This window comes from Lagopus leucura, unplaced genomic scaffold, assembly GCF_019238085.1.
Source record: "Lagopus leucura isolate 7727_CA_CO unplaced genomic scaffold, USGS_WTPT01 Super-Scaffold_73, whole genome shotgun sequence".
In the NCBI taxonomy this organism is placed as follows: domain Eukaryota; kingdom Metazoa; phylum Chordata; class Aves; order Galliformes; family Phasianidae; genus Lagopus; species Lagopus leucura.
Genome location: NW_024962252.1, coordinates 28,434,989 through 28,506,796, shown reverse-complemented (window position 1 = coordinate 28,506,796; position 71,808 = coordinate 28,434,989). Strand labels below are relative to the sequence as shown.

General features: G+C 42.0%; 2 protein-coding genes across 5 annotated transcripts; one reads left to right on the top strand and one right to left on the bottom strand.

The window, feature by feature from the left end:
* The first annotated feature begins 15,401 nt into the window (after positions 1 to 15,401).
* Positions 15,402 to 48,484, top strand: GABRR1 (gamma-aminobutyric acid type A receptor subunit rho1). Of its 4 annotated transcripts, XM_042886691.1 has the most exons (11): positions 15,402 to 15,523; positions 24,048 to 24,054; positions 28,875 to 28,918; positions 32,936 to 33,042; positions 34,359 to 34,426; positions 36,891 to 37,114; positions 39,456 to 39,538; positions 40,716 to 40,856; positions 41,235 to 41,387; positions 47,303 to 47,499; positions 48,197 to 48,484. In XM_042886691.1, the coding sequence occupies exons 1-11, from the start codon at positions 15,402 to 15,404 to the stop codon at positions 48,482 to 48,484; spliced, it is 1,434 nt and encodes a 477-aa protein (XP_042742625.1). The 4 variants fall into 4 exon arrangements, with proteins under 4 accessions (XP_042742625.1, XP_042742617.1, XP_042742607.1 ...); XM_042886683.1 differs by lacking the exon at positions 24,048 to 24,054 and having other exon boundaries at positions 28,865 to 28,918; XM_042886673.1 differs by lacking the exon at positions 24,048 to 24,054 and having other exon boundaries at positions 28,865 to 28,918; positions 32,933 to 33,042.
* Positions 48,485 to 52,916: 4,432 nt separating this feature from the next.
* Positions 52,917 to 67,718, bottom strand: PM20D2 (peptidase M20 domain containing 2). Its single transcript, XM_042885563.1, has 7 exons — positions 67,219 to 67,718; positions 66,996 to 67,144; positions 63,258 to 63,400; positions 60,257 to 60,411; positions 58,541 to 58,676; positions 55,587 to 55,694; positions 52,917 to 54,757 (listed from the first exon to the last, which is right to left on the bottom strand). The coding sequence occupies exons 1-7, from the start codon at positions 67,642 to 67,644 to the stop codon at positions 54,555 to 54,557; spliced, it is 1,320 nt and encodes a 439-aa protein (XP_042741497.1). The 5' UTR covers positions 67,645 to 67,718; the 3' UTR covers positions 52,917 to 54,554.
* Positions 67,719 to 71,808: the final 4,090 nt, after the last annotated feature.

The following is a 71,808-nucleotide window of genomic DNA, read 5'->3' as shown; positions in this document are numbered from 1 at the left end:
CCTTCTGGTCACTCAGATGCGTGGCCCTGCCTTCCCACCAGGTGCTCAATCACTGGTTCAGGCTATAACTTAGCATTTGTGCTCCAAGCTGGCAGCCCCACAGCCCAGCTCTGAAGAGATGGGATTCCCCCAAGCCTTGAGGCAGTGGTACAGAGTGGTGGTACACAGTGATGTTGATGTTTTGACAGAAGGCTTGGGTTACAGTTCTGGCTGCGTGTTGTTACCTGATCCTTAGCCAGCTGTTCATGGGGCAGCCACATAATATTGGGGTGTCTTGAAGGGCATCCCCCATCCCTGCTTTCATTAGAGACTTCCAAACCAGGACAACCTTGTGTTGTCTGCTCCCCAGAGCAAATAGAAAGTCTTTAGAAAATGATAAAAAGGCTGATTCATGCCTCTGAGAAAACACATAAGGCTCATTTTGGCTAGTTGATCAAACGGAGTTTCTCCCACAAGTCTTTTAGGGTGCTGTGAGTGTTGATATGTGCCTTCACAAACTTAGAAATCAGCTTAGGAAACATGCCTGGGAACCCAACCCGTGGAAAATGCATATAAATGATGAAGGGAGAAGAATAATCTTCTCTACTTGTCACACAGATTTATAGACAAAAATTGTGTGTTTAGCTTAGAGGGAATTCAGAAAAGAAAATGAAAGGAGAAGTTAATGGTAATGACAGTTTGAATTGCTTGAATGAATATATTTTGGGAAAAGCAACAGAATGCTGGGGTTGTGAAAGTATCTAGCCTCCTGGATCTTTCCATTTTACTTGGATTTTTGCTATGATATAAATTCATTTCAATCATAAAATTTTAAATCTTTACTATTAAGGTGCGTAATGACCACATTTTGTAGGTAAAGTTGTGAGGAGATCTTTAGTGCCTCACGCTGACTGTAAAAGCAATGGCTTCCAAGTAGAAGTACCTCTATTTTGCCAGCTACTGTTTCAGGACAGAAAATGGGAAACGTGGAACTATTCAACAACTAGGTGGGGAGACACAACACTCTTCAAAGAGCCAGACAAGTGAAAGGCCATGTAATTGCAGGAGGCAGCGGGGCCTTCGCTAACACACCTTGCTGGGTTGCTAGATGCTCGGTGCAGTGCTCAAGCAGACTTTGTGAGACTGCATGAGAAGGTCTGATTGGGTCAGATCTGGAGACCATAACCAGCTTGGAGAGTCCCCCCAGTTGTGACCATGATATGGATGCAAACCACTACCTCGGAGAAGGTAGATAACAAGGACATTTCCTCAACTCGTGGTCCCACACACTGTGCCCCTGTGGGCACCCTTTCTTTGTGGGGTCAGTGCTGCCAAGTGGCTGTGCTCTGCCCCAAAGTCGGTGTGTGGAAAGAAAGGCTTCTTTTTCCCAGGGGGCAGGGATTGTCCTTTCCATTCTGTCCACGGAGGAGCTCAGTGCCTCGGTGTGATGGCTGTTTGCAGGACTTTGCTGCCAGATCCCTGTCATATCAGACCTGCCATACCTACCTGTGAAAGCTCAGGCTTCATAGGATTGGCCAATTTGAAGAGCAGCTGCTATACAGCACAGAAAGCAAGAACAGGATTGAAATGGGAGGACTTGCTGATGAGATGCGGCCAACTGGCCTGCCTCAGGCTCTCAGGCACTCTGTGCCCTACATGATCAAAGAAGTGAAAACCGTGTAACTCAATTTTGAGTGGAGCTGTTAGATGGAAATTGCACTTTGGTGAGCTGCCCAGAGCCCTCTCTGGCATTTGTACAGAGCTGGGCTTGAGCATGAGCTCAGTGCATGTCATTTGTTACCTCAGCGATGCAGTAAGGCCTGGCATTGAGGCGATGTTGCCCAGGGGTAATGTTGCCCCTGGACTCTCTTCCCCAAACTCAGCCCTCCCACAGGAGGGTTCTCACCATCTGTCCTCAGCATCCTCAGACCAAGCTTAGGAGGACACAGCTTCCATAAAAAACAAAGAAAAAAGGGGAAGAGAAAGAGGCAAGACATGGAAACACCTCTCCCCCTCCCAAACGAAAGTATTCCTGTGACCATGCCAAAGGCAGGGTTTTGCCAAGCCATTAGCTGTTCCTTACTTCTCTATTTTTTCTTTAATCATGGCTGTAACATTTGTGCTTTCTCTCCCTTAGTCCTCTCAGAGCTGATGTAAAAATTGCAGCATGTCAATATTCTTCCCACGTCACAGCTGGTGACAAATGGCATGAAAATATGTGACTAATGGCTCCAGTGCTCTGCCAAAGGGAGAGATCACTAAGGCTGTTTTGCAGTGCAAACCCCATCCGCAGGGCCTTTTCTTTACCATGTCAATCCAATCAGCCAATTAATTTAACCAGGTTAATTGGCAGGAGGTGAAACAACTTGATACAAATATAAAAAACATTCTGCACAGATTTACTTGCCATCTATTGATGTTTTGGAGGACAAATTCAGGCTTGCATACACTGGTTATTCAGCACTGTAGTGGCTGAACTGCCTTTGGTGCCAGCTCCCATCTTCATCTTCAGTGTGGACATGCCTGAACACTGTGAACACTTTGCTATGTCTCAGGCATAGCAAAGCATTGCCTTGATACTCTGTTTTCATTTCATACCACAGATAGCAAACTCAGAGGGGAGAACTTCATGCTACTTGGCTGCCAACCCTCTCCAGCTATCAGCTGGTGTCTCCTGTCAGTTTCTGCCCCTTTTAAGGTGAGTAGGCACTGAACAGAGACAGGTCAGTGGCAGCCAGGTGAAGAAGGAAGGGGAAAGAGGCTGCAGGGATTTTCAAGATGTGGGAAGATGGGGCTGGGCGGTCACTGAGATCAGTCCTTGGGTGCTTCAGGAGAGCTTGGAGCCAAGAGCTGTTGGGCACCAGAGCTCTGGCACAGCACAATGAAGATTCCCCAGCTTGCATTAAGGAAATCCCAACAAAAACCTGTTGTTGCAGCCCTGCCAGCCTGCACTGTTCCCTCCTGCAGGAGCAGCAGCAGGACAGGATCTCAATGGATGGATATCCAACAGAAGACCTTTCTTAGACTGGCCTAACAAAGCTTCATAGAATCATAGAATCACCAAGGTTGGAAAAAACTTCAAAAGTCATCCAGTCCAATTGTCCATCTACCAACAGTAGTTCCCTACAAAATCACATACTTAGCACAGCATATAAATGTTTCTTAGATATGTTTCTTGCATGCCTTAGCTCCACCTGCTTTTCTGCTGAGTGATGGCCCGCCTGCATGCTCTGTGTCCAAAGCTCATGGAGTTGGCTCAGGTGTCTCTGCTGTCATGTTCCTCTCGGCCCACGGGTAGCATTTCCCAGCATAGGTAGGGACATTGCTCAGGGAACAATATGCAAAGAAAGAGGAGCTGTGCAACTTTGGCACTGGATTTCAATGCCTGCTGAGGAGGACAAGCACAGTCCCTCCCAACCAAGCAACAGCAGTCAGGTCACAGAGCCCTGCCCTCACTCCTCTGCAGTGCTGCTGGTGTAGGCAGCCCAAGAGCTGGGCTCCTGCAACTGGAATATGGATAAGTGTATTTTCATACTGCATCTAATGTCGTAAGTCAGATGAACACTCCTAGCCTGGGGCAGGCAGCATGTTAATAACCCCTCGTTACCAACAGCTGACAGTTGGTTAGCACAGATTAATCCCTAATGAAGAGAAAACCTCTTTATGTAATGTAACGCTTCTGGCTGTGGACCAGAGGTTGCAATCATCCACCCACAGCGGACCTCCAAATCCGGCTTTGTTCCACAGCAGAAAGCATAGACAAAATGTATGTATGGAGAGAGAGGTTGCAGCTCAGCCAACATCAATTAGATCCTAATTCCAGGAGAGCTGCACATGTGTCCTCAAGAGCACAGTGCTCTTCACCACAGGGTGCTGATGCTGAGTGTGGAGGAGGCATGGAGGCAGGAGGCTCCCTGGTCACAGCCCCATGTGTAGAAGAAGCATGTGGGAGCAGGAGGTGGCACCAGTGGGGCTCTGCAGCCAGGAGTGAGGAGTTGATATGTTCTTCAAAGCTGGGAGATGAAAAGCAAAATCAACATGAATGCCAGATACACTGAAACATCATTGATGTCAGTAATAAGTCTAGTCACAGAGAAACGTTGCTGTGGTTATCCTGTAACACAAGAATGCTAATGCAACAGATATGATTCACACACTGGGAAGAGAGCTATGCATATGAGTGCTGGCTTCTACTGCCATTTCATCTTACTTATCGTCAGACAGCTTCCTACTGATTTACTGATAATCTCACAGGAAATAACCAGAATTAAATTCACAACTGTAGTTAAAAGAGAGAATTGTTCCATTTTATTTCAGCATTTAGTATTTCACAGTATCTTGACATAAACAAAATAAATGTTCCTACAGTATGACCCTCCGCACCCAAGACATGCCATGTAAATAGGTGAGGACAGATGAGAGTAATCAGCAGGTGAAATGGGAAGAGACAGAAAGGGATGGGGTGTCTGAGATGTTTGAGTTTACTTTCTTCTTTTCCTTTCTCCTCACCTTCCTGCAGTGATGCCAGGGCTGCAGGGAGCAGATAAACCTGAAGGAAGCATAGAACAAAGCCAGCCCTGCACAAAGAGGGGTGTCAAGCAGCAGGAATGGCTGGCAGGGAGAAGTTTCACAGGGAGAAGTTTCCAAAGAGGTGCATCAGGTGATTAATGCTGTAACTAATTGCTGAGGCCACAGAGAAGCTGAACACTTCATTTTCCTGTTTGAGGTATTAATTTGAGTTCTTGCCATTTGTGTGAGGTACAGGAAGAGGACCTGGATGAGCAGAGAACCCAGGAGCAGCTCTGGGTTTCTCAGCACAAAGCAAAATCCACCTCCTTTCCACCCGTGTCCAAGCCTGCATGTGATGTAATGGAAATTGCATGGCATATACATAAATATCTGAATAAGTTGTGACACTAACACAAACTGAGCAACGACATGAGTAGCTTTCAGTTATTGACATCAGAGAAGAAACAGACCTACTAGGTCACCTTAACATCCCTCAAGCATGCTGAATGTCTTCTAACTCTTTGTTTGGCCCACAAAAGGAGTTGCAGTTAGAGGGCTGCCAGCCTGGAGACTGTAAGTGGCTTTTTGGATCTAGCACACTGTCCATCTTTAAGGGAGAGATGAGTTTTCTGAAAAGCTGCAAAAGCCATGTGCAAAAAGCATGCACAAATTAACCATATGTATATATATAGTTAATTCACTACATCACTAGAGAAAGACAATAGTTTGCAGGAACACTGAAGTGTTCTTGACTTCGGGGTTTTAGAAGAATCAGGTGTATAAGACCACATCCCAAGCCCTTCAGTAACACTCAGAAAGTGTCTGCTTGTAAGGAATACACAGTTCCATTTTCTACAGTGTTTCCAGGTGTATAATGCAAGGAAGACAGTAATCATGTCATATTTTCATTTTTGATCATGGGATAGCATCTTTCTCTTGTTAAAATCAAAGATGAAGCTAGAGCTTAAAATACTCTTTTGATATCACTCTTTTGATAATGATGCTTTGTTTTCCAGACGTTATTCATTATATATTCAGCACAAAACTCAGCCATCATATTCCTACATACCAAGGGCTGAACTGCCTGGAGATATTTCTGCTGCTTCTGGAGAATTTCCGGGCTCACATCGGCAGATCTCCCAGAGCGCAGTCCACATTTTGGCTCCTCACCCAGAGCATCCCAAAACAATGTCTCCCTTTCTATTAGGTCCACTCTGGGTTGCTCTCTGAAAAAAACACAACACCTTTTGCCTTTAAAGATAAAGCATTCAAATGCCATTAGTATCAAGTCTCTGATAACAAATTCCCCTCTTGACCTAAGAAATCAAGCTTGTTTTCCAGAGTCTGACGGTTCAGTGAAACTCCTGTTTGAACCAAAGCCATATGCAAGACCCCTATTGCTGAGCAGCTTTCCCTAATTGGTGTGATGCCTACAGGAGAGGGATAGAGGAAAAAGAGTTGGCACTATTTCTTTTCTTTTTGATATCTCTTCGTCAGTTTTTCTATCCCTGGAAGCTGCTTGGTTTGTTGTTTACTTCCAGATACAAACACTCATCTAGTTGCAATCTCTTTTTCATGCTGGGGTAGCTTCTCTTGATACACCCAAACATCCATCACGTCCTAGACTGGGTGTTGGGGCCTGGAGGTGCTCACCAGCTCTTTGCAAAATGGGAACAGCATTGCTGGACAGCCGGGAGAAGTGGTTGCAGAGCTGCTTGTCTCCAGCAGGTGGGAGCCTGCCTGCACTGCTGCCCACTGTCCTGCCTGCACTGCTGCCTGCTCACTCACAGACTCACCCCCAGAACTGCAGGGAGGTGGCAAAGCAAAGAAGTACCAAGGCAATGTTCCAGGTTGAAAGCACAAGAAGAAATAGAGTGAACGATCAGAGAGGATAAAGAGAGGACAAATGTAGGAAGAGTACAGATGTGTATCAAGAAGCGATGATATGAGAACACACAAACCCTGCATTGTGTTAGTGTGTTAGCTGAGGCTTTCTTCTTTTATGGGTGTACCTGTGCTCATGGGGATGCATGCATCCAGTTCATTTTGTCTGAAAACTGAGGAATGTGCGTGAGATCACCACTCTTCATCTTGTTTCCCCTCAATGGTCACTACGACCTTTCTGGCAGAATTTCTGTGCCCCAGTTCCCTGGCACTGCTCTCACACACATCAGTGACTCTTTGCAATGTCCTCAGCATGTGACCTCTGTAGTGCATGGGGGATGTGCGTGGATTCATATAACTGGCATTGACCTGGTTTGGAAGGGACAATAAGAAACGATGGTGAAACCACGTGGGTAAGTGGAAAAAAACAAAAACCAAACACTAGCTTTTCTTGTAATACAGCTCATCTACCACATTACAATCCTGACATTATAGCCCCTTCTTTTTCAACATCTGGTGCTCTATTTTTCCTGGGCAGCTTCTGCTCTTTGCAGGTCAAGTCCTTCCTGCCCTTGCCGAGCTGGCTGTCCCCTGCTGAATCACTGCTTCCTGCTCAGTGCAGGAACGTTGCTTCCCCCAGTAATGACAGCTGCAAGATACAGGTGCTCATGAAAGCTGCAGAATTGTCACTTGGAGGAATCCAAAATTCAAGTGTACAGGGACCTGAGAAACCTTGTCTGAATTGTATCTCCCAGGAGTAAAAGTAGAAAGTACCCTCAGGAATTTGTTAGTCGATCATAGAGGAAGTCAAGCCTGTTCCTTGCTGTGTACTGATTAGAGAGAAAATGCAAACATCAAAATTTTCTCTTAAGGCTCAGTTCATACTTGTATAAATACTCCGATATCTTTGCAGACCAAAGAGAGAAAGTAAAATCATGACAGGTGGTAAATATATCAACTCCAGGCTGTGGTTGTGCCCGTGAAATCTATGGCTCCCAAACTATGTCTAGGAAGGGGAAGAAACCAGATACCAGATTCCACTAATGAAAAAATGTAGATGGTGTGATTGGGTGAGAGAAAGGGCAGGTGGCCTGTTGTTTTGTCTTTGGTGCAGCAGGGATCAGCAACAGAAGGAGGCAGTGCACTGGGTGCTGATGTCTCCCATTCAGATCCTTCTGTGAAAATTTTAGGTGTCTGCTTGGCATTTTTTCTTGCATGTGCCCAGAATTAAGTTGGTCACCAGTTTTATACTTCAGAGGAAGTTTGTTTCTTGGGTCACACAGGCAAAACAACAAACTGGCTCCTCTGGGTGCCTTTTCTGTCTTTCTGCCCCGTAAGATTCTTCCAAGAGTGGTCTGTGGTTACACCTGAAGAGCCCCTGTTCCTGCAGAGGGACAAGTAGGACTCTGGCACTCAGGAAGCTCTACAGGTACATTAAACTGGCTCAGTTGCCAGTGACAGTGATTTCTGTGCTACATAATTTCTGCTGACTCTTTCACACTTGCAGTCTCTTGACACAGAACAAGACCACTTATTAACATTTTATTTCAATTAATTATTCCAAGCAGACTAATGTTTTCCTAATTACAGTCTTCTATCTTCCCATGTTATGCCATATGTTATCTGCAAAGAGCCATAGGAGCAGAGGTTAAGTTATAGCTGGCATAAAAATTTTTGACAGGAAATCAATTGGTTGTGAAAATGGTCTAAAATAAATCCAGTTTTCCTTCATAAATCTAGGGAACAAAGCAGTGGCACTGCAATGGAACTACACTTCCTGGCAATGGGCTAAAGGGAAACGGGGTGGGGAATGCCTATTGGGACATTCCTGTTTTGTTTTTCTGAAGACCAGAAGAAACTGCAAGTAGAGTGAGAGCAGGAGGCATCACCATAACCCACATCACCATAACCATCACCAGCTGTGGCAGTGAAGCTATGTCAGATGTGTCTATCTGTCTGTGCAATTTGATAGTCATCTTTTGTAACCCATCTGTCAGCTTTTAGAATGTGTCCATAGGCATCATAATGGCATATTATAGATTTGTGGTCCCAGTTTGCTGTTACCTTCCTATTTGTGCAGGGCTGGTGTGTTTCTGTGCAGTTGATGATATCAGGTTTTTTTCTGTGTACTTACGTAGTTTTGTTGCTTGGTTTGTTGGGTTTTTTTGTTTGTTTTGTTGGGGCATCAGTGTTACGGTGATGAAGATGGACTGCAGAGAAGAAGGAGCCAAGTGGTAATTTTCCAAATGATTGTATAATTCACAGAGCTTCAGTACATCTAAGCAACAGACTAATGTCATTTCAGCAGAGAAATTTAAGTAATATTACCATTAGAGCTGCCCAGATCTGGGTCGTATTCTAATGTTAGTGCAAAACCATGAAATATCTCAGAACTGGCTGGTTGATGGGTCTGTCAGATGGCCACCCATGGAAGTAATTCCAAGAAGATGGGGATCTCAAGGCAAGTCCTCTTGAGACTGAATGTTTAGACAGAAACTTCACAGTAACTGAGGAAAAGACTTGCAAAGATCTGAGGAAAAAGAAGGCGTACTGAAGTAGCCAGGAATATGAGGGACAGGGTTAGTGGACATGATGGTAATGGATTGAAGGTTTGGACTAGATGATCCTAGTGGTGTTTTCCAACCCCAGTGATTCTATAATTCTATACGGAAAGGTCGTGGCTTTGATAAAAATGGAGCTGAGAGCTGGTTTACAAAGTCAGGGTTCCTGGGCACAGGCAGAACTGAACACACTACCTCAAAATACCGAAAAGGAATTCCTCAAGGAGAAGGACTATGCAGGTAGTATGTCCTGCTGAAGCCATCTTCAGGTCAAGGAGAAGGACTGTGCAGGTAGTATGTCCTGCTGAAGCCATCTTCAGGTCATATGAGTGTATTCTTAATGGAGCATTTGCAGTGAATTTACCAAGTTATGTTCTGCATAAAACAATGGAAAAATACATTTTTGGCTTTTGGCTTAGTGTCTGTGCAGTAGGGTGTAAACAAAAGACACTGTTATTTACTGGATCTTTTCTTGTGTAATTCCGTGTGCCCCTTGTTTGTGATCTTCCAGTTTTTCTGAGCTGCTTTCTGTTACTCTAGGCTTAATCAGAAAGCAGTCTGTACTGTATTCATTGGTAAGTACAGAACAGCAGAAAGAACCAGTCTCTTTGGGCAGATACTTTCTTCTCCTGATGAAGGTTTTCCACTTGCAGCCATATTCAATACACATTTTTAATCCAGTTCTTAAATGTTTTCATTATTTTGTGAATAATGTAATATTGATACTACATTATTGTTATTCTTTAATCAAAATGCCATATGGTGCAACATCAAATGCCTTACAGAATCACATTGCATAGCTTCATTTTCCCCAGTAAACACATTTGAAATTAATTGAAAAACGGACTAGCTTGGAATGATCTATTTTCTTTTAAGCCATGCTAATTGACGTTAATTAAATTGCCCTCTAACTCTTTATTGAGTATCATATCAGCCTTTCTAGTATTTTGCCTAGGATCAGTGTCATGCTGAGGGCTGTAATTACTCTGGTTGTTCATTTAATCCCCTCTGAATATTGGCAGAACAGTTCTCCTATTAAGCATTTCTCTGGACTGCTGATGATGGTTCTGTTACTGTTATTCACTCCTCCATTAGGTTTAGCCTTGAGATGGCCCTGTGAGGGCTCCATGTACACATTATAAGGATTTCTGACTCTTCACCCTTCTTATGTCTTCCATTTTGTTTCTGTCTTTTTAAAGGCACTTCGAATTATTTCTTCAGGGGCACTGAGTTTATTACTGGTGAAAATTCTGACGGGAGTAATGCAGATGGGATTTGTAAAGAGCAGAGGAACCTGAGAAATCCTTCCTATCTATTGCAAAAGAAAAATGAATGACGTGGGCTGGATAATGAGAACTGGGGACCACAGTAGTTAGACAAAATCAATTCCTATCCAGGGGATGAGAATGTATGGGGAGTGCCAGGGGAATCCTCAACACCCACAGCATCTCTCTGCCTCCTACTAGTATATCTGCTAGCAGCAGATATTTTTCAACAGTTCGTTAAGCAACAGAACGCATATTTCAATTATTCAACTCTGCCTTTCGACTAAGGGTAAAGTACCTTTTTTAAAAAAAACATATTTTTATCTTCAGTGTATCTTTCTCTTTTTAAAGCTTCTTTCCCCAGTTCTAGCAGCAGAATCTCCATGTGAAAGCCCCGGTGCCACTGCCGAGCGCTCACAAAGCCGCTAATCCAGATAGCGCAGCTCTGGGAAATTGCAGGACTGGCTGAAACAAAAGGGCACGGCTCAGCACGCAATGCACATAATCTCTCAGACAGAGCGTAGGACCACATAAAGACGCTTGTGAACCCTCAGGGGTCTCCCTGGGCAAAGTATGGTGCCGTGCAGAGAGAAAAGAAGTGTTGGGTGGACAAAAATATCCCTGAGCAAAGAGTTCTAGTGAAAGTAGAGAGGTATGAAGGGTTGCCTCGTTGTGGTGCTGTAGCATCGTTGTTCATTCCAGTAGTGAGGGACAACAGACATTAGACTCAAAGCACTGCAATTCACTCCAGCACATTGTTTGCTGTGGCCTTTCAGGTTTCTGCCCAGTGCAAGCTTGGCCCATTTCCCTTTCTTTTTATACAGTGCACAATCCATTTAGGGATTTATAAAGGCTTAGAGGCACATGTACAGTGCCTTACCTCTATCTGATTTTCATTCTGTGATAAGAATGCTCGAGGTCATGGGTTCATTGGCACTCCTCTGCTCTCCCCCATTTGTGTTGCATTGAAATCCAATTATTCATTAATGTTTATGATTTCTCGTGGTTCATCAGCATCCTCCTCACTATCTGCAGAAATCCCAGTGTTGGCTATGAGGAATGTGTGAGCCTAGCAAAGGGTGCAAGAGGGAACAGAGGCAGGGGCATAAAGGCAAACACGATAATAAAGTGCCAAAGCTATTTATGGTGAAATGTTTGGCCTCTATCAACAGTGGCAAGATGTTCCATCATCTTGAACTCTGGGTCATTCACTGATCTTTAACAGTGAATCTTCCAGATGGTCCTGTATCTAACAAACACGAAGAATCCAGCTGACATATTTCAGTACATTTCTTCGGTAAGCAGTCTGAAGAATAGGAGTATGCTTGTTAAAGCGGGCACAAGTAATGGCTTCAAAAATGCCTCTGACTTCATAGTTAGCCTAAATTTTAGTCTCTGACAATATCCATAACTGAATCCGCTAAACATTACTCCAGCAGCGTGCCCTGGAGACACAGAGTGCCATTTCTGAAAGAACCAGAGCTGCATAGGGTAAACAACTTCTCAGAAGTCAAACAGCATCACATCAATTGTGCAGGTGTCTTTGTGCTCCTCCAGCTACTACAAACATGAATCACAGCAGAGATGCATTGACACATTCATCCATATTTGCATTAAAAACTTTTGGACGAAGGCAAGGACCCATTAGGAAGAGGTTAGAAAATGTAAATGCTATGAAGTATTTTATGTGTGGCTGTTGCAGGCTGATCCAGGGATATTTTGCACTCTGTATACTGTATATTAGTGTGCCATTTTAAGCTTTATGTAACTAACTGAAGAAGAGAAGGTCGAGTTCATGATTTGTGTAGAGTTGTCATTGTGTCAGGCACATACACTGCACTTCTGCTTTCCTGTGATGGCTGGTGGCTTGCATGGCTGCTCTTCAGAGTAGATTTCTACTCCTGGCAAGGTCAGAATCTTAGTACACACGAGTCAATGTCTTTGCTATTGTTTTGAGAATAGTTTGGTTACAAACAGAATCAAGCAAATAGTTGACTTTCCTTTGGTCAAATGGAAAAAAGTACTTTTTTTTCCCCTCAAAATGTGTTTATTTTACAAACTGTTTGACTCAAACTAGAATAATGTGGTTGGGTCAAGTAGAATGAAATATTCACTTCTTGGATGTTTCTCATCATCTCTTGTGAGTGAAAAAGACAAGAAATACAGGATTCGATTCCTAAGCAGCCCGGTAAACATGTGTAACTAAGTCAAAGTGCAAAGTCCCACTGAACTCCTCTGAGGGTCAAAGAGACAAAGCTCCTGAGCAGCAGTGCCAGCCAGATGGTATCCACCTAGCCTCCAAGCTCAGCAGGAGCTGGGGGCTGTATCCCAACTGAGGCCATGCCTCTATGCACGGGGTGGATGCACGGGCTGCCCTTCCCCTGGGCCAAGACTGGACTCACAAGGCAGTACAGGGAACTGTCCTGGAGGCAGTGAGAAGAATAGAAATGGTACATTTTCTGCTGTGTAGTCCCTCTGGCCTGGCTCCATGTTCAGACCCTTTAGCAGAAGTGTGAGTGCAGGGAAAAGGAAGCAGTGTATAGCCATATGAGCACCCATTGATGCCAGCAGACATGGAGCTGGACTTTAGGACAACCCAGGACCGTAGTGAATAAAAGTCAACACTGAGAATTCGGGTATTCATTTCTGCTTCAGCAAGTGCTCTACATTTTTTTTTACCTTCCCTGTACAGTTTCATTTCATTCAGTTGCCTGAGATTTACTTTTTTTTTCATTGTAGATTAGCATTTGCATTCAGCTCCTACTCTAACCCAGATAAATCTGGTATCCGACTTCAAGCACACAAGCATTCCAGGAAAGATGCCTTAAGCCATTAAAAGGAAATACATTATCTTTCCTATTATGAAGCTCAACATCACTCACTTGTCTTCATCTCAATAGTCCATTCTTACTTCTTCATTTGCTCATGGATGAGGCTATAGACTGAATGTCCACAAAGGACTTGGCATAAACATTTCACATTCTCCCCTGCCTGTAGAACTGGTACTGCAGTAATCAAAGGCAAAGGTATTGCAACTTTCAACTGACATTCTAAAATTTGCTTTGAGATTTTCCAGTGAATATTGTCAGATGCAGGTAAAAGGTTAGAACATATACTGTTATTTGGGAATCTAGAATGAAGGAGGTATGTTTAATTTTATATCTGTGAACAGTCACTTGATGAGTGAACCGGAATAAATGTGAGCTTATCAAACCAAGTGAAATTAAACAGTGGCTCACATTTACAACGTTTCACTTTGAATCCCTAGGAAACAATTCCCTTCCCAAACATATCAATTGGAAAACTTAAATAATAAATTCACTTGAGGAAACTGCAGTCATCTCAAAGTTAGTCTAGAAGCTGCAAAAACAGACTTATTTGCTGAAAATACTGTTCTTTGCAAACTATTCCCAGAAAGCTTTCTTGTGTATTAGAAAGGGAATAGCACTTTAATAAAATCATAGAATCAGAGAATCATAGAATGGTTAGGGTTGGAAGGGACTTTTAAGATCATGTAGTTTCAACCCCCTGCTATAAGCAGGGACACTTCCCTCTAGACCAGGTTGCTCACAGCCCCATCCAGCCTGGCCTTAAATGCCTCCAGGCTGGGGGCATCCACAACCTTGCTAGACAACCTGATCCAGTGCATTAAGAAGTTACAAAAATTTATTCCAAAGATAAGAGAAACTTTATACAGTTTATTGCAAAGACTGAGAAGTGATTTGATTAGAGCATACCTAATATCATTAGGTGAAAAGAGCAGCCATTAAGGTACCTTTTATCCCCACTGACAAGGACATATGGATCAGTGGAACTGAAAACAGATCATTTTTGAAGATAAGATGGGTACGAATTTGAACAGCACCAGCAATTAACCTTTTAAGCAAACTAATGGTGACTGATTCCTCATCTCTTGAAGCCTGGGTGACTTTGTTAGCCCAGCAAATCATTAAACTGAATCTTCGTTGATGGAATGAAATTCCAGAGGTTTTCTATGTGTTGATTCTGTGGATCCCATGCCAGTGTAAATGCTCACTCAGGATAATAAAGCTATGGCAGCTTAGACAAGGCAGAGGTCTGCTCCCAAGAGTTTTTGGAAAGGACTTCCTTGAAGAGAGATGGGTGACTTGATAAGTTGCTTTAAAATAGAAACTCATGGGTAACAGGCAGAGGAAGTGCCTTGTAAGCAAAGGGGTGGATGGGATAAGGCTGTTCTTCCTCACCATGTGGTAGGAGCAATCGCCATGAACATTCTGACAAGGTGACTGCGAAGCCTTGTGGGAAGATGCAGAGTAGAAGGACAGTAAACATGAAACTGTGGACAATACAGCAAGAGAGGGAGCTCCAAACAAGTGAGCAACGTGGCTGGCTCAACCATGTGTTTCTGCCCATGATATTTTCGGTAACGAGAAGAGGAATTCTGTTAGCCCCACGAGACCCAGCACAGCAGCCCTCTGAGCTCTTCTACGGCTCTGGCATACTGCTGCTCTTCGTTGATAGAATTCCTCCAAACAGCCCTGTGTTCACACTGTCCTTTTGTCCCACTGTCCCACTCTGTCCCCACTGGTATGCTTCCCAGATACTCTGCTCAAGCATGAGGTATGTGACCCACACCTCAACAGCACTGACCTGTGCAGTCAGACCACCATTGATTGTTAAAGTATCCAGAAAAACACAGAGGATCAAAACACTATACGGCAGATCCAAGTGGAAATGAAGACTTTTTGCTGCAAACCAATATGTTTATTAACACTTTTTAATCTATTGAAATGCCTGTAACAAATGTTACTAATACACAGGTAAGTTAGGTGATTAAAAATGACTTACAACACCTGTCTGATCAGTTGCACTACTTTGGTTAACCAGACAGAAATACACTTGTGCCATTTATGATAGATACTAACAAGGGTTCAATTTAAACCAATTAGTAAAATAGCTTGTTTGGATAAAAAATAATTGTTCTCTGAGAATACATGAACACTGCTAGAAAATCCCTGCCATCTGACGTAGAAGGATTTATAGGTTTAGTGGAAATTGCTTTCCCCACTGTCCAGATTAAATACTGCAGGATGATTTTTTGTATGAGTAAACATCCTTCCAATAACGATCAGACCGATAATGTCTTAAAAAGAGAAACAGGATCTACATTTTGGCTTTCTCCTTCTTGTATGGACTATTTCTGGACACAGAACCTTCAGGTAACATGTTGACTGTCCATAAAATGCATTTTAGCATCTTCCTGCTGTTCTGGGGATGGGTTTTATCCACTGAATGCAGAGTCCACCGACAAGGAAAAGAGATACACGAGGTATACAAAAAAGGCAGGTGAGTTTCAATTTTTTTTACATTCAAATAGCTACTGTTTGGACAAATACAATGTTAACAATCAAAATACAGTGCCTATCAATTGTTTTGAATTTGCAGATTGTGATCTATCGGTCAAAATATCCTCTTCTGCAGTTTTTGACAATCACTAAGTCCTAATGCATTTTCTATAGTGAAAATCACTGTTTCTTCCCCAAAAGTGGGGTTTTGAAATATCTCGAAGTTTGGAAAGGTGCAGAAAAGAAGCATTTGATTGTATTTATCAGGATTAAAGTGTTGTAGAGTATTTACATAATAGTGGAAAGGAAACTTCGGTGCTTGAGGATTGTTGTATTCACTGAAGATTAAATTGACTGGAGATGTGAATTGAAAAGATTCAGAATTTATTTTCTTCTTCCCATGCTGTTTGTTAATAAAGCTTTTCAGGAAAAAAAATGCAGACCTCGAGAGTATAGTCAGTTATCAAAGGAAACTGAAAGAGTGTTGAGTGAAGATACGCAAAATGAATGAAAATATTCAGTTTACTCTTCCCTCTCTCTATTTCAGAAAGGATATGCATATGATGTGTTTCTCCCACTGTCTTTTAGTCTTTTAGGAAGTTTTGAATTGAGGAAGCATTTGTTTGTTTGTTTGTTTTTCCCTGCAACTTCGTTTTTATTATTTGCATTCTGTGTGGGGAGTATTTGAAATTTTGTATGAGGATTTTCATACTCAGACACATTACAAGGTATCTCTGCAGGAAAGAAAATCTTTTTTTTTTTTTTTTTGGTAGATATAACTGACATATTTAGATCATTGTTGAAATGTTGTAAGCTTCTGCTTGTGAAAGGCTAAACCTAGGCAATCTCTGCTTTGCTCTGGTCACTGTTTCTGTTCTTTAATGACTCCAATTTGCCATCAATACTGTACGGTGCAAGGGGATAGAAATGCAAGACTACCACATTCCTGAGGAATTCAAGCCATTCCTGTTAGCTTTCAGGAAAAAAAAAAAAAATGAAAAGTGAAAGGAAGGAAAGCATAGTGCCTTTTTACTTTCCAGGGTTCCTTGCTGTCACTGCTTAGGAAAACAAGGCAGAACAACTGCAGTGTCACAGTGGTACATGAGGGTCCCTGAGCCATCTTATACACAGGAAATGGTTTAAGCACTGATGACACCTTCGTGGAGCTACAACTGGCAAAGTGGGTGCTCTGCTCATGGTCAGCCCCCAGGGATGCATTGCCAGAGTCACTGTCTGGGGGGAATCTCAAAACCTCTGTTCTCCTTGAGGGTTCATGGCAGTGACGGTGGAGGTGGTATGCTGACTGTGGCAAAAGAAAGGCATGAGAAGCAAGGTGCTTCAGTTTGAACTGAGAAGCAGTCAGCAGGGAGGAGTGTGTATATTCAGCCATGTTCTTGTCCAGCATCTTCAGCACCAGCTCCCACTGCACCAAGAACCAAGCAGCGGTGCCATTAAGTAGCAGTGTACCAAATCACAGCAGAAGCATTAAAATTGCATGAAAATGGAAAATAAATACCTATTCAGTTCACATGGGAGTAGCCCTTTTACCCACACTGGGAACACGTGGTATAATTGTGCTAGCACAAGCCTCTCAGGCTGCTCTGAGGCAGCTCCTAAGTCAGCCTCACCACCCTTGCAGCACTCCCACACTGGCCCAGGAGCCATTTCTGGCCTACTTCTGCCTGAGCAGAGCAGTGCTGTTGCTGAGGAGGGCTGGAGGGGACAGGAGAGCAGCAGTGGCTCACTGTCCATCAGCAACCCATACAGTGCTTGCCTTCCCAGTATGGGATAGGCCATGCAAGATCAATAGTCTGACAGCCTTATCATTTATAAGAACAAAAAGATGGCTCTGGCCATCCATTAGTTTTCCTTCTAACTACAAGCAATGAAGCCTTCTGCCGTACGAATTATTCTCTGTGAACTCCTAATTTCTGATAATTACCTTCAGTGCCAGATAAACAGAAAATAGTAATAATAGTATTGTAGGTATTTTTTAACCTCAGGATTCATCTGTTTTCTCCTATTCTTTGCTACCTGGTCTCTCTTCCATCCCAGCACGTGTAGGTGTATCAAACCCATTCTTCATTTCCTCTTGGATATATTCAGATCAAGCTTCTTAAATTTCTCAGCATAGGATGTTTCCCACTCCTTGGCTCTGTCCCCTCACATCTTTCCAGGGAGACAGACCCAGCAGGACTGGGTGCAGTATTTGTATGTAGATGCTGTTACTCCTGTTGACCTCCTGGCACTGTGTTCATAGTCTCAGTGGCAGTCCTGCAGTGGAGATCATGAGCACTCGACATGACTGGGCACCCAGGTGTAGCAGGACACAAGCCCTTGTCTAGAGGTACAGCCAGTCCTATTTGCTGTCACAAGCAGGATCCAATATGTTAAAATGCTGATTATATGAGACTGTTCTGAAGTAGCCATTTTTCCTTTGCATTTCAAAATAAGTGCCTTTTCCCATCACAGAAATGGAGCCTGGGAGAAAATCAGACTGCAGAAGGATTCTGTATAAGATCAGAAGAAATTTGTTATGAAGATTTCTCATGACCATTTAGATGGTTTAGGTTTGGTCAATGACTCTGCTCCCCTTTCCCTCAAGAATCAGCCCTGAAGCTCTTACAGCAATTTACTTCATTGCTTCTTTTCAAGCACTGCTATTTCTTGCTCGACAAGGCTTGAGGCACCAGGATGGAAATCCACGGAGGCTTTTTCCTTCTGAAGAGACTCATTGTAGTCTGATGGAGCAAATCAATCTGAAGTGGGAAAGGCAAGTTCCACATGGCACAAAGCACTCAGACGAGCTTAGTTTGCACCCACAGCCTTTCTAGCTTCCATAGGTCATGTAGCCTCCTACTTGCCCACCTGTCAGAGCTCAGCACTAGCCACCAGTGCTGACAGGCAGACTGGGCACCTGCTGTAGATACCTGCCTCCTTGAGTGTGGTGCCAGTTTCCTGCTGTCCTTGAGAGAATTGTCCAGCTCTACTCCTGACTCTCATGTACAGGTGATGGAGGAAATATGTACTTTTGGCTTGTCTCTTTGGATGGTGATGTTCTGCAGGTGTTAACTTCCTCCAAAGAGACTCTCTTGCTCTAAACTCTAATTTCAAATAAAACCTCACAATTTTATCAACAGTTGTTAGCCTGTCCTCTCATCTGCTCAAATCCATCTGATCCCACAGTCTTTGCTCTCCTGGTGCTCTCCTGGTGATAGGGTGAAAGGTGTGAATTTGGGCTGCAGAATCAGACACCATCTTTGTCACAATTTTTGTCACTGCGGGTACCTCAAAGCAGCCATTCTAGCATGAGGCAGGACAGGCTTGAAGTAGGATGAGCAGAGAGTCATGGTCCTTTGGGGACCAGGTTTGCAAGAGTGGAATTTTTCAGAAGGTTCCTAATAATTCCTAATAATAATAAAATTGATGATTCTTTGAGACACAAGACAAAGTATGACAATTAAGTAACAAATAAACATAGGTTGAAGTACATACATACAGTGAAAGAAGCAGTCTAGAGAGTGTTACTGTATGAGACTTTCTACAGAGGCTCTCAACATTGTAATACATAGCCAAAATATCCATATGCAAGTCAAAGACTCAACTACTGATTTCTATTTATCTCTAGGACAAATCACCTCAGAGGAATTTCTCTTTGAAGGGTAGCAAAATAAAAATAAATCATTTAACATCTTGCAGACCTGCTCACAGTTTGCAGTCAACCATGTGCAAATCCTGTAGAGTTTGCAAAGCTAAATTCATCCCTGAAACATTCACAGTGCCAAAACTCCTACAGATCCAAGCTGCAACCCTGAATGCCAGCACAGGGGCTGTTTACTGTTCCCAACTGCTCAGGCTCTTGCAGAGCCACCAGGTTGTGTGGGGTCACAACAACCAACAAAATCATTATGCCAACAAAATGGCCAAAGCCTGCATTGCTAATTAGACTTGCAGAATCTGCTAGAGAGGATGAGCAAAAGGAAAAGAACTGGCCTGGAGCTGAGCCCAGGTTGCTCTGCTAGAGCTAACTCCTGGGGGAAAAAAATCTCTTTTAACACCAAAATCTCCCTGGAAAGGATTGTAGCCACCTTTTAGACAAGAAACTCTCAGTGAAGAGATTTCACTGTACAAGATTTACGGCTTGTGTTTGTTTAATCTTAGCTGAGAGATTTGTTTCATGTTTTCAGTCTTGCCCCTGCCTTTCCTTGTCTATGTTATAATCATTCTGCCTCACTGCAGTCTCCAAATGGTAACTCTTTTTCTGCTTCTCTCAATTTTCCTGTCCATATCTGTCAGTAAAGGCTATCTTTTACAGCAGTTGGTTGATAGTCTCTACAACACGCCCTCTCAGGTTCACCCTCATGGCCCCGGATTTTTCTCTCTATGGCACTTTCAAATGTTGCTACCATTAGTGACACTCCTCTTAAGTGATGGGAGTCACTCTGCATCATTATGGCCATGGTTCCTTCCCAGTCCTTTCTGAAAGGTTCAGCATCCTTCCGAACATTTGCTAAACTACATTGCCTTTTTTTTTTTCTTTAAACAGGGCTTTTTTGTTACCAGCTCCTGCTTTCATGGCTTCCAGAGGTTTGATTTGGACTCATAAATTCATCCGTGAGCCCTAACAGAATTTCTTCCTTTACTTCCCAGCAGTTCTTAAGCTGTTCTCTTGTCCTAGAGTTTTGCTGCTGTATCTTATCCTCAGGATTGATTCTGAAAGCTTTTATTTGCAGGAACAAATCTTACTAATGCAAGCTGCCTTCAGATCGGATCTTTGGAGTACACAATAAGCCTGTGAAATGCCCATGAAAGCAATGTCTATGTGAGCACATTACCAGGAGCAATCCAGATCCAGTGGGGTGCTGAGCGCCCGCAGCTCCCAAAGCACTGTGTGTTCAGGTCAGCAGTCTGTGCTGTGCCTGGCACCAATGGCACTGCAGTGCTTTGAGAGCAGCAAGAGACCCGGAACGGGCTTCAGGCCAGTGTAATGGAAGCTTCTCCCCTGTTGGAAATCTGCCTTTCTCTTTCCTCTTTGCAGCTTCAACTCCTTAACTCTCCATGCTTGCTTCCTCCTCTTTTCCAGCTTGCTCTTTCTGGTTTTTTATCCCTGACATTTTCAGCCTCCTCTTCACCTACCTCATCTATTTACCCCAAGACATATCAATTTTCCCTGTAACACAGCTCTGCCAAGTTTTTTTCTGCATTATTTTTTCTGCATTATTTTTTTCTCCACTATTATTCTGTAATTTCCTTCTCTCTTTTGCAGCTACTGCCTGTTTTTCCTTTTCTTCCACTTGCCAGAAATCCCTTTTCTCTGTCCAACAGCACTCATTTTCTTTATTATATATTTTCTTTTTCTTCATTTCTTTCTTTGTTGTTTCTCTAATTTTCCCTTTCCATCCTTGTTGCTCTTTCAAGTAACTTCAATCCCGCAAGGCATTTTTTCTTGGAAATTTTCTCAAAACCCAGGTGAAGGAGTCCTCTCTCTTCATTGAAAATGATGCTTCTCTGAATCATAGAATCATAGAATCACAAGGTTGGAAATGACCTATAAGATCATCTAGTCCAACCATCTCCTCATCACCATTGCCACCACAAGCACTGAACCATATCACGCAGCAAATGGTATTTTCTACTCTTATGTTTATCACCCACCTCCTTTCTTCCTTTCTAAATCTTATTTTGGGTCTACACTCTACACAGCTCTCTGTCTTTTCCAGTGATTTGTGTTAGAAAATTGTCTCTACTGATATTTCTATAGCTACATTCATAGACAGGTACTGTGCCACTTTACTAAGCCACTGATGACAAAATCTCTGGTCAGTGTTACCATTACATAGTTTGCACAGGATCAGCAGCTCTGTTCTGTCCTCTAGCCCACTATTACCCCAGTGTGTTTTATAAGCTGGTGTGAGGAGACATAACAGACACTAAAAACATTTGTAGTCGAGCATAAGACAGAAGCAAATCACCAAATCAACCCAGAGATGCTGGGTAGTTTCCTCCCTCCTGACTACATATAAATTGTTCAGTTTTCTGATTCATGGGTTGGATTCACACACAGAATCACAGAATCACAGAATCACTCGGGTTGGAAGGGACCCCAAGGATCATGTAGTTCCAACCCCCCTGCCTGGCAGGGCCACCAAACATACACATTCAGATCAGGTTGCCCAGGACCCCGTCCAACCTGGCCTTAAACACGTCCAAGGACGGGGCATCCACAACCTCCCGTTGTGCAGCCCGTTCCAGGGCCTAACCACTCTCCTAGTAAAGAACTTCCCCCTAACATCCAACCTAAATCTTCCCTCCTTCAACTTAAAACCATTTCCCCTAGTCCTGCTGTTATCAGCCCTTTTGAACAGTTTACTCCCCTCCTGGGTGTAGGTTCCCTTCAGGTATTGATAGGCTGCAATGAGGTCACCCCGCAGCCTTCTCTTCTCCAGGCTGAACAAGCCCAACTCCCTCAGCCTGTCCTCATAGGGGAGGTGCTCCAGTCCCCTGATCATCTTAGTCGCACCAATTCACACCTGAAACAATCCTTCTGGTCCTTTTTCTATAAATGCTCAGCCACCTTTCAAACTCACTTGTATTTTTTGCACCTTCAGCTTTCAGTGAGAGTGAATTTCACAGTGACATGCTGTGTTTCTGCACTTCCTTTCAAATTTCCTCTTGTTATGTGTTGTGTAAAGCTTTGAGCAACAAACTCTTGTTCACCTTCACCGTGTCACCCCTGATGTTATAAAGCTTACTTGTCTGTTACATCCCCTCCCCATTTGGAGAGCCCTGCAAGGCTGCCTGGAAGCTCTCTCCACCAATTTGTTCAATTTATTGAATTTTATTCAATTTATTGAGTAACACAGATCTGACTGTAGATTCCCAGGAGACTGTAATGATCACCTTTCTTCATAGTAAAAACTCTCCATTATTCCTTTTGTTTTTTTTTTTTTTCTGTTGTAGCCATTCACATGTCATTTACATGCCAGTCTCTGGAAAAAGATCTCCAAGTGGAATCTGAGAAGTTACAGATTTCTCCACTGGAAATATCACCTACAAATATAATAAAAATCAGCAGTAATTGACAGCAGGTAAATAGCATAAATTGACAAAGAGTGAGGGACAATTTACTTTTCTTGAAGGATGCTACACTCTATAAATATATTGGAGTTCTCAAAAAGTTAATGAACTTGCAGATAAAGGTGATTGAGATGACACTGTACACCTGAGTTTCCAGAAACCCATTCACAGGTCCTTCCCAAAGACTGGTTCCACTTGGAGATCTTTTTCCAAAGAAGAATAAAGTTGTCAACTTATATCCTGTGGTATCAAGGATAATTTTAACACTGGTTCAGCATATTCTTACTTAGTTTCTTTTGGATGAGAGCCTGTAGTCTTCCTCCTGTCCTGTCCACGAGATCTGTTTCTGATTCTGTGCAAATACAAATATTTCTTAATATTAACCCAACAGTGGAATTATTAAAATCTTGTATTTTTTTGTAATGCAAACAAATCCTTTAACTATCGATGTTTTATGGACCTGTTTTATTGCCCTTCTAATTCTTGTAAATAAGGAATTAAGACAAGTGTAGTAGTGCTGATTAGTTAGTCATTCCTTGTTCTGCATTTGTACAATTGTTTTTCTGTATTTCACAGTTCTTTATATTCTCTTTTACTGACATTCATCTTAGAAATACTGGATCATACCTGCAATGTGCTGGGGCTGCTTTGAATTCTGATCCAAAATCCCAAAGTGTCTGTATTCCTTTCTATCATGCTGTCACACAGAAGATTTATAGTTCTGTCATCTGCATTATTATTGAAAATATTGACTAGTACTTCCCTGGATGAAATACATGAGATGTCATTTAAAATGCCTCTGCAGCTTGACAGCAAATTAATGACAATTGCCCTAACCATTGTCTTCCAACTATGCTCAGTCATACTTTCATCTAAACCTTATTCTCTAGTTTAGTAATGAAATTTTAAAAACCTTACTCAAATCTATGTTTCCTCTTGCTTACATTAAGGCATCCAGTTACACCATCAGAAGGACATCAGACCATTTGACATCAATTATTGTAAAGATTCACATTGAGTGATCTTTACAGTCTTGTTATCCCCAGAGCGATGTACAAACAGTTAATGAATTTGTCCCAGTTTGTTTCCAAATGTCAAAACTTCAACACCCTTATTTTCCTCCCTGCTTAAAACTGGGTTTGGTGTTTGCCTTCCCTCCTCTCTCAGAGGAAACTGTGTGGAGTCCTTGGTGGTACCTGCTAATGGCTTGGAGACTATCCTGGCTGATACTCACTGTACTTCTGAGGATGTGCCATCAGCCTCAGTTGATTTAAATACCTCTAGCTTACCTACATGTTCTTTAACATGCCATTCCATGACCTACATTGTCCTGCCAGATGCTCACAAGTCAGTGTTTCTTCAAAAACCCAACAAATGCACATGCAGTAGGTGCAGTTTTTGCCACACAAGGGAAATGTTATTTTTGCCACTTCAGGCACAGTACCGAGACCTCAGGTGACATGACATTTTTCTGAATAATCACTAAGTTTCTTTGTTATTTTTTACTTTTGCAAACATTCATGACCAGCCAAAGAAAAAAGGATGCACAGAACTTAAAGGATGCTTCTGCGTCTTCTGCCTTAGGATATTTTGAATTCTACAGTTTATCTGTATTCTAGTAATACTGGATTAAAATGTCATTCTCACTGAACTTTCTACATTATTCAAAAATAAGATGGCTTTGAATCCCACTGTTTCTCAGACTTTGTGCTGTGAATACAAAAAGCAGCTCTCCCCACTTCTTTTCAAAGACGTAGCCCCATACCATAGCAAGAAGTGATATTTCTATGACATCTTTAAACCTACTAACCAGGACACAAGAGCCAACATAATTATAAGCAAACAAGAGCTGCCACATGCCAAGATAAAATACATTCTGTGATTAACTTCCCTCAGTTTTTAGTTGCTTTTCTACGGCTCACAACTGGTCATTCTTCCAGTTTAAGCACAAATTAGTGTTTGTCCATCACATTATCCCTGGAAATTGATGTTTTATACGGTGTATCCCATCTCTTGCCACGTATGCCACTGGATTCTTATTCAGTCTATATTTCATGCAGCTATCTCCTGCTGCAAGTTTGCCTTTTCCTGCTCAAAGTTACTCATTGTTCTTTCTCCTGGTTTAGCTGCACCACTTTTCTTCCTTTCCCAGAGCACTTCTCTGGGCTCTAAACTGCCTCCCAGCCTTCCCCTAGGCCTGCTGTACCACCTGTCCACCCCAGCTCCAGCCTGCTCTAAAGGTTTGAACTCATTTTCAAGTCAAAATAGTATTACAGGAGAATTGTTCTTCCTCCTGGACAGCTTTCATTCCTTCTAGGACACCAAGGAGATTAATCAAGCCAGAGAGGACCATGCTGGGCAGTGCATCTCCAGGGCCAAGCAGCACCGCCACCCAGCACCGCTCCGTGGTGAGGGGACACCCCTACTCACTTAGGAAGGAGTAAATGCCTCAGTGATTATTCAAGGCACAAGGAGATTTGCAAGCTTTCTCTTGGTTCTGTCACAGAAGTGGAAATTGCTCCCACACCTTGGGCTAGCAGCCGAGTCACTGCAGCCTTCCTCTCTTCATCTCCATAATATATTTCAGCAATTTACCTTCACTTTTTGTTTTTTTCCTGAAGAAAAGCTGTGTTTTGATTTAATTCCTCAAGGAAGAAATACTCTCAGGTCCTAGTAAGATTATCCTAAGAGTGCAAAATTGATCACTGTCTGCTAGAGGTATATTGCCTCCTGTAGAGAAAATATAGTATCATTTAAAGATAGGAAATCTGTCCTGCATCAGTAATTACAAACCAAGATGCAAGGATATGTAATGACTTCTCTCAAATTTGTTCCCTTCAAAAGCTCCCATTTAAGTGATGAGGAATATTGATGGTAGTATATGGTACACAGTGTGAAGCTGGCACTCCTTTGGCACACATGCTTTGAAGCACGGCATTCGGAAATGCTTGCTGTGTCCATCAGCTGTTGTGTTTGGACCATCTCTTCTGAAAACAGACATGGCTATCCCTAACTCTGCAGCTCTCTTTCCTTTGTTGGAGGGAATAGAAGTGCTTTTTTTTTTTCTTTTGAGTAGTAACTTTGTTTTGCCTTGTGTATATGAAAAGATGTATAGCTCTTTTCCTGAAAGTTTTCTTCTTTAGAAGTCCAAAGGTTTACTCACCTAGTGGGGGTACCTGCTGGGAAAATAATGACTTTGGAGGGGCTGCATCATCCAGGTGCCACCAAGAGCCTGAGCTGCTCATGCAATGCAAAAAAAAAAAAAAAAAAAAAAAAAAGCAAAAACAGGGAGAACTGAATAAAACCAGCCTGATGCAGTGATGAGTATTGATTTTTCATAAAGTGTGATTTTCAAGAGAGCCATAAAATTCCTTTTGACACTATAGCTGTTAGGAGTTAAATATCAGCACTGAAATTAAAAAAAAAAAAATGGCTGTTCATTATTCTGATAGCACAAGGGGGAAGAAATTTAAACAAAAAAAAGTAGATTTAGGTTAGATGTTACGAAAAATTATTTTGCTCAGAGAGTGGTAAGGTGCTAGCACAGGCTGCCCAGAGAAGCTATGGATGCTCCATCCCTGGAGGCACCCAAGGCCAAGTTGGATGGGGTCCTCAGCAGCCTGATCCAAGGTTGGCAGCCCTGCCTATGCTAGGGGGATTGGAACTAGATGATCTTTAGCTTCTCCTCCAACCTAAGCCATTCTATGATTTTATGATTATTCAGTATATTTTACCTCTACAGCTATTGATTAGTTTTAAAGACAGCCTGTAATCCAAATGAAGGCAAGAGCATTATGGTCAATTCGTGTAGCCATATTGGCAAAGAGTTGCACCAAGTAGTCTGTATGCAATGACTGGCCCAAAACTCCCGACTGCAGTTATGTGCTGCAAAAATACAGGGACAGTGAATGCTCTGGGAAGTGCATTGCACCTTTCAACAGATTCATAGCCCAAGCAAGCAGGCTAGTTGGGTTCCATAATGTAGCTTCTGGTGATCTCTAAATCAGCAGAACATTCCCAAAAAGCAAAACAGAAATGCTATGCACTGAGAAGAAAAATATAGGGCTTCAAATCGCAGTAACTGGGGAATGGCTGGCAATAGGTACACAAGATTTTCTGCTACAGGAGGAGGTGGAAAAGTGAGACAAGCTCGTTAACCTCAGAGCTGTGACAGGGAAAATGGAATGAGGTTGGTGTTAAGAAGCTAAGGAACTGAACCAAGGCACAAATGAATACAGTCCTGCAGTGTCTGGAGCATGGTGAGGTTTTTTTGCTGGTTTGTAGTACAGAAATAAAGTTTAGTATAGGATCAGTGGAGAATCACCTTGAAAAGAAACTACATGAGTTTGCCAGAGAATAGATAGGATTTGGCCACAAATTCTTGATGGCCACTCTTTGAGGGCTCCCTCAGCAGTCAGGATAGTGTCAGAGCCAATATGAAGCCTTAGATCAACTCCACAACAAGGAATGAAGAAAAAAGAAGATGAATTACTTCATCCCTGTTTGAATATCAACATTACAGCCAACAAGCAAAGAGTTTACTAGGGCACCTTAAAGTCATGTAGGTAGGTCAGCTCTTCCTCACAATCTGCTGCCCAAAACAAGTGATATTATTTTCTTATGGCCGCCAAACAAGAAGTGCGCAGCAGTAAGACAAATCAGAAGCAGCTTAAGGGCATATCAAGAAGGTAGAAGTCTCCAAACAGTGCATTTTGCATTTTCAAGTGCATTTTGCTGCATTATGCCTGGGTCCAAGCACCAAAGAAGCTGCTACTTAAAAAAGCAATGGTGCTATATGGCTCAAAAGCTCCCCAGCAGGAGAGTCTACATGTGGATTTATTTTCATCCCTCTTCTACAAAAAACAACAGATTACATCAAGAAACCAATCTCACCTGGCAAATGCTTCATTTCAGGGTGATTCAGGGTCCTGTGCTCACCACCAGCCTGGGCAGTATGGAGATTGTCTACAACACTGTAAGAGCAGCAACATGAATTCTCCTACAACACTGTTAGCTCCAGAGAGTTTCCAGCCTAAGATTAAATCAGCCCACAAAGCCTGATGTTTGGCTTCCATTCACCCCAGGGGTGATGGCACTCTGATAGTGACAGTGATTGCAAATGAAGTTTTTCCTCTGCCAGTCTCAAGATTGGGATCTGAAATGTATGTTAATGGGCAAAAAGTCTCATTAGAAGAGTTGAGCAGAGCTAGTGTTTATTTCAGAGATAAGCTAACTTTTTTAACTTTTAATTAAAAATCAGCTGAAAGAATTAAATGTTTAAAATGCTATTTTTACTCAAACAAGCATTTATACTGCTGAAACATTATTTGCTCTAATGATAAAATAAAACATTGTCCCAACACTGGGAAGGTACAGAGACTCTCATGAGAGCCAGCTGCAAGAGAACATGAAAACAGGAACACAAAATTCTAAAATTTATTTATTTTTTTCCCCTGGAATACTTTACAGAGATTGTCTTCTCATGAAAATATTCAATTGCCTTAGTTGAATGATGCAATGCATAAAAAGAACTGCTTATGCCCACGTTTTCCTATTCTTTTTTAGCTTTGATTACACTGTATTTCTATTTCTATTTCTTTTTTTTTTTTTTTTTGCCAACATGTGTGCACCTATAAACATCTTTCCCTACATAAGATAAAACGAAGACTTCCAAATGAGTTAACGTGATGCTCTGTTTCGTTAGCTGACAAGCCAGTGTTTGCATCTTTAAAGGGTTTATTGTTGTTTTGTCCCATCAGGACCACTAACACAGCAGGTCCCCATGCAGCAGACGCCATTGGGTAACCTGCATGGGGTGTGACATGGAGGGATAGAACTGGGACCTCCACAGCTCCCTGAGTAGAACAAAACCCTTTCTGCTTATTTTGCTGCATTATGTCTGGATCCAAGCACCGAAGAAGCTGCCCAAAGTATTTTCTGTCTAAAACCACCCCTGTCTCTGCCCTCTGGTCACAGACATGGTTGGACTGGACGACCCTGTTGGTCTTTCTAACCATAACAATTCTATGATTCCTCAGATAGCAAAAGGGCCGTGAGAAGAGCAGCCCTTTTTACCAACCTTTGATGAAAAGGTAAACACAGGTTAGAAGCACTCTCCAAAGCTACAAAATGCAACGCTGCAGGATTTCTGTTTTTTCCCTCCCAAGCATGTTTTCCTCCCAGCATCGTTAAACTGAGTGATGGTAGCTGTGTCTCCTTATAGCAGGCTGTTTCAGCTCTCCCTTTTCTTGTTGTCTCCTTGCAGCCGACTCCAGCGGCAGAGACGAGAAGCCCACGGCGAGGCACACAAGCAGGGCAGGTAGGTGAAGGCTCAGCCACCGCCTCAGGCTTCCCATGACAGGGTCAGCAAAGCAGGGGGAGCAAAACCATCCAAAGCCAAACAACAATCTAGCACAAACATTCTGAATAGGGTTCACGCCATTAACAGAGTTGAGTGAGGCGTGAAGGAAGCCAAATTCCCTTTGAAGAGCCATGCTTAGATATCGTTTCGCATGGCCCCTTGGCTTCACACAGCAGTGCTGCGTGATTTGTGTCAGGTGTGGGGCAGTATTTAGGTCAGGTATAATCCCCTCCACTCAGGGTCACTGCTGTGGCCACTGGCACTTGCCCAGCATGGCATGGAGCACAGCCATAGTCAGACACCTGACAATTTGGAGCTGCTCAGCCAGACCCAGCTGGTGCAGAATTGCAGCATGCCCTGAAAATCTCCTGCTCCCAGAGCTGCAGAGCCCAGACCCCAGGAGACTTCCACTGTTGCCTCTGGGGGAGGCAACTTTTCACTTTTTTAGAAGCAAAAAGATTGTGACATGCATCACTTCATACTAAAAAGTCCTCCAAATTTCTCCCACCTTAGTTTTAAACTGATCTAGCAGAATCACAACAAATCCAACTGTTTTACTTGAAAGATTTTCTGTATTTTTCTGTACTTCAGTAAAGAGTATAAAATAAAAGTATAAAAACAACAACAAAAAATAATTAAGTTGGAATAATAATAACCTACATTTTACAGCTTCCATCTCCCAAGGGGAAATGCCTTTAAATTTAAACATCTTTCTGCATGCCTTCTGGTGGAATAGAAGTGTTTTCACCTTTCTATTCTGATTGTATATCCGTCCCTCTTCACCAAGTTGAAAACAGAAAATTTGAAGGGAAAAAAGAAATCTAAGAGAAAAAAAGAAACGTAACAATAACCAATAAAATTAAATCCTCATTCTTTTCATCTAAAATAGAATAAAAAATATTGGTTTTACAAGTTTATCCAAAATAAGTAACACCATTCATATCTTCTCACATTTTTACAAAAAGAAAAAAAAACACAACTCAATCCAAAAATATTTTTTCCACTTCATGCTTATACTCCATACTTTTCTGACTTCATACTTCTATAGGAGTTTTCAAGTTTTTAAAATGAGCCCCTGTAATAAGGATGTAGCCAAAAAACTAAGATGAGCAAAAGTGATTCCCAATAGCATAGGCATAGTTCAAAAGTGAGAAGTTGAGTTCAGTGGCAGGAAAAATAAAAACCCCTATAAGCCATAAAAAATGGGAATACAAGTTGAAAGCACAAAAAGTCTCCCAGTAATGCTATTCCTGCAAATATAAAAGGAAACTTTAAAAATAAAAGCTCTATTACACATACATTAATACATTTCTATTAAGTTTAGAAATGTAATTCTAAAAAATATCCTCCTTATGTTTCAGATGAAACTGTTGTAGGAAGCTGGCAAACGTGACAAAGGCCAGAATGGCCGTATGATGGAGTCAGACATCCATGAAGTATTTGATATATGCTCAGGAGATACATCTAAACCTTAGCACTAGATGGAAGTATCATGCAAACAAATCACATATCCATTATAAATAGATTAAAAACTGTGGCGCTGGTTTCTCAGAATCTCATTGTATGTGGAAGACTATCTCTAAGCAAGCTGTTTAAAACAGAAATGTGAAGAAATCTATCATCAACTGCTGTTATTCGGACTTTTGAGTAACAGGATGATAAAACCCATGAAAGAGTTGCTAGTGAAGCTTACAAAGAGTATAAAGCTTAGTGGGGAGGCAAATAATTGTAGGATTGGTTAATCATCCCAAACAATGTTGGCCAGCAGCCTATTTGGGCAACATGCCAAATGCGTGTGAGTAAAGGCATGGTCATCAGGTGTGTGGTCCCAAAGGGTGAGGGATGCACTCTGGAATGAATAACCCCATGAAGTGCATGATGTATAACTGCACTCAAAAGCAGGGAGCAAGGGAGTGTGCTCACCACCTTGTGTGAAATGGGAGAACCAATGTGCAATCTCTAAAAGCCTAGGAAGGAGAGGGACTTTCCAGTGACCAGATCTCACCCCTAGTAACTACAAGGACCATCTCCCTGCCACAAATGAAAGAAACATTCTCTCCAGCCCCATCTTAAGGAAAGCAGAGCCTTCCTGCTCTGTTGGTTAGAGACATTAATTTTGACCCTAATTTAATCCTAACATTTGTTCTTAGCTGACGTTGCAGTTTTGTTTGTCCCTTTCACCCTCTGCTGACACACCCACAGAGCCCTGCGCCTTCCCTTCCCTTGGAGCCTATCTCCTGGCTCTCCATCACACTGCTTACCCTACCTTCTGATTATATAAGGGAGAAAGTGCTGTTCTGAGCACCACCAACCAAGACTGCGCACAAATGTCTGAGGCTTTGCTAGTGACCTGGTAATAACATTCCCTTGTCTCAGCTGGGTATAAATGTTTCCCAGTGAGTGTTTGCAATCCCACAGGTCTTTCCATAGCTCAGAATTATGCCCTCTGCTCACTGTCCAAATAATTCCCTTTCTTCTATGCCAGTGCCTGACAACTGAAGTTCCTAGGCAAACCTTTTGATGTTAAACACTTCTGTGTTATTTTCTTGTACCTTATACCTGTTACTTTACTACTTTTGTTCACCTACTCCTTTCTGGATGCTGACAAATAGGAGGAAATATAGGAACAATTCAATATTTGGGAAATGAGCTTTTCATCAAGACAGGAAAAATACTCATATATAATCACTGTTAACAGAAAGATTAGAAACTATTTTGGTTTGTAGATTTCTCATTTTATTATAGGGGCAGAGTGCCATGGGAAGAGGTTGAATTAAACATACTTAAAGCAGAAGAAAGGACCATATTTTTAAGTGTCCTTTGGGATAAGTAACAACTTGAAGAGTTCACCAATGGATGTAGGCAACTCATCACCCCTAGAAATTATTAAATTGAGACTGAGCATCTTTGAAAGATACTCTGTAGTCCAGTCTCTGTTAGCAGATTGTTATGTTGGTATCTTGAGGTACCACTGCCTGTGGGCCTCAGTACAGGCACAAGAAGTACAGCACGGTTAAGCAATCTCATTTATGAAGAGTTTTACCACAGGAAAATATTCCCTGTCAAGTTTCTTTGTTGTTCTCTGTCTCTTTGATCTATTGCAGACTCGTCTTCTGCATAGTCAGATAAACACCCCTTGGAGCGTATCATCTTTTTTTCAGATGAAGAAACAGCAAAATCTTTCCTCTGTTTTTGAGCTCTCCTGCTGCCCTAGCAGCTGTCATGTGGCTGCTCAGAGTGCAGCAAGGCTTCACAGGCATGGCGTAGCCGAGAAGAGCTGCTACAGCTCCCATCCTGGCCAAGGTGCTGGGGAGTCAAACAGTGCTTTTTGCCCTCAGAGATGGCCTTGAAAGAGAAGCAGAGCATCCACTGCTCAGTGCTCACTGCAGCTCCAACAGCTTTTGCAAGACCATCCCTGGCTCTCTTGTCTTTAATGCTCCTTTTTATCTTTGTTAGAAAACTGGAGCAGGAGCTAATCAGTTTATCCCCAGTTAGGGGATGGCCTGCCTCCTGGCCTGGTTCCCAGCCTGTCTCCATTTTGTTCCTGGGCAACAGCCAGTAGCTTATTTTATATATTGTTTCCCTAATTCCTGGCCTCACATCCTGTCAGAAATCAGTGTCAGAAATCTTGTCTCTTATTTCCTTTTCCTCACTTAGCCACACACGTAATTTCTCTAGGACATATATTTGAATTGTCATATTCAAACTGTGTTATAAGCACAGGTAATTTTACAAAGACTCACAAAGCAAATGTTTTCTCAGTGTGTCAGAACTATCACAGATGCCTAAGTGCTCCATATTGAGCATGGGGGCCATTTTGTAATGACATGCTGCCAAGCACTGCATTCACAAGGCTATGGCTTAATGGGAACATGGACATGAGCTGATTCTCATTTTTGGACTGGAGTGAAGTGGGTCAATATCTCTCCCACGAACTGTGAAGGGCTCATGGCTGTGTTTCTCTCTTCCTAGTAGTCCTATCCTAAAGCGAAGCCCTGACATCACCAAATCTCCACTGACAAAGTCAGAACAGCTGCTGCGAATAGATGACCATGACTTCAGCATGAGACCAGGTTTTGGAGGTACATAATCTGCATATTTGTTACTGTTTTGCACTATCACTTCATTATACTGTAGCTTTAAGTTGGGCCAACAAGCAGAGGGACGAGCAGAGCCTTTTCTTTCTCTAATTAGTGTTTTTATTGTAAATCCATAGCATGCTTGGGGGGATAGTGGTGCAGTGAAATGGCCTTCTACCTTGAAAAACGAACAACTAAGTTGAAGTCATGGAGATATGATTAGAGGCAATGTAATATTCCTGATACTCAGTGACACTTTCTTTTGATAAAACCTCCAAACACACTTTGCATGTATTCCTGGATGACGGGGAAATTCTACAGATGTGGCTTCCTGTGGCAATTTGTGTGCATAATCAAATCACATACCAAGTTTGCTGACCTGGCTGTTTCATTTCTAACACCAAAGAAAATATTTCGACTGCTGTGTGCTAACGCTTGCTCACAGTTTTGTGGCTGTACTGTACAGCAACCAGAGCTTTAAGGGAACAGGATGAAGGGGAACATGCTTTCTTTCAGCCTGTGGATTAGAGAATGATGAAATTTATCTACTCTTTCTGGCTGACAGATGGTCATTCAAATCCAGGATACCATTATATACTCTCATGAAAGTAAGTTTTTTTGCTAAAAGCTCAATATACCAAATACCAACATGTTCAATTAATTTTAAAAGGTTTCAGTTTCACAGCAACCCACTAATGTGAGCATTATTTATCTTGTCAGTTCTCCTGCACTGTAATTGCCAGAGGTATGTGAGGGGCAAGTCAAACTCTGGAGGAAAGAAAAAAAAAAAAAAGAAAATCCCAATTATGGGATGTGACCTCAGCTCCATGGCACACACCTGAGTCCTGTAGTGTAGTCCTACCCATCACCTTCCCCTTTCCACAGCCAAGCAGTGAGTGATGTGAAAGCCAAAGATGCAGAGCAGTTTTCAGGGTGGTATTAGCCCGAGAGGTGAGCAGAGAAAGTGATGAAAATTTGGAGTAAATCTCTCACGTGCCCTTAGCTGTACCATCTCTGCTCTCCATGCACATAGGAGCTCTGTGGACAAGCAATAGCCTCGAGCATTACAGACTTTACTTTTAAATTTTGAAGGGATGTAGAATGTAACAATAAAAAGAGAAAGTTAGTAAGAGGTCATTCTCACTGCTGAATTTTATTGTTATTAGGAGGTTTTTGTTATGAATTCCAATTGCTTCTACTTCTAATTGTTTTACTGTTGTTTTGTTCCAGACTGAACATTTATTTTCTAAGATGCCAAAACTTTATCTCATCAGGTTTATACTTCCTCAACTTTTGTGTTTTGTTGTTTTTTTTCCTAGGCCCTGCAATTCCTGTAGGGGTGGATGTCCAAGTTGAAAGTCTGGACAGCATTTCTGAGGTGGATATGGTAAGTGTCACAGAAGGGCTGAGGCTGGACTGGACTGTTGGAAACTACCTAGTCCTAAAACGGCTGAGAGTAGGGTGAAATAGAGCAGGTTGCTTGGGGCTCTGGCTTTTGGATTTGAATTCCTCCTTGGATGGAGACTCCTGTCTCCTGGGCACTTTGTTTGAAGTGAATCTGCTGGCAATTACTTCTACTGACCTCATCTTTTCATCCCTCTAAATGTCTTAAAGCAAAAGGAATGAAAGTTAATCTGACATTTTCTTTTCTCTAAGAAAGACAAAGTGATAGAACACTGCCAAAACTGCCCCAAAGGATTTGGGTTGTTACATTTTCTTGAGAAGTGATAGCATGTAAAAGCTCCGAGGAGACCAATTACTGTGTTAGGCTTAGGGTGCTCTGATATATTGCTGATAAGATTTCACTTTGGCCATGCTCTGAAGTGATCAGGGGAGAGGTTGGTCGCCAGAATCTGTCCTGAGAACTACCCTGGTGAGAGCATACTTGTCATGTGGCAGCAACACCATGAGAACAGAAACAGAAATGCCCAACATTTCAATGTCCCCTCACTTCAGAGGAAGGCTTAACCCTTTCAGTGAGCTTCCCATCTCACTGGGAAGTGTGTAGTTGTAAGAAGGCAAGAGTTTTCAGAGGACAGAAGTTTCCTCAGAGCCCACTTTTGGCTCAGCATCAGTTGTGCCACCCCTACTGTGTGGTGTAAGGCTTTGTGAGTCCATCCTGAACCTTCATGTTGATGCTGAAGTAGTATTTCAGGAGCACACAGGTCTGGTGCTGCCACTCTGCACAGGCTGATTTCATTACTGAGTCTCTGTCCTTCTTATGCTACCATATAATTGGTAAGGTGGAAACAGTTTTCAAATGTTGTTTAAGCGCTCTGGATTCTGCTGGAGGGGCTTTCATCATCACAAAACGCTGCTGAAAGTAAGGCATGATCTCTGCAGGAGATTTTCCATGGGAATATTTTACATGCAGGCGTGACACAACAACAGCCCACACCAAAGAGCAGGAGCACAGAACGAGAATGGGAGATAGCCCTGTAACCAACTCGCCCTGTTAAAGCATTTCGAGGGTCTCTAAGCAGCTATGCTTTAGCTTTGGAAGAAAAAAAATCACACCCCATTTATAAAATATTTTCAGAACTGTTCTGCTGCTCCAGCAAATGCATTGAACAGCTCTGAAGCTTTCACAGAAAGCTCAGACATCTCTGTACTCTTACGAGCACCCACCTCACCTCCTCCTTGGTTAAGTGAGGAGCACAGTTGTATGGCAGCACAATTGGTCCTGGGCAGCTGCTTTGGGTGCATGTTCCAGCTGTTCCAGTGCCTTACTACCCACAGGGTAAATAACCTTTTCCTAATATTTAATCCAAATCCACTCTCTTAGTTTAAAACCTTTAACCCTTGTCCTATACCATGCTCACTGATATCTACCTGGACATCAAATTGTTGGCCATAACTCTTTGAGTGCCATCATCAGCCAATTCTTTATCCACTGAAGTTGTCCATCTGTCAAATCCATGTCTCTTCAGTGTACAGATAAGGTTCTTGTGTGGGACAGTGTCAAATGCCTTGCACAAGTACAGGTGTTAGATAAACTTCCCTTAGATTAAGGGCAATGTAGTATGTTACATTCTAAGATATCGTGCTTATAAAAACTTGTGCATGCATTTTTCATCAGATAATGAGCAATTTATTTGAAATAAGTAAAAAGACAAACCCAAGCAGATGCCCTACTGGGATCAGACTCAAAATACAATAGAGTAAAAAGAGTATGATCATACCTTAGATCTAGAATGCGCAGTATATGGGCAGAATCATAGAATCATAGAATTGCTCAGGTTGGAAAAGACCTTAAAGATCATCAAGTCCAACCACAACCTAACCATACTACCCTAACTCTAACAGCCCTCTGCTCATGTGCCTGAGCACCACATCCAAACTGTTTTTAAGCACATCCAGGGGTGGTGACTGAGCCACATCCCTGGGGAGCCTAAGGGCAAAATAAAACATTTCATTCAAATACTGAGCATCTCATTTGCTATGCTGGAGGAAGAATTTTCTCTGCAGCACTTCTCTAGCTGTCCAGAATAAGAACGTTGCTAAAGCAGCTGCTGGAGCAGTTGTTCTCAACTCCAGAAATGCAGCATTGTAGGGATGGCGGGTTAAATTGTTGGTAGTGCTCATTGCTGACAGCTGCCTCTGTGTATCTCCCTTTTGGTCCCTGGAGTGACTCACAGACACCAAAATGAAAATGTTTGATTTCAGAGATAAATTTGCCTCTGGATGAATGGTGTCTGATTTCTGAACACATTAACTCATGTTCCCTGCCATCTTAGAGAGTGGATGTGCCCTCGTGAACAGTGCTTTGTAAGGTGCAGTTTGCACTAGAGAAGAGAAATCATTGCTACGCTGATAAGGCATAGGTTGTGACACAAACCTTTTTGTTGCAGGACTTCACCATGACACTTTATCTGAGGCACTACTGGAAAGACGAGAGATTGTCCTTCCCCAGCACCAACAACCAAAGCATGACATTTGACGGCAGGCTGGTGAAGAAGATCTGGGTTCCTGACATGTTCTTTGTCCACTCCAAACGTTCCTTCATCCATGACACCACCACTGACAATGTCATGCTGCGGGTCCAGCCAGATGGGAAGGTACTTTATAGCCTCAGGTAAAAGTGCATTTGGTCAGTGTGAGCCATTAGTGGTATGAGAGAGAGAGAGCGGTTTAATTGATTTCTGTATTTCATTTCCACATGACTTAACAATAAAAAAAATTAAAAATGTGAATGCATTGACTAGCCATTTACATCATGAGGAAGAGGCTCTTCCTTTATCATAAGAAAAATGCTCATATGTTCAGGGAGAACAGCTGGGGGGTTTGGGTAAGTGGAGCGAGAAGTAGGACTGGAGCTTAATTCCTAGGAAGATTGTGTCCCATCCCTTCCCTTCCCCTTCCCTCTTTTCCATAGCAGTGATCTCAAGTTTCAAACGTAAATCAGATGCCTCACCAAGGAGTTGAACATTACTGACCATAAGACTGAAGATTATTAAAACAGGATTTTTCTTCTTCCTAACTGCTGCTTTCATATGTGGAGATGCTAATTCAGGAGCATCTGTCACTCTCCAAAAGAAACTAATGTCAGTGCTGCTTCTTCATGCCTGCAGCTCCATTCAGTTACAAAACAAGTGTTGCCAAATGACCCATAAAAACCTATGAGAGAGGAAATTGCTGTACAATATTCTGATGCAAGAATGTCAACATCAGCTCCATAGCAATGAAATAGCAAAACATGCGATAAATAAGCCAAACAGCAGATAGATAACGTATTCTGAAGGACAAAAAGAAGGAAAATCTGACTGCAGGAGGTCAGTAGCAACAAGAAGCATAGATTTAACTTTAACTAATGATAAGGCTGCAGAACATGTTGCTTGGGATGATTGTGGAGGTCTTTGAGGGCACATTAATAACCTCCAGGAGTGGTGGAGGTAGGGCTGAGCTCTACTCCTCAGCCTGACAAAGTATTTTTCCTTTTACAAAAGGAAACAGTACAAAAAAAGTAAGGCACAAAGTCCTTTGTGGTAACTGTTTGACAGGAATTTTCTTGTTTCTCTGATATTTTTATACTATTTGTTGGGATTCACAGCCTGGATAGTGCTAATCTTATCATTACTAAAGTTTTTTGTTTCTTCCAGTGTATTAAACATGGTTCAGGTGTTCTTCATGTGTTTGAAAAGTTTGCTCAGACCCTTAGCACAATAACAAAATGACAATAGAATGACATAAAACTCAACTACAGCTACATGCTACACGTGGTCTACACTGCAAGTGTTTTGGCTATTTAACAATGATGGGGAAGGAATATCAAACTACACAGATGCTGCCATATACAGACTTACGTTTAACAGGCTACTTCCAACTGGCCTTCATGAAATGGTAGTGAATATCTCGAATAACAGGGTGACAGTTCTTCAGTATTTTATTTATCGGTGACTGCGGGCCGAAGTACTTTATGGTTGGAAGAGAAATATGAATACTTAAAAACAAAGATGTCTTTGCTAACTGAGAGCCTTTTCTGAATGCCTTTGCCTGTACATTTGATTTTTTTCCTTGGTGTCTGCCTTTTTAAAACTCTTACCAAACATCTTCTCTTTTCTTGGAAAGCTCTCTAAACCTCGCTGGCACCTAAGCAGTAAATCTGAGCCAAGCAGCTTCACTCTAAGATAAAATCTGGATAGGGAAGCAACATGAACCCAGACATGCATAAGGAGTACTAACATAAGAGACTGCATCTTGATTTTATCATTATGTGACAGTTGTCTGTCGAGCTTTAATCCTGTTATTATTCATTAATTCTTTCCCCACTGCAATTTATGTTTTTATATTCATTTACTTCCCTAGAGTTCAAGCTAGTGGAGTAAAGACTTACAGATCCTTCCAGTGCAAACACAGATTTCTGCTATTAAAATTGACATAATCAGACTACATTGGGACCGGGGTTTTTGATACGTGAGGTGGAGCATTTCAGTGGTTTTGGATGTGCATCAGCTCCAGCCCTGACTGGAGGTGAGCCCTCTGCTGGCTGACACCCATGGGCGATCACCGGGCTTTCACTGAGCAGATGGAGGTCATGGTGCATGGAGAAAACTGCCCGCATCCTGCACAGCACTGGGCTTTGACAAACCCAAATTACTGTGCAAAGAAGCTGTTGAAAGCGCAGATTTCTGCAGAGATCTGACGGCAAAAGGGAAAAAGTGTCCTCTCTCTGTCCTTCCCCGTTTTCAGTACTTGTGTCACTTGGTAGCAATTTATTACGGCCAAACTCTCTAGCCCCCTTTTTAACACTGGTTTGCTGTGAAGAAAAAATAGCTCTAACTTCACTGGAATGTCTTTAGCTAGATGGAAAGTGTTTATTTCCAGTGACCAAGTAGTCACTCAAAGTCATCTTGCAGCTTTACTATTTTTCAGTCACACAAAGCCGTTTTTAATGAGGTGGTTTTTATTGTTCCCAGGGTTACAGTAACAGCAATGTGCAACATGGATTTTAGTCGCTTTCCCCTGGACACACAGACGTGCTCCCTGGAGATTGAAAGCTGTAAGTAAGCAGAGACATAGGGAAGCTGAGTGCTGCACCCTGTGGGGACCTGAATGGTGTTTAATTATATCCAGCAGCAACTGCTACATTCATGAGCAGGGCTCCAACTATAGCCAGAGAACTTCAACATGGAGAAAAATTCTCTGCCTGTAATTTTTATCTAGAATTAGATGGTGTGTACAACAAGGCAGTGTTTGCAAATGCCAGCTGTGAGTGCCGTTTTGCCAGTGTCCCCACAATCCAGCTGGGCTGCTCTGCTGCAGTCCTATCCCCAGAAGGCACTGGGTTACTTGCCCGCAGGTTGCAGGTGTGTAGCAGCACCCACTTCCCCAGCACCACAGCTCTTAACACAGAAACAAATGGCTCTGTGCCCTTCTCATGCTCATCTGCTCATCTGTGGTTTAGGAACCACAACGCAGCCGCCAAGCCGATCACCTTCCCTTGGTGTTTCTTACATCTGTGAGTGACAAACCCAGCTTATACAGAACTGCTTTGTCCCAGGTGTGGTTTACATAAAATAGTCCTGCATTTTGTACAACTACATTTCAAACTTCCAGCTTTTTAAGAGTTGTTTCTTCTCCTTCTTAAGTCTGAAATACACAATTATAATCTTAGTTATATTTGAATAAAGTTATTACAGAATATTTTTTCCTCTCTGTCTGGGAAAGGCTATTATTAAAGCCCATCCGAAAGGATCAACATTACTATATTTCCATATGCATTAAAAAAACAAGACCTGTAATGTTCATATATACATTATGGACAGAAGGTTTACTCAAGAGTTTGTCCTTCTGCACACCTCAGACCACTGATAAGAGCTTGTTCCTCCTGTTACCCTCTTTCCTCTTCTTTCCTTTGCTTCTGATTTTAGAATGGTACAATTTCTGATGTGGTGGGTAACCTGATATACTGATTATATCTGATTATATGTGTGAAATGAAGGTAAGAGAAACTAAAATATTTACAGAATGCATCATCAGGACTGAGCACTGTGATGATGAGCCTGTCCATTCTTTGCTGCAGCCATACCCACCAATGCTGCAGGGGTTCCAGTCAAACAGTGGCACTGTCCCTTTCAGCTGAAGCTCATAGGTAGCCTTGGAAGAGTGTGTGAACACAACTTAGGCTATAGTAGCTGGCTCACTGCACTGCACTGAGGCTTGCTCTGCTTCCCTAGATGCTTACACAGAAGATGACCTCATGCTCTACTGGAAGAATGGAAATGATTCCCTAAAAACGGATGAGAGGATATCGCTGTCCCAGTTCCTGATACAGGAGTTCCACACTACCACAAAACTTGCCTTTTATAGCAGCACAGGTGGGTACTAGAATCCCTAGCAGAGGCCAGGGGAAAGAGCTGCAGACTTATGTTCTTGGCCACTCCATCTTTAGACTTCCATCATCAGATTAGATAGTCTGGAAAGACAATACCTCTTCAAGAGCACACCAAACTTTAATGTGAATTACAACCCCTGAATGTACAGCTTGTATTATCTTCTCTGAAAGATGTGATCCTGAGAGGTGTTGTGAGTATGATAGTTGGTTCAGTAAGAAGCCTCTTCTGTAAACTGCAATGATATGTGATTAATTCTTTTCCTAAAAGCAAATATGGTGCTATTCCCACTGACGTAACACCTTATCTGAAAGTAGTTTGGTGGTGGTGTGACTTCTCTTTTTCCTTCTCCCTATTCCACAGGATGGTACAATCGCCTCTACATCAACTTCACCTTGCGTCGACACATCTTCTTCTTCTTGCTCCAAACCTATTTCCCCGCCACTCTCATGGTTATGCTGTCCTGGGTGTCTTTCTGGATTGACCGTCGAGCAGTTCCTGCCAGAGTCCCTTTAGGTAAAAACAATATTGTAGTCAGCACACTTGAAGGCCAGTTGTATGCAATGATGGTTTTGACCACCAAGACAAAATCACCGGTGCTATGCACTGCCTCTGTGTTGTCCCTTCATTGCCTGGTGGCACAGAAATCAGCTGTGACACACATTCTCCCTGTGCTGAGGTCTTACTCTCATCTCTCTCTCCATTTGCCCTGCAGTGCCAAGTGAACTGCCTTTCCTGTTCTGACAAGTGCTAGTTGTATATGTTGCAAATCAGGGAGCAAATGTCAAGCTCTGCTTCTATTGCTGCTAACAGATGCATTGGACATAGAGAAATGAAGTACCAGTATCCTTCAAAGACTTCAGTGAGTAAGAAGGTGGAAAACATTACAGAACAGCTGTGACAACATTTCAGTTTATTGAGCTTTTCTAGCACAGAGTGTGTGGAGGTAAAACAGCAAGCCAAGCTTACTTGTTCAACTTGTTAAATTAGATTACAGTGTAGTGTGAGGGATACAGCATCCCCTTCTGAAACACGTTTCAGGCAGATGAAGCCATGTGCCAGAGAAATCACCATGGGAGCACAATTATGTTGTTGACATAAACATTCTGAAGAAGATTATTTGCCCTTTGCAAAATGCCATTTGTATATTTGCAGACTTGAAGCCCAGGTTTGCTTCCATTTGTTCCAGGGAACACATCTCAGAGTTTTATTTATTGTAAAAATTATGTTCATAGTTGGAGAGGAAATATTAATAACAGATACGGCAACAGGCCACATGTATGCTTAGAATCACCATCCATTGCCATGAATCATAATTCAGCAGGAACTAAAAGTTTTGTGACATGGCTTCTTGAGACAAAGGCACTGAGTTTAGGAGAACTTTTCTGAATGCTCCTGTGAATTCAGTCCTTTATGGTTATTCATCATATAAACATAGAAACATAAAATTGTGGAGTCATATAATCATAGAATGGATTGGATTGGAAGGATCTTATAATTTAGCTCCACCCCTTCACCTTTCTGAGCAGAGCTGCCACCCACCAGATCAGTCTGCCCAGAGTCCCATTCAACCTGACCTTGAACCCTTCCAGGGATGGTGCATCCGCAGTTTCTCCAGGCAACTTGTTCTTGTGCTTCATTTCCCCAGAGAGGAATTCTTACACTCTAAGAGTTTCATTCTAATATCTAATCTGAATGTACCCTCTTCTAGTTAAAACTCTTCCCTTTTGCTCTGTCACTATCAGACCATGAAAAAGGCCATCCCAGTCTTTCCTGTAGGCCTCCTCTAGGTACTGGAAGGCCACTTTAAGGTCTCCTTGGAGCTCTCTCTTCTCCAGGCTGAACAATCCCAATTCTCTCAGCCTCTCTTCACAAGAGAGGAGCTCCTGTCTTCTGGTCATCCTTATGGCCTTTCTCTGGACTCACTCTAACAGCTCCATGTCCTTCTAATGCTGAGGACATCCAAAGCTGTACACATTACTCCAGATGGAGTCTCATGAGAGTGTAGTAGAGAGAACCCCCTCCCTTGATGTGCTTGCTGCAACTCTTTTGATGCAGCCCAGTATTACCGTTGGCTTTCTGGGTTGCGAACACACTGTCATGAGTACATTTTTGCGTAGGTTTGATTTATTAGCAGTTTAGGACTTATTAATATTTTTATATAAATCACAAGTTAGATCGTATGATCCTTGACATCACTTTATCCATACTATATCATCAGCCAGTTTAAAACCATCATTCAACAGACACTGCTACAATTGAAAGTGTGACTTGGTTAAAGATTCAAGAATAGCGTGGGTGATGTGAGGCTTATTGCAGGGTAGTGGGGGGTTCTAAACTCTGTTGCACACCCGAAGATTTCCCCCTTGGAGAACTACTCACCCTTCTTTCTCACTGGTTTTTGTCAGTGAATGAGCTTCAATCCTGGAGGGGTCTGTCCTAATAGGTATCCCAGCTCAGAGGGACATTAAGTATCACAGTCCAGTGTGACCCTGGAGAGCTCAAGGGGCTCTTTGCTTAGGACCTCTGTTTATAGGTCCACAAGTTGACTGTCTTCATTCAGTGACATTTCATTCTGGACACAAGGCAGCTGAGATAATTCTGGAACACTCCACCAGCCGAACAATTCCAATCCTTCCCAGACCATCCATCTGGTACGTTATAGACTGGACTACAATCCAGGCAGCAGGTATTGCGGGTGGCCGATCATTCCATCTCCCTGCTGTTGTAATGAAGACAGGAGCACAGTGCTGCCTCATCATGAGATCATAGGGTGGTAGGGGGCTGCACCAACACAATCCACCCCATGGCTGAAGTCAGTCGTTCTCTCCTGAGAGTGGTAGTGTGGTCACCTCCTTATGCTAATCACCTGGCATAGGACATGCTCAGGAATGGTGAACAAGTTGGTTTGATTGTAGAGATATTAACATGCAAGAGTGGTTCAGCTCATTTAGGAGACAACAATCCATCATGGTCACCTACAGTCCAAGTTCAGAAATTTGTGGAGATAGAATTTTCTTATCCTTTACAGTAGAAGCAGATGTTGTTGTACTAAATTTAGTAATGCACATTTTTAACGTAAATGATAACTTCCCACTATGGTGAGTCCAGAGGCAAGCTACAAAAAAAAAAGAAAAAAAAAGAGAGTTTAAGTTTGATTTAGACTTCACTTCCATATTCCCATTATACTCAACACAGGCATGGGTTCATAGCCCCTCCCACGCTGTCTGATCACAGGTTAGGAAAAGTAACATTACTAATGTCTGGAATGACATAAACACCACACTTTTGTCATCCTGAGGAGTGCTGGAAGAGAAAATAAAGACTTGTTCTAGTGGGGAGATTCCGAAATGGTTACCTACCCCATTAAAAAGTAATAAAATCTATTGTGCACTACTTGTATGTTTTGCATCACTAACTTCTCGTTCCTGGCTGCAATGGTGTTGATTATTTTCTTGATTTATTTGATCAACTACCCAAATGAAAGGTAAAAGGACTTTTGTCTATACAGAGTATCACTGTTCTCTCTTTAAAAACAGTTAAATTGGTTGCACTGCTGCTGCTATCCTCATCCTTTGAGGGGCTGTTACTCCAGTTGTTGTGTAATATTATGTTGGTGCAATTTCACATCTCTCGGGGGTGAAACTGTTCAAAATTCAGCATGTACAGCACACATGGTTGTGAGGGAAAGAGATAGCTTGCTATTTTTCCAAATCAAATTATTTAAAAAAATTCCACCGTGTGTCACTACAGAAATTGAGTGCTGTGGTACGCTAATAATTCTGAATTAGAAAGTACAGGGACTGTGAGAAACACAGGCACTGTAATTGTGTGCATGACCCTGTTCTTACCAGGGTCAGAGATTGATGTTTGAGCTGAAGGACCTGGTGCCAAATTTGGCTGTTTAAAACATTGAAATCAGTAATATTTTTCATGGCAGTTTAAAATTGCAAGCAAATAGTCAACATGTGCTTCTTGTCTGGAAGCAATAACTTGGCCATGGCAGCCTGGCAAATAACATGCACTCCATTCAAACCACTAATTTTAACTCTTTACTATCCAGATCTCATGCTCAGCTTCTTGGCATCTGGTATTCAAACCACTAATTTTAACTCTTTGCCATCCAGATCTCGTGCTCAGCTTCTTGGCAACTGGTTGTTTTCCTGTTAACGTTTGTTCTGCTGTATTTATTAAAAAGACTTCACCAATTTTTCTTGAGGAACAGTTGGAATTAATATATATGCATGTACCCATACACATACATATATAGATACATGTGGAAATAGACTATTATTACTTACTTATGGATAAGCTTTTGCTCCAGCAGGGAGGCCTTATGCATTCTGTGCACAAATTTTTCTTACTTCTGGCCTTCCAATTCCTCCCTAAGCGGGGCAAAGGAGTTTGCTCCTCTCTGGGCCTGGCACCAGGGGAGTTAAAATGTACTCCTTTCCTTCACTGCTACCTCATTTTTGGAATGTCTCAGACTCCAAATAATACTAGTAAGTAGACAGTGCATCACTGCTCTGGGAATGCCTAGGGTTAATGCTGTTTTTCATAACTCATTTCTCTGTTCTTGAAGTTTTGTTTGCAGAGCTTTAGATTTATTTCCCTTTAACTTAGTTTCTATTCCATGTTTCATGGGTCTCAGTTTATAGCCTCCTCTCCAGGGCCTCAGGGCTGACATGTCATCCCAGCCCATTTCACAGCCATAGTTATCAATACTGTATATTAATTCTACTCATGCAGGAAATTGAGAGCACTATGAACATTACTGTCTTGTTTTTTGTTACATTCTGTGTTGCATCTGATTTTATTCTGATTTTCAATTAGGTAGAATTTTAGAACTCCTGAGACTCCTCTCATCTGTCATTTTCACATTGTGAAATTTACTGTAGCAAACAATATCCTCACAGTATTCAGTAGAGTGGAGTAAATCATCTTGAGAGTGAGCTCACACAACATGTTCAGGACAACCAGGGGGTCAGGCTCAGCCAGCACAGGTTCCTGAAGGGCAGGTCCTACTTGATCAATATCATCTCCTGCAACCAGGTGATCCGCCTGGTGGTTGAGAGAAAGGCTGTGGATGTAACTTACCTAGACTTTAGCAAAGCCTTTGACTTTGTCTCCCACAGCATTCTCCTACAGAAGTTGGCAGCCCATGGGCTGGACAGGTACACTCTTTGCTGGGTAAAGAACTGGCTGGAAGGCCAGGTTCAGAGAGTGGTGGTGAATGGAGTTCAGACATGAGTGGTGATCTTAAGGGGTTGGTAGAGGGGCCTGTCCTGTTTTATCCTGTATGAGGGCATTAAGTGCACCCTCAGTAAGTTCTCAGGTGACACAAAGTTGGGAGGAAGCATCAATCTGCCTGAGAGAAGGAAGGCTCTTCAGAGGGCTCTGGACAGGCTGGGCTGAGGCCAATTGTATGAGCTTTAACAAGACCAAATGCTGGGTCCTGCACTTTCATCACAGCAACCCCATGCATAGACATATAGCAGAATGGCTGGAAAGTTGTGTGGAAGAAAAGAATCTGGGTGTGTTAGTTTACAGTTGGCTGAATAGGACCAGGTGGCCAAGAAAGCCAACAGCACCTTGGCAACGTATCAGAAATAGTGCAGCCAGCAGGAGCAGAGTGATTGTCCTTCTGTACTTGGCATTGCAGGGACACCATCTTGAGTACTGTGTTCAGTTTTGGGCCCCTCACTACAAGAAAGACATTGAGATATAGGACTTAGATTAGCAGATATTTCCTTGTTGCTTCCTAAAGCATCTGTGTTCCCTGGCTCTTCTTTGTCAGACAGAAAGAAGTACATCTCTTTGCACTTCTAAAATATGTCATTCCAACTTTCAAGGGAATCATTAACATGCCATAATTAGCCCCTGTGATAGGAGGAGCCTGGATAACACTAAACTATGGGGGCTCAGCTCTTCCTGGTAGGTTCATAGCACCTACCTGCAGGGTAATGCATGACAGCATTGCCCTGTGGGCCGCATTAGTCCCTGAGAGGAAGACACACACCAAGCATGGGAGCTGACTGGTGACTTCCCATGAAGCAGGACTTTCTGGGGCAGATGGAACACACAAGCCTTGGGGAACCTGGTGGAAGCAGCAGCTGGAGGAGCTGAACAACAAGCTGTGATATTTGTGCTTTTCACAGGACTGCCCTCCACCTGGTAATAGGACACAGGTAGTGCAGGCTCAAAGCTCTGCTGCCTACCATAGGATGGAGGTAGTGGTGTGGTGGACAATCAGAATTAGAGCTGTTCTCACAGAAAATACGAGAAACCCAAGTAAGAAAGACCTTCCTTGGGCAGTGAAACCCCCCACACTAACGTGAAAAAGTCAGCTTGGATGTCAGGAAAAGGTAATTTGTGAGAAAGAGTTTAGGTTGACCAAACCTTACAGGATCACTCTGCTGCTGTGTTCCCAGGGATCACCACTGTGCTGACCATGTCTACGATCATCACTGGGGTGAACGCCTCCATGCCCCGCGTTTCCTACATCAAAGCAGTGGACATTTACCTGTGGGTCAGTTTTGTGTTCGTCTTCCTCTCAGTGCTGGAATATGCAGCAGTGAATTACCTGACCACGGTGCAAGAGAGAAAGGAGAGGAAACTCCGGGATAAGGTGAGTTTTGCCTTCTCTGATACAGTTTTATGCCATTGAGAAAAAGCGGGGCAAATGTCTAGAAGTGTGCAGAAGTTTAAACCTGCAATGTGTTGCTCTTGGATGCCCTGAGAAAATACAGTGGGGGCAAGAAGACACCTGCAATGAAGCATTCCTGGTTATAAAGATTTGCTACAGATACCCAGCATCTCAGTTAGCCGTTTGTTCTTCAAGATCTGGGGGCATTATATCCCTTCACACATAGCCCTAGACTTATACACAATGGTCTGATTTCCCCCTTTTGCCTTCATTACCTTAAATTGTAACTGCCCAAAATTTCAGCCTAGGCTCTTTTCTTTAAATGGGGCAAACCTGATACACTTCTCCTTGGAGCTCCCCTCTGCCACCTTCTCTGAATTTCTCAGTTTCTAAGTACAGGTCACTGTACTGTTTTATTTTTGTCCTGGTACTCATGCTTAAACCAAAGGAACTTTCCCACAGACAGCCTCCCTCTCTCTGTGGTTACGTTGTGTCCAGCAGATGTGAAACAACAGAAGCCAAAAGCTGCTGCCCACTCCACTGCCTCGTTGTCCTTTCTGTTCTCCCACCATCTCACTTCCCCAGGCTTGTCTCCTCTCTGCTTTCATACGGAGTAAAGGGCTGTCCTTGCATATCTGAACATAACTCCAAAATGCTCTTCCCTTGCCTGTGCCCACAGCTCCCCTGTGCGTGCAGCCTTCCTCAGCCCCGGCCCATGATGATGGATGGCAGCTTCAACGACGGTGACGTGAATGAGTTGGGGCACTACGTGTCCGAGAACGGAGACAAGCAGGACAGAATGATGGTGCAGCTGGCACTGGGGTCTGAGAGGGGCTCGGGCAGGAGGAAAAACCAGAGATACGTCAGCATGCGGATCGACACCCACGCCATCGACAAGTACTCCAGGATAATATTCCCTGGCGCATACATTCTATTTAACTTGATATACTGGTCCATTTTTTCATAAACATACGTAACTTCTGTAGTCACAGTGTATTGCAGCAGGATATCAGAGTACTGTCTCATAGGCTAACAAAATGAACATAGAGAATTAATTTGAAGATTGATTTTTTCAGGATTTCAATTTATTTTTTACTAGGTGCAACTCATCCGTGGCATAAATAACTGTGCAAATTTCACGTTTCAAATAAATATAGGATATACAATCTAAAACGTCATACATATTTAAAGCTGTGCTATGCTCCTTCTTGTGCCTCACAGGCCACTGTAATCTACTTCAATGAGTGACACTAATTGCCAGCTGCTTATATATGGCACAATTTCCATTTCATGACCCCAAATCCCAGTTCTCTCAGTGTTTGAGCCCATGCCTGCATCTCTGAACTCAGCAGACAGACAGCATTTAGCACCGATAAGTACAAAAGATATGCAAACACTTGTGTGCTTGCAGGATGAGGTCAGAAGCAGCTTTTGCAAAAAAAGAATGTCCAATAGTGGGAAACACTTCAGCAAAACTATTGATGGCCAAAGGCGGCTTTCACTGCTCCATGCACACTGTGCTGGCAGTGCTGCACTGACAGATCCAAGCAGCAATACCTTTCACACTTGTGCTGTCTCAATTGTACTTAAAAACAATGAAGTATTTCCAAGCTGTATTGATTAACCTTTTAAAACGTAACTTGCAGTGTACATTTACCAAGGAATCCATCAGTCTGAACAAAAGTTGGACTTTCCATGATGCCAAATCCTCTGGGAAACACAGGACCTCTCCTTGGAGCTGCTTATTTGGGTCAATGGGAGTTTTGCTTGAGTTTCCTAGGAGAGGGAAAAGATTTCTCTACAGAGTGATCCAGTGAAGACAAGTGGATGTCTACAAAAAAGAATACACTCACTGTAGGAGAAGCCACTTCTTGCTGAGACAGCCTCGGTGCTACTGGTTGGTACAGGAGAGCTCTCTGCAGCTTGAATGCCAAGAACTGCTGCAGCTGGTGAAGTCCTGCCCCTGCCAAAGCCTTTGGTGAGTGCAGGCAGTTCCAGAAGAAGCCTGGTCCATCCATTTTTAATGAAAGGCCAGCAGAAAAGTGTTCAGCAGGTGACAAAGCAGATGGAGTGACTGCTAATGTAAAATTACCATGCCAAAAGCTTTGGAATGAAGTGGAAAGGAATTCTGACCGTGAGAGAGACCCGGGTCCAATTGAACAACTCTGCTTCTCCCTGGCACCTCGCAGCCTTCCAGGTCCTCAGAGCAGGCACAGAACCATCCAGGGCAGGACAAGATGACAAGGCTGGCACAGGGGGCACTCAGTACTCACCTCAGTTCCTACTTGACATCACAGCTTCAGAAGAGCAGCCAGCCAGCATAAATTCAGCATCTGTTCAGTGCAAAATCTGTAGCGTATAAGTAGTAAAATATTTCAGGAAATTAGTTCAGAATAGGTCGAATATATACAGGGGCCTTCGAGGTAAAGTAGCACTGAAGCTATCTCAGAAAATCAGTCACTGAGTTGGTCTGCTGCCACATCACCCACATGCACAGATAACTGAGGTGTGGCACTAGCAGGACTTTAAGCACGTGCACGCTTTGCACACTACCATGGAATTCTACAGGCACACATTTCAGGTATCCTACTGAACAACACCATTCCTCACACAGTGGATGCTTTTGTCTTTCACAGGCGTAACTGCTCTGAAAATGAGGCTAAAACAGTGGTGTTTCCAGAAGGAACATGAATCTTTCTATATGAAACCTGCCCTGGACTACATGCATTATACATGCACGTAGTATACATGCATTATACTCGCAGCACAGACATTACAGCTGTTTGAACACTGCTGGCTGCTGCTTCAATTTCGTAGGTAAATAAATATCATGTACAAGTACTCAATGCTTCTTATAACTGCCGGAATCTTGAAATGCAAAATGGACCTGCACTGCCTCTACGTGCCACTGAAACCACAAGAACTACAATTACTGAAAGACAAACTCAGCCACCATGAGATAGCTTTGTTACAGAGACTTTTCTTCATATACGTATAACAGCTTCTTCTTACCATACCATGCTTCTATCCACTGAGGTTGTTGTTTCCCCCCCCCCTCCCAAAGATTAAAAAACACGTATTAAAATGTAACATCTTAATTGGATGGAAGAGAAAGATCACTGTGGTAGAAGCACCAGGACTGCCTGCACTCCTTTATTCCAAAGGCACCTTTCCTCACAGAGTGCTCCAAGACTTCTTGGGAACTGCTCACACAGGGACACATTTAGATCCTCACTAATGTTAAGAACTCATTTTCTCCCACAATTCTAAGAACAGCACAGACAGGAGCAGCAGATATGTGGTAAGCTACCCAGCTTTGTAAGCCTACACAGTGTAATTTGCTTCAGTATTAGACCATTGTAGGACTATTAACCAGAAAATTAAGGAAGATTTTGGAGATACAAATGGGAGCTGGACTTTCAGATTCCTCGGCTTCCAAGGGAAGACTGGTTTCTAACTCTCCATGAGATTCTGAAAGCTTCCCTCCCATGGTGTCCTAAATAGATTCTGCAACCTCTGCGTCTGGATTCACATTGTGAGATGACTTGTGTTCTATTTTGGAAACTCTAGTGCCTTTTCAGTCTTATGTAAATGTGTATATAGATGCATTGTATAAGAACAGGATATGTCATATACAGCCAGTGTTTGCTATTAAGGACTGCAATCATTAAACATACTTCATACACAGTAATTACTTCTCACCTTCCAGTGGTTTGTATCCAAACATCAATGCTCTGCTCCCTCTCATTTCCACTATAAATCAGAGTGGTTTCTTGGTTTTGGTTCTAGAAATGCTCATCATCAAAACCACAACTCCATACTTATATAGCACTGTGTTTCCCGAATTCAAATGAGTGATCTCCATGAGTTTATATCCACACAAAAGATCTTTTTGCTCTGGATCTGATCAAGTCAAATACCATCTGACTTTAAAACCCCACAGCACCAGAGAGCCCCAGGATTTTACAGTCACAGCTCTGTGACTGTGCACAAGCCTTAAATCTCAGAATCAGAGTAGACAGCATTTAGATTCCTCCCCTCCCTGAGAATGTTTGGATTTAATAGTTCTCACTTTCTTGCCTAGGGTGTTACTTTACGATACGATTAAGACCATTTTTCAGAGGCAAACCCAAAACGCCCTCTGGGATGGTGCTGTTTTTAGAGGTTGAAGTCTACCACTGGTCTGGGTGGTTCTGGTTAGACAAATTCTGCTTAGGAGAGCGTCCAGGTTAAAAGCTTTGGAGACTGAAGCCTTTAATAGTCTTTAAGGATGTTGCTAAGTTCTGAAAAGGTGAAGGAGCAAAAAGGAAAATTTCAGTCAGAAACAGCTAGAAAAACAAATAGGCACAAAGAAAAACATTCTCTTTTCTAGTAAAAGGATATTCACATAACAATCAAATAACTAGATTTCAGTTTCCTGTCTCTCATGCCTGGCCAAATCATCCTCGATACAGAACAGAGCCCAACTCCCTGCAATCCCTGCAGGATACAGAGAGAGCTCCGGAATCACCTTAACAGGCTTCAGAAACTGCTTACAATACTTCATCTATATTGATCTATTATTTCTTGAAGCAGATATCCCTCAGCAAAGGTAATTTTCAAGTGAGTTTTACCTCCCTCCCATCTTCCCTCAAACCCAAAGCCTTGGTTTACATAAACACTACTTGGTGTTAAATGTACGAAGCACCACTCTAAGTCACAAAACAACCACATACCAAAACCAATCAGTCATACATAGAGCCCATGCAAAGAGTAACTTCCAGAGCTATTTGTTAGCAAAAGCTTTGCATAAAATCTAGACAGTCACACAGCTACTCGCCTCCAATTAGAAGGATTTGCAATACTTGATTCTTGTAAGAACAGTGCCTCCTCCAAACTAGTTTTATGAGCTTTGAAATATTTTTGCTGAAAACAAAACACACAGATCAGCGTAACAGTAAATTTCTTACCTTAAATCTCAAACTACTTTTGTTCTGAACCTTTACAACAAACGTTTTGAGATAAACCAGGATCAATTTGCCTGAGGAAACTGAGACTTCCAGGATGCAGATGAAGCCAAACTAACTTGACCCAGCAGTGATGATTGCCCCCACTTCAAGCTGATGGCTGGACAGGGACTGCCTGAGTTCCTTCTGGAAAACCCTGCCAATTCTACAGGTCTAATAAGTTTTAACTGTTGAAGCAGCCTGAAGATGATAAAAACTACTATTAAATATTGTATTTGAAAAGCACTACGCCCTGCAAAAGAACTGCTCACTGGCAAACCAAAATGGAAACTGAGAGTTCAAAACCTCTTGCTCTTGCATAATTATATCAAACTAGGAATAAAAAGCACAGTTTACAAATGAACTCACATAGCATCCCAATATAAATCAGTAGACAAAAAATTCAGTCACAACTGTGATCGATATAAATTCATCTTTAATCAGTACTTTGAGCAGTTTTATTCTCACTCCAGTGATGATTACAACAGAATTAAGATGTGCTTTTATTACTGAGAAGTATAAATGATCTCGGACATGATGCAATGAACAGCCAGCTAGTTGGACAAGTACTGAGAAGACAATAACTCACATCAGCTTGCACAACAATGCAGTACATTCTTTCCATTGGGATTTTGCCACTCCATCTCAAAAACAGCAATGAAAAACAAGAAATGCAGAGGGAGTAAAAAATTTAACCAATTACTCTGTTTTTTTAATTATTTTGGTTTTCTTTTAAAGCAGAAAATTAATTTGGAAATTAATACAATAAAATTCTGATAAGCCTTCTAGAATTTAAGATTTAAGAGACTCGTGCTGTTAAAAGCAATGTTTCCAAAATTGTTTTAGGTATACAGACTTCCTGATTTCTCAGAAGCTTACTACTATGCTTAAGAAAACGTTAGCTAATAAGCTGCTTTTTGCTCAGTCTATCCATCAGCTCAGTAACTTGCATCTGACAAAAAATTAGTTCCTCTCCTGTGTATTCACATGATAGTTTAAGGAATCAAGTGAAAAATCATAGTGGGTCTTTGCACAGATTATCCCTCAAATAAAATCTGTCACAAATGCCTGCAGGAAGTCAAATAAGGATAAAAGAAACCAAATGCTTCACAGAAATGACAACTGACAAGATTTAACAGATCTGATGCTTGGCATATAGGACAAAACAGGTTTGAGAAATCAGTTCCTTCACAAGAAATTGTCAGTGCAAGCTTCTCAAAACTTACAATCAGAGTCTGCACTCAGCAAGTTTAAAGTTACCTTCATTTGATGTTCCACAGTATCACACTTGCATTCTCCTACAAAACAATTTCACTGCTTTTGCTGTATACATTCATTAGATCAGGCTAATGCAAATGTTTCATAAGCATTTGTTTTGTTTGGAGTAGAACTTTAACAATACAAACTAGTGCTAGACAGAAACACTCAGCTGCTTATTGTTGATTGTTCATGTTTTTGGGTTTTTTTTTTTTTGGAGGACTAAACAACACCTCTAAAATTTATCAGAAGGATGGTCAGTACATTTCAGAACAGTCAAACTTAACAGGTCTTGTCTCTACATACACAGTTCTCTTCCACTGCTAGAAGCTGCTACCATCAAAGACAGGCCTGCTTCCAAATATTCCTTCCCTCCAGTGAAATCATCTCAGGTTTTAAGTTTGCCTTGTTCCAAGACAAGGTAACTGGCCTTGTAGGTCAGAATCAGCCTGTGATCAGAGTGAATAATGCTTATTTCAGAAGTTTCCATGTAAGTGCTATATGCTCCATAAGGGATACCTCAATAGCAAAAGAGAATCTCTTAAGAGATCTAAATGCTACCATTTACTCAACTCTGTAACTTGCACACAACATATCTGAGGTCTCTCCGAAATTCACCATCATACTGAGTACAGCAAATATTACAGCTACAGGAAAGTGTGCATTTTTAAAAGCAATGTTATTATTTGATTCTCCTCAAGTCAGTGTTTCTTCAGCTACTTGTCTACCCCAGGCCTGACTGACATTCAAAGTGTCCCCATTGAATCAACCCTACTGAGAGAGGTTTAATAAGGTTTAGCGTGAGGCACATGCTCCTATACCAGCACCAGGCTTTCTGTCAGTTTCTGCTTGATTTAGATGCCCCTCTTCTTTCAGCTTCATTTGTCTGAAGTCTTCTCTAACTTGTTCAAGTAGATCTGGATTGAAAATGACATCCAATGCTGTCATAGCCAAAGCTTTTGCTGTGCGCAAAGCATAGAACTGGGCATTCTGTGAGCCTGTGGAAAAAAGGTAAGAAAAATTTCATGTTAGATAACTAATATTAGATTTCATCTACTAGATCATCGTGTAAAACATTTGATAAAGGAAGATCCTAGAGTTTCAAGTACAGAAAGTTTCCCAAAAATCTAACCATGTGAAGCACGACTGATGCCACGAAACAATTTCTGATATGGAAGTGCTTAACTTTCTGCTTCTTACATAAAGAAGATGGAAAGTAGGAAAGCAAATGTTCACACTTCCATTTTTAGAAAAGGCAGAGTTTTACATTGTCACCTCTATTTGCAGAACACTGTGCTTTAGGAATAAAAATTACTACTTTCATCTCTTGACTCATATTTAGAAACTCTTAGAACATGCCACCAGTGCTTCTAACAATTGTTAGTGCAATTCTTCTAACTTCTTAGTAGGCAGTATTCTGAAGAGAAGTCCAGCTTTCACTATAAGGAAAGGGTCATCTTTCCATATATATTTAATTTTAAATACAAAAGTAGAAATGCTAGACATTTTCAGCTTTTCCTTTGTAGCTCTGCAATTAAGTTGTTTCAAGATCCATATTCAGCTCATACCTCATCATGCTTGAAGAAAGCAACTCCATTTCTACACAGCCAGTCACATGCAGTCTCTTTTAGATCCAGTACTTCAGTGCATCTACACATTTACTATACAGTAGCTCTGAACACTTCAGAAGCACAAAAAAGCTTTAATCTTGTGCAATTCAACATATTTAGTTCCTTAATTGTACTGTAGCAAAGAGTCAGCAACCACACCACACAGTACTTCAGGGTTCTAGATGTAAGCTTCTGACCAATTTCCACTTTCACTCACCTGCAGCTTCTGTGTATTGCTCAGTGTGATTCAAGGCATCAGAACCAATATAAAAATAAGGATGAAGCCCAGGGACTACAAAGGTAACATTTCCAAAATCTGTGGAACCTAGAAGTAGCATGAAAATTCTCAGTCAATGTATTGAAGAGTTGAAAATGACGTAGGAAAATCTATGACAGATACCAACTCCATCCCACATTTAAAACAGGATATCCTTTGTCCCAAATACTAACATGTAAGCATTTCCAATGAGTCATTATCTACACAAAAATCTCCCATCAGAGAACCAAGATTTTCTTAACTATCTTCAGATGCTCTGCAGCGTGCTTCTGGTCACTAATTTGTTACTGGACTGCAACAAAAATACATAAATCTGCTCCTATCCCATTTACTGAGATTCTCATCAAGCACCTCCTGAGTGAGCTGTTCATTCAGAAAAGAGGTAAGCTCCAAGCCTCTGAGTTTGGCACAGCCCAGCTATTGCAAATCCTGCTCCAGCACCTATCAGCAGCTCCAACAGTTACCTCTTTTCACCACTATGCAAGTGTTTCACAGCAAGTACAAACTCTGAAGTACAAGCTATTCTTAAACAAAAACAGACTGAGGACAAATACATTTTCTGGCACTTTTTCATCATTCTCAGTTACGGAAACATTAACTGCACAAACACTCCTGAAGAAAACAAGACCCAAACTGAACTCCAAACAGAATGCTACTGCTTTGTAGATATAAAGAACTCTTGATAGCCGTCCCTGACTAGCTGGCACCACTGGTTTATGAGCTAGCAACAGCAACCATCTCAAGGACTACATCATCTATTTAAAGACACCATCCCAAAGTGGTAGATCCTTAATAATAAATCATCTAAGAGTTCATAACTACGTCCTGAGAGGTTTTTTGAAATCATTAATAAAGCCAGATAGGCAATCCACTCAGTTCTTCCATATTTGTTAAAGAGATGTTCCTTTCTGTGGCTTCTGAACGCACCAGTTACTGTGAAATTCAGGTAGCAGGGAAAGCATAAAGTGACCTTGTTTCAGAGTGGGGGTGGGTAAAGAGGGATGACCAACTAAGGGATTCTCACGAGCTTTTTTCAGGTCAGAGCTGCAAGAGTTTCTTCAGAGGTGACTTTTGAAGGGACTTATCCAACTATTTAAATTCTTTCTAACACATCAGGTAGACTCCATATCATTACACTGTTGGTGAGAATACATCAGCAATGCTTTGAGACTTGGTAGCGAACTGATTGAAGAACACAGATCTTTATGTTGAAATGTAGTTAATAAAAGTGAGTCCACAGAGACTACAGTCTGTGATAAAAGAGGACAGGACTAGTTTGGTATCTTCTATGCCTGCACATAAACCGAATGAGAAAGGCTTCTCCAAAAAAAAAAAAAAAAAAAAAAAAAGTGTCATTTTCCATAAAAATTTCAGTTTGAATTTGAAGAGAATTCAACTCTTGGCACAGCACTAAATTGTTTTCATTTGCAGGACTCTGTACTATTCATACATTCTTTAGTAAATCTGGAAAGACAAATCAGGAGTCTAAAAGGTCTGCCTCCTCCAGACTAAACCAAGAGTTCTAGACTTGCCCTAACACACAACCAGCTGAAAAGATTGTGCTGGTTTTTTTCCTGCTTTCAATCAGCAAATGAATCAAATTTCCAGCACATCCCAGTTCATTATCATGTAATTCACATGAAACCATGTTCATCTCCAGTCACATCCAATAATATCAGTTCCAAATTATTTTTGCTGAATGTAAGCTATTTAAACCAGGCATTGATAGTTTAAAAGATGAGAGTTTAATGGATAAAAATTCATTTATTAAGTACAAACGTGGCAGTCAAATCTTCCCTCTGCCAGAAAAATGTTAACTCCTTAGTGATAAGAACCTATCAGTATGTTTAAAGCAACAGCTGCCCCAATAGCTTCCAGTCAAACACCTGAAACTGTAAGCTTCCCAGAGAAGCACAGGAAATATTAAGAACAGCAGTTATGAATGCAATATACATTCGTGCGTTACCTTCAACAGAAATGTACTGGAACTCCAGCCTCTCAGAAAAATACCCTGAAGCAAATACTGAAGCCTATTTACATCATTGAGCAAGTCTGGAAGTCTGTAATTACCACAAAGCATGAACGGAAAAGAAAAATGCAACTGACGCCAGGAGGCCTTTTTATTCAGCCCCAAAACTTCAAAAGGAGTATTTTCAAAACATACTGTTTGCTTAACTTCATCTACACCAATCCTGTGCACAGGGTACCAGCAAAAAACTATGAACCCTAAAGATACCAGAATAAGTTATCATAAGGGTGGGTGCTTTGGGAGGTCACCAACATCCTGCAATAAAGTGATCCTATCAGCAGGAGGAACAGGTCACAGCACCTCCTCAGTCTAACTGCACTCTTCTACATCTTTCCAATTTGAGTGCAAAAGAGTGGAGCGTGCCCCAGTGCAGTGTGATCTGATACACTAAAGACAGACTTTATGATGCTTAGCTGCCTAGAGAGATAGCTGTAAGCACTAATACACATGTAGAGGTGGCAGTGAGTATGCTCATCTGTTAATGACTTTGCTGCTGCACAGACATGGAGAAGCAACTGAGCTTTCCTTCCCTTTCAACAGAAGAAACTGATACCCTAAAAGAAAACATTGAAAACCATATGAAAAGTAAACACAAGGAGCCTCAATTCATCCCAAATTTGAGCATTCCTTACTTGAAATATTTTCAGAAATATTACCACAAAGCAATTATTGCTTTCAATATGTGTCGGGAAATTTCTCTGCTTCTATAGCAAACGAGCACAGGCCAGAGGTATGACCCTTTTACACTGTTTCAGTTTTCTAATATGACCTTCTCTTCTGACCAAACTGTTTTGTTTAACCTACCTCTATCTCATCCTTTTACACACTTAAGACTTGTCATAACAAAAGAAATAGATTGAGTTACCTGACAAACCATTCAAAACGCAGTCTTCTGATATAAATTCTATTCCAAGCTTCTTTCCATTCTCCTTGTAAATCTTCTGCAGACTTTTATTTGGAAGCACATTGTAGTAATCATTTTTACCCCCTTTTATTTCCACCTAGTCAAGAGAAACAAGCTGTTAGACACCTTTCTCCAACCTAAGGCAGTTTAATGTAAACAAAGACTGAAAAAGCACATGTCCATACTTCAGAACCATATCAAAGCAGACAAAAGCACAAAGTTTCTTTCAGAAATATAACATTCAGCCAAACATTAGCTTTATTTTTTGTCAAGCTTCCAAGAGCCAATCAAATACTGTACGCATTTCACTGACTACATCTCTAAAAAGAGCAGGAAAATCTTCCTGTAATAGCCTCTAATGATTTTCACTGCAGGTACTATCAACCTATGTCAAAATCAATTTAAGTCTGTTTCACTATTTTGTTATTTTAAAGCAGTTCCAATAATTACAGCCTCAATAATGTTTACAGAATGAATTCACACAATAAATGTTTGAAAACAAGTGTAAAATATATATATATACCAACATCAAGTTCCAGAAGAGATTTCAGCTTTTATTCATAATGAAGCAGACTGCATGAAGCCCTTCTCTAGTTGCAGTGGAGAAGCCAAAACAGGCAAACAGCACCTAACACCTAAAACGCTCCTCACAATTCACTGCTTCACAATTACATACCTGATACCTCTTTGTTCTGATGAGCTCATTAGCACCATGTAGCAAGAGCAACCAGAACCTCCTATCTTATAAACAGATTGCAAGGCAATCTTTGTTTGAACCAGCCACAAGAGAGGAATGGGAGGCATCCAGGGCGCTCAGTGAGAAAGGAACACCACTGCATATCATGAGCTATCACTTTTTAAACGTCACTGAAGTAGAGGGATGTTCCAAGTGACTGAAAAAATGCTGTCATATTTATCTTGAAGGGTCACGAGAACCTTGGAATTTACTATCCTATCCTCAAGCTCCTGGGAAAACTATGGAGTTAATTCTTCCTAAAACCGAGGGAGAAGAGTTATAAGGTGAGAAAATTTACTGAAGACTGACAGTACATGACCGAGCTCAGCTCTTCATGATGACATCTGGTTCAGTGAACATGGATGACATTCAGCCTCAAAGGGTTATGAACAGTGACACAAAAATCCATATGTTGTTGCATGTTACTTCTAGCATCCCTCTGGAGTCAACATGGGTGCCATTCCTGTTTTGGTATCCTTATTACCATTACAGACAACAGGAGCACATCCAAGTTTGCCAACTATACCTAATTGGTGTGGAGCAGGCAATAATGTAGCAGGTAAGCAGGTGATAAGCCGAAGGCTGAGCTACATACTATTCAGAAGGATGTCAGCATGACAAGAATAGAAACAGGCTGGCAGGGACCTCATGAACTTCAACAAATCCAATGTCCTACATCTAGGAGGGAAGTATCCCATGCAGCAGTGCTGTCTGGAAGCCAAATGGTGAGGAAACACAATATACTGAACAGGATTCAGTATGGCGTCCTTGAGGTAATGGGACCAAATGTAAACTGAGCTCAGTTACTCAGTATCCTGAGTAACCAGCAGGATAAGGAAAAAGATTATTTCCCTCTCCAAGATCCTACTTAGTGTGCTGTGTTCAATTCCATGCTCCTCAACTCAAGATCAAAACACAGGGCCATGAAAATATATTCATACTTTGCATCCTGTGGCCAGTGCTGCAGCTTTGAAGCAGTCCTCAACCTTCTCTGTCAGAACAGAAAGATCTTTAATTGAAGGGGCACGCAAGTAAAACTCCATTTCAGTGTAAGAAGGAATGATATTAGGTTTCACACCACCATTTTTTATAACACCTGTAGAAAGAGGAAAGTCAAGTTAAACCATCAGTGTTAAATCCTACTGCTTCATCTTCATCTTTGTCGTGAAACTGTTCACTCAAGAACTAAATACATACAAAACCGAAGCATCAGTTGAGTATGAAATACAAAATGCCAAAAAACAGTGCGTAAGCAAAATTTCTTTATCACATCAGATCAGATTAAGTGGAATGTGTACATGCTTTCCAGCATGATTTCACCTTATTCTTTGGTTAGACATCTGCTACAAGCCTAATGACAAACCAAGCTAGCATTTGTAATTAATCCCCTGGAATCTAGTGCATTATAGTTGCAAAGTAATCTGATTGTCAGTGACAAAGAAAATAGCCTGTTATAAAGGCTACCTTCATTTCCAGCTTTTAAAGGTTTCCTCAACTAGGATGTTTCCAACTTCTACCAGCTTGAAGAGAAAAATGTAATGACCACATCACATCACTGTGCAATGCTGATATGATGTGTGTTCTACATGGGACAGAAAGTTTATTAGATTTCTTATACTAATTCTTCAGAAATCTTACAGTGTATACTATATATACATACAGTTTTATTGGAGTTAAGTTTGAGTTTCAAGAATTCCTTCAAGGAAACACACAACAGCTACATCCTTTCTGATCATGGCATCAGAGGCATTATCATAGAAAAACACAATACTTAGCAATTTCAACAATAAAATACTGTAGTCATCAATACTACGTGACAGCTAGCAGCTTCCAACAGGCTGCCTTTTTTCCAGGCCTCCTGCTCTCAATTTATATATGTGGAATATGATTTGATCTCCACTGAACCTCAGAACCACCTTATCTACTTTAAATGGAAATAGTGCACGAAAGGACTGATGTGTGTAACTGAAGCCTGAAAAGGCCATGCTGTCAGGATGGAAAGGGGCAACAAATCCTTACCTTTGATGCAAAAAGTTTATAAATACTAGGAACTCCAAAGTCAACATTTTTAATCTGGAATACAGTCCAAGCAAAGTGCTGAATCAAGCAACAATCAGCACTAGCCCACCATAAGGGGAATAGCTCAGATGAGACACAGACATCATAAACAAAGAACCAGAAAATCAGCAAGCAATCATGCAGATTCGCATGACATATCAAAACATGGCTGCTCAAAACAAGTAGCTTAATGAGCAAACAGCTCTTTTCTTCAACGCAACACTTTGTAAGCATAACTGGATAGAGCCTAAGAGTATGCATTTACTTAAATATGAATATACAATAATAAATGGAGAGCAGATCTTAAAAGCAGTCTGCTCTGCAGACAGAACCCTGCTTCTACATAGAACTTCACTTTAGCACACTGTTTAATATAACTTATTAAACTGAAAGAAAAATAATCTGTTTTTCAAGTTGCAACATTTACTCATAAGTGGAGAAGGAAGAAAATACCAGACCAACTCAATATAACATGTTCAATTACATAAAACACTGCTCAGAGATTCTTGACTTAAAACAATGGAAAAGTATTTCAGTGCTCGTTAGTGGGTTAAGTCCAAGATTCACAGGATCACTTAGGGCAGTTAGTTAATGCAAGCCTGCAACACAACACATCTAATACACAGATGTAAGCAAAGCATTCCTAGAATAAAATCTCATTCTGGTTGCTTACACCTTCCCAACAGACATTTTAAATTTTTTTCAGCTTGACAACCAATGACAGTAAATTTATCAACACAATTTAAGTATTACTGTAGCTGTGGGAGTGTTACTTCAACAAGGTTTGTTTAGACTTTTTTTTTTTTTTTTTTTTTTTGCTAATGAGGCTTGCAGAAACCAAGAGAAAAATAGAAGAGTTAGTCACTTCCAAGTCCCTTCTTAAACCTGCAACATGAGTTTCATATACCCAAATTCAAATGTCTTTTCTCCTATGGAGAAACAGGTTAGAGAGGCAAGGCTACACCCACTGAAACTCATTCAGTAAGCTCAGCAGCAGAACTGCAAATGTTATCTTCATCTACAGATTAGGGCTTCCAGACTCCATTTAGATCTCCTGGAGAGAAATATGCACAGGTGTTAGAGAGCACAAGTTGCCACAATATATAATGGTCATGAGCTCAGGAATTCTGTAAGAGTCATAGCTCACAAGTTTTCCAAATAAACAACTCTACATTCATAAGTCCTTTAGCAATGGACATGTCCTTAATTTAAGCTTTGAGAAAGCTGTACTGGGTATAGGAGGGGAAATCTGGGTTTACAGCTAACGGGCAGCTCAACTTCTGCAACTTTCTCACCATGCAAAAAGAAATGCAAGATTTTGGAGGTAAATGAAGCTTAACAGTTAGCATATCTTATCGGAAAAGAAAGGTGTATTTCTACTTCAAGGTCTACTACATATTAAATAATAGAATCCAGCACATCTGACTGGACCACTATTCAGAACCACAGACTCCTGCCATCACTTTTCTTAGCACTTCTGAAAATAAATTTAAGTCACTGAAACACTACATGTCAACATGAGGGACTACAAAAATGATGCAGAAAGTAATACTTCTTTACACAGAAGCATTTGATCTTAAGCCTCTGCAAAAACACACACAAATTTTAAGGAATTCTATTGAAGCACACTTAGCTCCTTTCTGAATTGCAACTTCAGGTGCAAAGACTTGAAATTAAGCTTATTTTCAACAGTTCACTGTGACACAGAAATGACTGTAAATATTGCATACTATTTAAGTGAAACAGTGACATTCCACAGTATTTGAAGTGACACTACTAATTTAATGCAACAGTGCAGTATCTCAAATTGTAGGAATTTGCAAGTTAGTATGTGAACAGCCTAAAGTCTTACGTGCTGGACATCAGATTTAATGAAGATCTCACCATGAACTCTCCAGGTGGGTTTCATTTGCTGTCTTAAAACAGACAGATTGTTGTATGCAAGAACAGCAGCATCTAATGCATTAACTCCTTCCCAAGGATAAGCAGCAGCATGAGAAGCTTTTCCATAGTATTTCACAGTCACGCTAGGAAATAAAAGGCATTGCTTATTTGCTATTCATTCACTTAAAAAAAAAAAAAAAGCCTCTAAAACAAAAAGTCCCTTTTGTTCACACAATCACATTTAAGCCTTGTGCAGCAGAACACCAAACAACAATTTACCTAACATGACACCATTGCAAAGTTAAACTACCTTTGAGAGAAGGAAGGTGTTGGAAGATTTCTAGAAAGTTGATGATATCAGATGTCAAGAGCCAATCAGGCAAAACAGTTCCCATAATGCACAGTCTGCAGATTAAAGGCTTCCTGTAATACTTAAATTCCCCCAGTACCTTTCTATACCATCCTGATTGTTCTGAGACACTTACTAATATTCTTCTCAGAGGATAACTGATTCAACATTAGAAGTTTACTGCCCTAATTCTTGCCAAACTTTTAAATTTGCGCTGTAAGCTATACATAATTGACAGTACATTAGTAAGATCACACAATCCATGTCTAAACAAAAAGTCAAGTTTTAAGTGCAGTAAAAGCACAGCGTAGTATTAAGATGTACATTACACTGCACTAATGCCCTTTCCCTTTACACACCAAAAAATGCTGTGAGAAGAGCTTGCAGCGAGGAGGAAACCCACTGCAAAAGGTGCCCTCCAGGTTCAGTCATAATACCACACCTCAGCATAACAGATAGGATGAAGGCAAGTGTGAATTCTTCTGCTGAGTGCCATTTATTAGCCTTACAAAGAAATTTAGCATCTTCAGTTACATGAAAACTCTCTACACATAAGGCAGATATTAAATGTTGACATCTCCATTTATTACCATTTCTCAAATATGCAAATACCAGCTTTTATCAATACCAGAGGTTTTAACTGAACTGCCTGGAACTCAAATCCCAGACCTTTACATATGATGCTCTATTCTCAGGCTCACAGAGTTTCCCAAAACACACACTTGTCACTCACCCAGCTAGGGAAAGCCTACCACGGCCATCCCTGTCCTGCACAAACACCAACTCAGCCACTTGTCCTCAATGACCTCTCAGGCCTGGAACCACGCCACAGCTCCAGGCCAATACTGGCACTCAGATACCAGACAGCAATAAGGGACACAGTGGAGTCCCCTGCTGCAGCACAAAATGACTCCTTCAGCGTGTGCAATCTAAACTAAGCAAGCTTTTGTAATGCCCTTTTTTCTTCCTCTCTCTTCCTCCACAAGGATCACACATTCAACCCTGGAGAGTATGAGTTTAACATCCCAAGCATTAGATTGCAGCCTTCAAATCAGCTCATAAAGATGACGGGACAAATCCCTAACATTCTCCAAGTTAGAGAGAAGACAAAGTAAAAATGAAAGCCATGTTGCAATCATTTTTGTCCACGAGAAACTCGAAGCTGCTTATTAAAGAAGTTCTGCACTCCTTCTCTTAGGGCCTCTATTGCAACACAAACGTCACATCCAGAATAAAAACAGATTTTGGTGGATGATGCAGTTTCCCAACTTTCTGTTCTACCAACAACAAAAACCCCAGGCTAATCTGGTGAAAAGTAAGTATCACCACATTATGGCATGCATTCACAACACTTATCCCAGGATGTTGATTTTATCTGAGGCACAGGTCAGCCTGAGTATGCAAATAGATGCACTAATAATTTAGTGACTGTTAATTCTAAAATTCCTTAGAAACAACCTAAAGACCAAATGCAAAGCATGAAAGCAGTCTTTGTAAGTTTGAAATCTCATTATTTCAATCATGGCATAAGCTGAGTACTTCAAGCTGTTGGAGGTAGCAAGTTGTTTCCACTTAGTACTTCAATTCCACATCTCCTCTGCCTTCAAGCTTTAAAGGCTAACTGGGATGTGTACCCTACAATAGGGTATCAAATGACAAAGGGGATTCCCAAATCTTATTGTATCAATCTCAAGGGGCCATTACAAAAGATGAAATGGAGAAAGAACTGCCAATAAAGACTACAAATAGTCTTAAACAGCAACTGAAAGTCTAGCTGAGCTAAGCGTCAAAGAAAAAAAAAAAAAAAAATCAAACACTTCAGATTAAACAGTTCAGATTCTTCACATGATGAAGGAATCTAACAGAGGACTAGATATGGAATGAGGACTAGGTCTTCTTGCCAATCTTGTCAATTTGAACTGTAAAGCTAAACAGTACCTGGATAAATTATTCTCCAGGAGAAACACTGCAAAGAAATAAAAAATGCCAATAAAATCAAGCACACACAGGGATGGGAGGTAACACAGCCAAGATGAAAACAGCACTCAGTACTCAAGTCAGATGGCTGGACAATTGTTACAGAATTTATGAGTGCTGATTTAAATACATGTGGGGAAAAAAATGATTGGAAAGAGGTTACTAGAAAAGATCCTGCAGGGCAAGTCCGTAGGATCAAGTACCATTGGTAACTGTGGCATAAAAGGTACTTGCTATTAACAAGCTGCTGACAGAATACTGCTAAGACACTAAAACACTGAAAAAGGTTTATAACACTAAAAGACGAATGGCATGATCCTAACAGAACAGGAAAAGAATTCAACTCAAAAATACTTAAAATCAGACTAAGCATTCCTCTGTAGAAGCCGCTTGCTTGAAAATAACTGAAGGTGAAAGCCCCATTGATGCTAGCTGCCTACAAAGGAAAGTATCAGTTTACTGAGAGCCAAATCACTCTAAGATTGCCTATATGTAGAAATTCCTGGGAAATGACACAGTGTGGCCCCGGCATTAGCTCAGCAATGCAATTCCATCCAAAGTGTACAGCTCCAGTTACATATCCAGCAAGGAACAAGACAAGAAGTCCCTGCAAGTACAAGTACAGAACAAGTGCAGAAAATGAACATGTGAGCTAATCAAGAGATGACAAGGCAGTATTGCCAAAGAACTGCGCTGCCACCAGAATGGAAAAAGGTGGAATGAGGGCATGACTGCTGTTTGTACATATAGTGATGGTACGCATGAGAGAATGCCAGGAAATAACTTGAATCTAAAGACAAAGCTGATATTAGAGTTAATAGATACAGAATAGCCATAATTAAATTTAGACCAGAAATTACTAAGGACCCAAACAGCACTCAGACTCAGCTGGTTGCCAGCTGTTTCCAGAGGCAATAGGTAAAAACAAGCACTTTCAAAACTGATTAAAACAAGATGTATTGAGAATTCTTTGATTTGGTGCCCAGAAATGCAAGAAATTACAATTAATGAGATGTCCCCCCCGTGTATGTTCTCAAATAGAAAAAAAAAAGGTGCTTTTTAAATGAAACTTTTTTTCTTTTTTTTTTTTTTTTTTTTAAGAGAGAGAAGAGTAGTAGATGCACATACAGAAAGAAACACCTAGAGATATTGGAATTAAAAAATGGATTCTGAGGACACACAAGATCAGGGTCCTTTAAGTGCTTTAAGTAGATACGGAAGAGCTCTTCCCCTTGGAAGAGCAGAGTGCCCAACAGCGACCTACTGACTACCCTCCACTGACTGCAAATTCCTCCTCTGGAGGGCACCTGCAAGGTCCCGGCCTAACCTCAACCTCCTCCAAGCAGCAGCTCGGGGAGGGGAACGAAGGACAACAGCGAGGCGAGCCCTTCCACGTGAGCCCGTTCACTCACTCGTGCTCAGCCACATCGGGCAGATAAGCCGCGTTTTCCTGCGAGGGGTGAGCCATGAAGACCACGTCCAAGCCGTCAAACGCCCCGGCGTTGATCAGGTCGATCTTGCCTCCTCCCTGCTCCTCGGCGGGGGTGCCCAGCACCGTGACCTGCGGCACAAGAACACACGCTCAGGACCCGAGCGGCTACGGGGCCGGCCCCCCGCCCGGGGGAGAGCTCCCACCTGCACGGCGACGGGCGCGGGCTGCGGCAGGCTCTCCAGGGCGGCCTTGAGACCCAGCGCGGCGGCCGCCCCCACCTCGGCGATGAGGTTGTGGCCGCACGCGTGGCCGATGCCGGGCAGCGCGTCGTACTCGCACAGGAAGGCGACGCGGAGCGGACGGGGACCCCGTGGGGGGTCGGCCGTGCCCCACTCGGCTCGGAAGGCCGTGTCCAGCTTGTAGCGGGGCCGCACGGCCCAGGCGGCGCCCGGCAGCTCCCCGCCAGAGAAGAAACCGGTCATGGCGTCGTGCGCGTGGTGCTCCTGGTAGGCCAGCTCGGGCCGCCGCCAGATGCTGCGGCTCAGCTCGCCCAGCCGCGCCGCGTTCAGCTCCACGCTCTCGCACGCCCGCCGCTTCAGCTCCTCCAGCACCGAGTCCTGCGGTCCCATAGCGGGGCGCCCCGAGAGTCACCTGCCGACCGGCGCGCTCACCGACCCTCGCGGTTCCTCAGCCCGCACCTGACAGCCGGCGTGTAAAGCGGGCAGTGCCGCGCCGCCGCCTTTTATCGCCTCCGCCGTGCCGCAGGGCGCGCTGGGCAATGTAGTTCCGAGCCCGGGCATGGCCTGCGCGCGGCGCTCCGCCCGAACTAATGGTGCAACAGTGGTTCTTGGACCCCAACAGCGGCGGTGACTCCACCGCCTCCATGGGCAGCCGGTGCAGCTGCCTCACCGCTCCTTCTGAGAAGAAATTCTTCCTAACGTGCCATCTGAACCTCCTCTGGTACAACTTCAGGACATTTCCCCTCTTCCTAAAGATCTCCACCATTTCTCCGTTTGCAGAAATCCAAAGGATAAATTCAAACAACATTCCGCTTTTGCATCTGACTTGTGCTAGTCAATAGTACGTAATGCAGTTGTATAACAGGAGAGCATATGGAGGGATTCTAACACTCAGTTACCACATCTGTCTCTCTACGTTATCATTATTAGAGTGTTTAGATGCAATTTATCTCCCTTTCCATGTGAAAGACTCCTATATGTTTCCTCCTGTGTTTCTTCCTGTGAGTTGGGCACCAGCCCAACCATGGAGGGTTTTGTCCATGGGGGAATGCCTGCACTTTGACAAATGCCTGCTATTAGCCATCATCAGCCCAGCAAGTTCTATTTTGATCACTTATGTGTTTGCAGTCTTCAGGCAAGCAGGGAAGGAAACAAAGAGCGTTTTTCTGATGTGGAAATAGGCGAAGGAACTGGAGTGAGATTCCATAGCCTTTGGGCAGTCTGTGCCAGTGCTCAGTGACCACAGAACGGAACTGCTTCCCAACATTCAGGGAGAACCTCCTCTGCTCAGTCTGTGCCCACTGCTTCTGACCCTGGCAATGGGAAACACTGAAAAGAGCCCTCTTTTCACCCGCTCTTTGGGTATTTACGAACACTGCTGACATCCCAGTGTCTCAGCTTCTTCCTTGCCATGTGAATTTCCTGCTCCTTTGGGCCAAAGGCAATGTGCAGCTGCACACCTGAACCTACAGCAACACCCAGCATAGAATGGCCTTGAGTTGGAAAAGACCTTAAAGACCAACCAGTTTCAACCCTCGTTTGCTTTCAGCTATTTTATCAATAGATAGATATTCACTTGCACTCTCCTTGTAAACCCGCTGCAGCCCAGGTGTGTGGGTGAAGCATCTGCAAAGCCTGAACACAAAAAGTACGATGATTCTGAGAAGCACTGGCCTTGCTGGCAGTATGCTGTGCAGCCTGCCTGCACTGTGCTGTTGCCACAACAACCTGTGACAGCATGTGACCTTGCTGAAACAGAATCACAGAATGGCCAGGGTTGGAAAGCACCTCCAGGATCACGAATCTCCAACCCCCTGCCACATGCAGGGCCACCAACCTCACCATTTAATACCAGACCAGGCTGCCCAGGGCCCCATCCAACCTGGCCTTGAACACCTCCAGGGATGGGGCATCCACAACCTCTTTGGGCAGCCTGTTCCAGCACCTCACCATTCTCATAGTAAAGAACTTGCTTTCTTTTTTGTAATGAAATCTTGATGATCAGGTGCACAGAGTCTGTTTTCTTTTCCTGGAGCTGTTTTGCAACGTGCCAATTGTTTAAAATTCTTTATGCATGTATTACTTATGAGGGCTTATCAGTAGTTGGAATGGGTTTGAAGTTCCCATCATGGATTAATATTTGATACTAGCTGGGCAGCAGGGACCTTGCCTATCTAACCAATCTGTGACTGACAAAGGTGAAGTCAACAGAAACAAAAATTATGTTTTCCCCCCTGTATTTGTTGAATTACTTCATTCAAATTGAACAAAATTCTTCTCAGGCTGCTTATCAACTGTTTATCAACTGTACCCTATCTCCACAATGTTTCCGTCACCTGCAGGAATGTGCTGCCCTGCTGAACACCAGATTTCCCTTCTCTTTCCCTGGTGCCACCCAAGCCCTGCATGACCCTTGGTCACTCCAAGCAGAGCTCATGCTCCTGTGCCCATGACACAAATATTTGTCACGAGCTATTTTTACTCTTGTAATACAGTCCAGCAAATACTGTGGTCTGTTCTTTCCTCTAAATGCTTCCAGGCAGAACAAATCTCTCCACCCAGAAATATGCACTGGACTTCCAACTGTGTCATCTGTGCATGTAGTCAGTAGCAGAGGGTGCCCGTACACAGCAGAAGAGTCACATAAGTTCTGCTTTCCCAGTGATTTCAAGGGCTGGGAACCGTTTGAAGCAGGCAGCCTGTTGCCAGCATGCTTTAGAAACAATGAGACTGAGAAGTGTCTCTTTTCTCTATAAGAAGGAAATAGATGAAGCCACCAAGCAGATCATGCCTGAGGGTGCCGTTCCTTTAGAGGCCTTTGCTGGGCTCCATGCCTCCCCATGCCCAGAAGCCTGCTCCTGCTGCTTCTCTTGTCTGGGCCTGACAACCTTTGCATCTAATTAAGCCAGTGAGAAGCAACTCAGAATATGTCTTCAGCTGAGTACTGTTTCACAAGCACATAATGGCCCTCTGATGCCTGTGGGTCTTCCTAATTCCACCAGGATTTTCCCTCTCCTAGTCAAAAATTCATGCCACATGCCATGCTGTGTTTGGCATTTGTTGAACCTTTACTTGAATGAGTGCAAATCACCAAAATAACAGGAAAAATATATATATCAAAAAGTTACGTAATTTCCTGCTCTTTATTTGTGTTAAACTGGCTTGAGCAAAGGTCCAAAAAGAGCCGGAGCTGGGAGTGTGGTGGAAAAACGAAGGATGTGTTTTTATTTGTAAGCAATGTATGTATGCTAAGTGAGGCCTCTATTCCTTTTATACAAAACTCTTGCTTTCCTAATGTTGTTCCTGTCATGTCTTTTCCTCAGCATGTATTAATTGTGTGGAAGAACTTTTGCATATTTACACCAGAGATGTGATAGTACCAATCAAATCAAGCAGTAATGTTTGTGCCCACTCATGAAAGAAAACTTCAGATTACAGTTGTTACACTATCACAATTGTTACACTATCACTATTTTTTTCCTATTTTTGGAGAAGGCACCAGATCTTCAATGTTTCATGCAAACTTGAAAGTTCACTGAATAACAACAGTAGGAAGAAAACATTTCCATTTACTGATTTCACTTTTCATGGGTTGTACCTTGGCTCATGATCATAAGAATGTTACATTGTGGTTGATCTAAATAATAAATCTACAAAAAGCAAAATGTATACCCAAAACATGTTGTGGTTTACTGGATGTACATGCATACATCTTTAAAAAACAAGGTCAATAATATTACGCTGATATTTCTGTTGTGCTAAGCTAATTATAATGCAATATTAGCTTGCTAAAAATATCATTACTATACAGGTGAAATACAATCCAGACATCGTCACTGTTTGGAAAAAGCAAGAACTGTGTATATATTTATTTTCAAGTAAACAAGAAGAAACTTTGCAGCTGATCAGCCAACTCATATTCCTGGAAGCAAGCTGTAAATAAATGCTTGTATTTTTGTTTTAGAGGGTGGATGAGGTTCTGGACCTTTCCATTGGTCTAAAAGAAGGAACATCTGTTGTGGCCATAAAAAAAACTTGATGATCAAGTTTACCTCATCCCACATTAGCAACATTGGCCATTTAGGTCAAAATCCAGTTCTGACTGAACTCAATGGAAGTGCTGTTATTAAATTCAGGGTGGCCTGGATTTCAAGCCAAAAACCAAAGCTATAAAAACAATAGGACAGTATGTAGTAAAAATGAAAGTATGTTGATTCTGGGAGTAGGATCTATATGCTGACTTACCTAAAATAACATTCCGTTCTTGTTTACAAATAGCTTTCTATTAGTAAGTACTTGTCAAAACATACAATGCTATGAAAGTGGACTGTATGTTTACAAAGTGTGATGCAGGAGGGTCTTTGGTCAGATTGAGATATCGTTATCACAGTAGAGCAGACCTTTAAAGATCTGAAAGAGTTATTTAAAGATAATTTTTTAAGATATTAAGACATTCTGAAAAGAAAGGTCTTAAGTCACTGAAGCACATCATTAATGAATCTAAAATGCTGCTACGTTTTCTACATTGCTTACGAAGGGAAAACAAATGCAGGA

Excerpts from the sequence above, each read along its gene's own strand:
- GABRR1 (XM_042886673.1), top strand. The coding sequence starts at position 15,402 with ATGTTGACTGTCCATAAAATGCATTTTAGCATCTTCCTGCTGTTCTGG. Across the intron at positions 34,427-36,890 it reads GCATTTCTGAGGTGGATATG|GACTTCACCATGACACTTTA; the intron begins GTAAGTGTCACA and ends TTTTTGTTGCAG. Across the intron at positions 41,388-47,302 it reads TCCTGCCAGAGTCCCTTTAG|GGATCACCACTGTGCTGACC; the intron begins GTAAAAACAATA and ends CTGTGTTCCCAG.
- PM20D2 (XM_042885563.1), bottom strand. The coding sequence starts at position 67,644 with ATGGGACCGCAGGACTCGGTGCTGGAGGAGCTGAAGCGGCGGGCGTGC. Across the intron at positions 58,677-60,256 it reads CACTGGCCACAGGATGCAAA|GTGGAAATAAAAGGGGGTAA; the intron begins GTATGAATATAT and ends TCTCTTGACTAG. Across the intron at positions 54,758-55,586 it reads GCAATACACAGAAGCTGCAG|GCTCACAGAATGCCCAGTTC; the intron begins GTGAGTGAAAGT and ends TTTTTTCCACAG.